The sequence below is a fragment of the Crocodylus siamensis genome, chromosome 6 (assembly GCF_052110815.1).
Source record: "Crocodylus siamensis isolate JL-2025a chromosome 6, ASM5211081v1, whole genome shotgun sequence".
Lineage (NCBI taxonomy): Eukaryota > Metazoa > Chordata > Crocodylia > Crocodylidae > Crocodylus > Crocodylus siamensis.
Window position 1 is genome coordinate 406,907 of NC_143400.1, and position 61,504 is coordinate 468,410.

The 61,504-nt window shown below is 63.0% G+C and overlaps 5 protein-coding genes across 10 annotated transcripts; 4 read left to right on the plus strand and 1 right to left on the minus strand.

The window, feature by feature from the left end:
- Nucleotides 1-581: 581 nt before the first annotated feature.
- Nucleotides 582-14,130, plus strand: HIF3A (hypoxia inducible factor 3 subunit alpha). 5 transcript variants are annotated; one of them, XM_090056099.1, is made up of 15 exons: nucleotides 582-718; nucleotides 5,393-5,583; nucleotides 5,713-5,852; nucleotides 5,936-6,020; nucleotides 6,120-6,229; nucleotides 6,432-6,637; nucleotides 6,998-7,104; nucleotides 7,346-7,493; nucleotides 8,060-8,214; nucleotides 8,741-8,955; nucleotides 9,600-9,689; nucleotides 9,771-10,021; nucleotides 10,243-10,333; nucleotides 10,475-10,556; nucleotides 10,662-14,130. In XM_090056099.1, exons 1-15 carry the CDS (start codon nucleotides 609-611, stop codon nucleotides 10,730-10,732), a joined length of 2,052 nt encoding a protein of 683 aa, XP_089912225.1. In that variant the 5' UTR covers nucleotides 582-608; the 3' UTR covers nucleotides 10,733-14,130. The 5 variants fall into 5 exon arrangements, with proteins under 5 accessions (XP_089912225.1, XP_089912224.1, XP_089912221.1 ...); XM_090056098.1 differs by having other exon boundaries at nucleotides 5,936-6,229; XM_090056095.1 differs by having other exon boundaries at nucleotides 665-820; nucleotides 5,936-6,229.
- Nucleotides 14,131-15,334: 1,204 nt separating this feature from the next.
- Nucleotides 15,335-29,692, plus strand: PPP5C (protein phosphatase 5 catalytic subunit). Its single transcript, XM_090056181.1, has 13 exons — nucleotides 15,335-15,496; nucleotides 17,080-17,321; nucleotides 17,797-17,944; nucleotides 21,979-22,100; nucleotides 24,759-24,824; nucleotides 25,274-25,372; nucleotides 26,130-26,235; nucleotides 26,495-26,637; nucleotides 26,834-26,921; nucleotides 27,233-27,273; nucleotides 27,816-27,994; nucleotides 28,790-28,871; nucleotides 28,994-29,692. Exons 1-13 carry the CDS (start codon nucleotides 15,385-15,387, stop codon nucleotides 29,054-29,056), a joined length of 1,491 nt encoding a protein of 496 aa, XP_089912307.1. The 5' UTR covers nucleotides 15,335-15,384; the 3' UTR covers nucleotides 29,057-29,692.
- Nucleotides 29,693-36,108: 6,416 nt separating this feature from the next.
- Nucleotides 36,109-51,877, plus strand: LOC149860286 (uncharacterized). 2 transcript variants are annotated; one of them, XM_090056255.1, is made up of 4 exons: nucleotides 36,109-37,311; nucleotides 48,196-48,258; nucleotides 49,981-50,181; nucleotides 50,323-51,877. In XM_090056255.1, exons 2-4 carry the CDS (start codon nucleotides 48,240-48,242, stop codon nucleotides 50,409-50,411), a joined length of 309 nt encoding a protein of 102 aa, XP_089912381.1. In that variant the 5' UTR covers nucleotides 36,109-37,311; nucleotides 48,196-48,239; the 3' UTR covers nucleotides 50,412-51,877. The 2 variants fall into 2 exon arrangements, with proteins under 2 accessions (XP_089912381.1, XP_089912380.1); XM_090056254.1 differs by lacking the exon at nucleotides 36,109-37,311 and adding an exon at nucleotides 44,895-48,008.
- Nucleotides 51,878-53,902: 2,025 nt separating this feature from the next.
- On the plus strand, nucleotides 53,903-57,298 carry CALM3 (calmodulin 3). The gene is made up of 6 exons (XM_090056251.1): nucleotides 53,903-54,030; nucleotides 54,703-54,733; nucleotides 55,178-55,321; nucleotides 55,939-56,045; nucleotides 56,137-56,272; nucleotides 56,353-57,298. Exons 1-6 carry the CDS (start codon nucleotides 54,028-54,030, stop codon nucleotides 56,379-56,381), a joined length of 450 nt encoding a protein of 149 aa, XP_089912377.1. The 5' UTR covers nucleotides 53,903-54,027; the 3' UTR covers nucleotides 56,382-57,298.
- Nucleotides 57,299-57,689: 391 nt separating this feature from the next.
- Nucleotides 57,690-60,521, minus strand: PTGIR (prostaglandin I2 receptor). The gene is given in 4 exon segments (XM_090056220.1): nucleotides 57,690-58,364; nucleotides 58,943-59,212; nucleotides 59,214-59,763; nucleotides 60,051-60,521. Coding segments are annotated over 3 exon segments (948 nt in total). The 5' UTR covers nucleotides 59,706-59,763; nucleotides 60,051-60,521; the 3' UTR covers nucleotides 57,690-58,178.
- Between the last annotated feature and the right edge of the window lie 983 nt (nucleotides 60,522-61,504).

Below are 61,504 nucleotides of genomic sequence, written 5' to 3' on the forward strand. Positions count from 1 at the left end.
TCGGGCTGGACCAGACCTCGAAAGACCATCGGGTCCAGCCCCCCCACAGGAGCTCAGCTGGGGTCCAAGCGTCCAGCGTTTCTTGAGGGTGCCGGCACCTCCCCGGGGGGGTCTGCTCGGCCGGACGGTAAAGACGTTTCCCCTTGAGTCTGGCCTGAAACGGTCTGGGGGGGTTTGTGGCCGCTGGCCCTTGTCATCCCCTGGGGCGTCCCCCCGACCCTGGTGCACACCCCGCGAGCCTTGCACACTGCCACGGGGGGGTTGCAGAGATGGGGGCTTGGCTTATGAAGGTTTGCACAGCCGGGGGGGGCGCTTTGCATGACCGGGGGTTGCACAACCGTGGGGGGGTCTGTGCGCAAACTGGGGGTTTCATTGCACGAGGGGGGAGCCTGGCACAACTTGGGAGGGTTTGCACGGCTGGCGTAGGCTCACTGCATGGCCTGGGGGCTTTGCACCACTACACAAAGTCTTTGCGTGGACCGGGGGGGCCCTGCAAGACTGGGGGTTGCACGGCCGGGAGGACTTGGCACGCTGGGGGGTCCTTGCACGCCCGGCCCAGCCCCCGCCGCAGGCCCCACCCGAGAGGCTGCCCCCGGGGCGCGGAGCCAATGGCGCGGCGGGGGGAGGGGCGCGGGGAGGGGGTCCGGGACGCGGCGGCGGCGGCGGCGGCGGCGGCGGCGGGACGAGCCATGGAGGGAGCGCGGGTGCCGGCGCCCAGGTACGGCGGGGGCGCTGCCCCCTTGCCCCCCCTTGCCCCCCCGGGCCGGGTGCGCCCAGGCGGGGGCCGCGCCCTGCTCCGGGGGCCGCGCTGCCCCGGCAGGTGAGAGGGGTCCGGGGGCACCGGGCGCGGGCGGGGGAGCACGGGACGGCACTCGGGGACACGGGCCCCCCCACACGGCCCTAGGGGCAGGGGCGGCACGCGAGCGTGGCGGCACGGACACGGGGCCACACGCACGGGGGGCACCGCCACACACACCTGCACACGCAGGCACCGCCACACCCACACGGCGCATGTCACACACGAGGGGCGCCCACGGAGACGCACGCAGATGCCCAGAGACACGTAACCAGACCCCCTATCGACACGTGTGCACACACAGACCCCCGCAGATGCCCCTTTGCACACACAGCCACACCCACCCGCTCACGGATGGCGACGCGTGCGCCAGTCCGGAGACGCGCGCACCGCCACGGAGCCGTGCTCGTGGGCAGACCTCCACGGAGACACGGACACGCATGGGAGCACCAACAGGCGTGCGCACGCCCATTTACACACATGCGCCCACACACACAGACACACCCACCTACCGGTACCCACACGCCTGCACACGCTAAGACACACTTCTTTGGCGCCACCCCCCCCTTTCCCGCCAGCTCCCCGATGCTGACCGTGTTGCCAGGGCCAGGGCAGCCTCTGTGCTGCCGTGTGCCTCCCCCCGCTCGGTGCCACCCTCCTCCTCGAACCCTCCTGCACACACGTGTGCAAGCGTGTGCCTTCGCAGCTGGACCCCTGCCAGACTGCAGCCAGGCTGGGGAAGGGGGCACGGCGCCACCCTGAGCATTTGTGGCATGTATTGGACCCGTGTACTGGAGACCCTGGTGCCTGGCACCCTGCCCTGGCACCGTGGGATGGGGGGGCACCGACTGGGTCACAGGGTGTGCGGACCAGGTGGGGGGGCGGTCTCCGTCTTGGGGCTGAGCGGGGGCGGGTGCTGGAGTTTGGCACCTCCCTGGGCGTGTGCAGCTCCGGGCGCGGGGGCCTGGCACAACTGTGCCCTCTGTCCCTGCCCCACAGATGCTCTGACCCCATTGCCAGCCCCCCCCAGCCCAGCTGGTGTTTCTGGGGTTGGGTTGGGGGGACTGGGGGGGTAGCAGCTTGTGGGCACGGGCTCCTCGGGCATTGCAGCCCCCTGCCCACGATCGGTGCCAGGCGCTAGCTCAGGTCTGGCGTCTGTCGGGGTTCACGAAATCCCCCCTGGTGCCCCCCACCGGGTGCCAGGAGAGATGGGGGGGCCCTGCCCCGACGGGTAGGGCTGGTGCCCGCTTCTCCTGGACCCTGATGCCCCCCCTCCACGTGCCGGCAGTGGGCACAGGGCACTGGGACCTGGCGCCCAGCCCAGCCCCGCTGACCCTGTGGCCCCCGGGGTGGCGGGGGCCGCGCTGGGTGCACGTGCGGTGGCGTGCGCGTGTGTGTACATCACATGGCCCCGCCCGGTGCCAAGCCGTGACGTGGGGGGGAGGAGGGGCCGCGGCCTCAGGTCCCCGTGGGTAGCGGCGCTGTTCGGGACCGGGGGTGTGGGCACCGCGGCGCCATGCGGGCATGGACCCCACAGCGGGTGAGTTGGGGCCTTACCCCCTTGCTGGCACCCCTGGGCAGTGGTGGGGGGGCTGGCACTGGTGGGCACCGGGGTGTGCCTGGAGCTGTACAGATGTGTGGCTGCGTGTGCTAGGTGGGGGGGGCAGGTGGCAGCCGGGGGAACTGGAGTGAGATCCAGGCTTGCAGGCAAGGCGCCCTCCTGCCCCTGCCCAGCACCGCGTGCTCGGTGCTGTACACGGGAGGGCGTCCGTGAGGCTCGCGTCCCCGCTGTCAGCCTGTTGCTTCTTTTTAGGGGGCAGCCTCCTTCTTTCGGGGGGGTGTTATATTGGACGGGGCTGATGGGGTGCGTAGGGGAGGTCTGGATCCTGGGTTCTCTCCCTGGAAGGGGGCCCCAGGGGTCGGAGCTGGGGGCCCGGATGCCCGGTGCTTTCCCCAGATCTGGGGTGGGAGCCTGGGGCGCGATGCTCGAGACCGAAGAAGCTGGGGGCCATTTTTGCCCCAGATCTGGTCAGGAAGTGGTGTCTGCGGGCGGCGCGTGGTGTGAACGGGGCTGGGGTCCAGGACGCTCGGGTTCCCAGAGCAGGGCCCGCGAGCGCCGGCTGCCCGGGCGCCGGCCCAGCTCTCTCTGCCCTTGCTCCGCGCCCCAGGGCAGGCGGCGGGGCTGGGGGACGTGTGCCCACCAGGGGCCAGCAGGGGGCGGTAGCAGTGCGGGGGGCATCTCTGCCTTTCAAACTAATAACTAGTTGCCATCGTGTGGGGGCGCTAACGAGGCTGGGGTCTTCTGTCCTGTCCCTCCAGAGCTGAGTCCGGATGCCCTATACCTGCCCCCCACTTTGCTCTAACCATTGCACCCCGCGGCCTTCCCATAGCTGCACGCAGGCGTCCAGGCTCCGGGAGCGTCCCCATGGACCTGGGGGGCCTGGTCGTGCGTGTGCCCCCAGCCCCCAGGAAGGGGGTGCCCTGGCTGCGGAGGGGCCTCGCTCCCCCCAGGCCTGTCTGCGCATCGCTGGTGGAGCCTGCAGGGCTGGGGTGACTTGGGGGGGGCTTCAGCCCCATTGCAGCATTGCTGCCCCCCAAAACCTGCCCCTGGCTGTGGGTCCCCTTAGCTCTTGTGGGGGGGGGCTCCTGCACTGTCCAGCCCCCCCCCACGCTAGGCCTCTGTGTGCACCCCGGCTTCACCCCTTTGAGGGCCTGCCCCAGAGCTGCCCCCCACATGGGCGTGGGGGTCCCCTCTGGCAGTTTGGGGGTGCCCCCGCGGTGGGGCCGGGGCCAGGGCCGGGGCGGCGTTGCTGGCCGCGAAGGCAAACAGGAAGGGGCCGGGCTCCGGCTCCGGCCCCGGCCCCCTCCCCTCCGCGGGCTCACGTAGGCCGAGGCGGGAACAGGGGCCTCTGGGCGGCCGGCCAAGGGGGGGCGGGGGGGCGGCCTAGTCAGGCCTAGCACGGCCCCAAGCCTTAGCACTTCTACTCCCACGCCCCGCCGCAGCCGCCCCCCTCCCCACCCTGCAGCCGGCTCTGTCGGGGGGGCGGGGTAGCCCCCCGTCGCCGCCTCCTTCAGAGCGGGGGACCCCAGCACCCCCCCGCCACCCCTGCCATGGCAACGAAGCCTTTCCCACCGCTGCCCCCCCCCGCAGCAGGGCAAGGGAGGGTCCCCCCGGGCAGCAGGAGGGTCCGGACCCCCAGCTCCCCTCTGCTGCAGCTGCTAGACCCCGCTCCCCGCCTGGAGCATGTGTGGGGGGTGTCGCCCCTGGGGGGTCACGCCGGGAGGGGGGAGCTGGGGCTGGGGGGTCCCGGATGCCTGGGTCCGCGCCGGCCCCACGTGGCAGGTGGTGCCCCCCCCTTCCTGCAGCTGCTGGCGGCGAGGGCTGGCGCGGCGCCCGGCTGGGAACACGGTGTCCCGGACACGGGGAGCGCTGCCAGCGCACGTGCGGGGGGGGATCTGCAGCGCCGCACGGCTGGGCTGGACAGCTGAGCTCTGGCGGGGATGGTTTGGGGAGGGGGGCTGCCCCCCTGCTCTGGGGGGTCATGGGGGGCTTCACGGTAGCCCCTTTATTCAGGGCACTGCTGGGGGGAAGCTCACTGCCTGCTCTCAGTGGATTGGCTGAGCTGCCCTGGCAGCATGGCGGGGGTGGGGGGTGTCCCCAAATGCTTGAGGCTGGGGCAGCTCTGTGGGCGAGTGAGTGCCCCCCCATGTGCCCGTGCCGTGGGCGTGACTGTTTCTGCCCCCCCCAAGGTGCTGCCCAGACCTTTGGCAAACACTGGGGCAGGCGGCGGGGAGGGGGGCGGGGGCTGGGCACGGGGCCAAGGGACAGAGGGAACAAGCTGTTCCTGCACGGGACCGCGGGGGAAGGGGGGGCAGGGGTGTGGGCCACGGAGGAGTAGAGGGGGTGGGACCCAGGAGATTGGGGGGTGGGACCTATGACATTTGGGGGGCTGGGGGGGAGGGGGACCCAGGAGATTGGGGGCTGGGGAGGGCATAAGACCCAGGAGATGGAGGAGGGGGCTAGGTGGGCGTGGGACCCTGTGGGCTTGTGTGCCTGCATGTCTGTGTAAGCTGGTGTGTGAGTCTGAACGTGCAAGTGTGTGTGCAGACCTCTGCATACGTGTACATGCATGGGTGTGTGTGTCACCACGCATGTGTGTGCATGCTTCTGCGGGTGTCTGCCTAAACTTGCGTGTATCTGCGTGTGCATCTCTGCCTGTGTGCCTGCATGCCTCCAGAGGTTTGTCTGCACACGTGTCCCTCTGCATAGGTGTGTCCGTGTGCATGTGCACGCAGTGGTGTCGGCTCGTGGGCTCCACATGGAATGGGGTGGTCCGTGGGGGGTGTGGGATATGCTACCCTCCTACTGTGTGTGTGTGTGCGCGTGCGCGTGCATGCACGTGCACACACTTCCATCCAGGCCCCCAGCCCCTCCTGTGTTAACCCCTCAGACCCCACTCCCCTCTCTGAGCCAGGGCTGGGACCCAGGCGTCCAGGCCAGTATGGCCACGGGACCGAGGCGATCAGGGCCGGGACCAGGCGGAGGCGGGGGCCGAACCCAGGCGGCTGGCCCCTGACTCCCCCCGGCCGCGGCAGGTCGACGACGGAGCTGCGCAAGGAGCGGTCGCGGGATGCGGCGCGGAGCCGGCGCAGCCGCGAGACCGAGGTGTTCGTGCAGCTGGCGCACGCCCTGCCCCTGCCTCGCGGCCTCGGCGCCCACCTGGACAAGGCCTCGGTCATGCGGCTCACGCTCAGCTTCCTGCGCCTGCGCCGCCTGCTCGCCCACGGTGAGACCCCCTCCGCGGATCCCTCTAGGCCCCCCCAGTGCTGGGGTGCAGGGTGACGGGCCCTGGCGGGGGGAGCACCGGGGCTCCGCTGGGGGGTCCGGGCCCCACTGACCCCCGTCCTGCCCCCAGGGGCGTGGGCTGAGGCCGGGGAGGAGCCGGTGGCCGCCTGCTACCTGAAGGCGCTGGATGGCTTCGTCATGGTGCTGAGCGGCGACGGGGACATGATCTACCTGTCGGACAACGTGGGCAAGCACCTGGGCCTCGGGCAGGTCCGCAGGGGGGCTGCCCCGGGGTGCCCCCCCCGGGGGGTCCGGGGCATGCCCCCCCTGACCCCCCACCCCGTCCCCCCCAGCTGGAGCTGCTGGGCCACAGCGTCTTCGACTTCGTGCACCCCTGCGACCACGAGGAGCTGCAGGACGTGCTCAGCCCCCGGCAGGGTGAGTGCAGCCCCCCGGCCCCCCCAGCCCCTGAGCCCCCCAGGCCCCCCAGGCCAGGCTTGGCCCCCCCAGCCCCCGCAAGCCGGTCTGGCCCCCCAGGGTTCTCCAAGAAGCGGCCGGAGCCGACGGAGCGCTGCTTCGCGCTGCGCATGAAGAGCACGCTGACCGCCCGCGGCCGCACCGTCAACCTCAAGTCGGCCACCTGGAAGGTGGGGGCAGGGGGCCTGTGGGGGGGGCAGGGGCAGGGCAGGCGGGGTCTAGTGGGGGGGGCTCGGGCCTGGGGGGGAGCTGGGGTATCCTGGGGTCACCTCCCTGGGCGGGCTACTAGGGAGGTGGGCCTGGCAGGGCGGGGCTCACACCTTGTAGGGGTGGGACATGGCCGGGGCGGGGCTCTAAACCATCCCACGCCAGGTGCTGCACTGCGCTGGGCACCTGCGGACCTATGGGGCGGGGCCGGGGGCGGGGCCGGGGCCAGAGGAGGCGGAGCCGCCGCTGCGCTGCCTGGTGCTGATCTGCGAGGCCATCCCGCACCCTGCGCACGTGGAGGCGCCGCTGGGCAGCAGTGCCCTGCTCACGCGCCACAGCATGGACATGAAGTTCACCTACTGCGAGGACCGGTGAGGCCCGGCCCCGCCCACAGCCTGCCCCTTCTCCTGATAGGCCTTGCCCACAGCCTCCCACCCCACCTGGGCTCCGCCCACAGCCAGCCCACACCGGAGCTCCACCCGCTGCCAGGTTCTGAGCACAGCCCCCTCCCACCTCCACACGAGCCCCACCCACACTCAGCTCCACCCCCACAACTTGGCCCCACCCATCTCCAGAAAAGCCCTGTCCCTGGCAGGTCACCCTCCCCCAGCTGGGTCACACCCCCACTGTGACCCCACCCACCACCTCGGCCCCACTCTGCCTCCATTTCCCACCCTCTCCCTCCCCTCCCTGCCCCTGACGGCCCCCCCGTGACGCCCCGTGTGCCGCAGGATGGTGGAGGTGGCGGGGTACACGCCTGCCGAGCTGCTGGGCTGCTCCGTCTATGAGTACGTCCACGCCCTTGACTCGGATGCCGTCAGCCGCAGCGTCCACACCCGTGAGTGCCCCCCCACCAGACCCCAGGTCCCCCTCCCTGCCTCGTCCCCCCGGGTGCGCAGGAGCCAGGGGAGAATCCCCCCGCACTGCTTGCAGTATAGGGCTATGGACATGTCACTGCATCTTGCTCTCCTGGTGCTGCTGGGGGTGCCGGGGGCTGCCCACTCGGGGGCGGGTAGTCCCCCCGCCCCTGCTGCCCCCCTCCAGTCCATCCGGCTGACCCCCTGCCCTCCTTCTCGCAGTGCTGAGCAAGGGGCAGGTGGTGACGGGGCAGTACCGGTTCCTGGCCAAGAGCGGGGGCTACCTGTGGACCCAGACCCAGGCCACCGTCATCTCCAACAGCAAGAACGCGCAGCCGGAGGGCATCGTCTGCATCCACTTCGTGCTCAGGTGGGGCTGGGGCTGGGGGGGCACCGCAGGGACAGGCCCTGGTTCTAGGTCATTGGGGTTGGTCTCCATGGAGACGCGCTCCAGTTCTAGATCAAGGGGTCCATCATCATGGAGACAGGCCCTGGTTCTAGAGTAGAGGCGGTCACTGTTCTAGAGCTGCAGCGGGGGGTGCACTCTGGAAACCGGTTCTAGGTTGCGGGCTCTGGTTCTAGAGGGGGTGGGCAAGTCGCTGCGGTGTCAGGTTCTAGATCAGGGCCTGGCTGGGTTCTAGATGGGCTGTGCCCCCCCCCATGATACTCTAGAACGGGGGGCGGGGGGTGTTGGATGGACTCAGGACCCTCCCAGGGGTGTGGGGGGTTACTGGGACCGATATGACTCAACTACCGGTGTGGGGGTTGAACTGGGTCCAGCCAGAGCAGGTGATACTGGGACTCTCCGAGCCCTGGGACCAGTTCAGATGGGGCAGGGGGCAAACCCAGCCCAGACGCTCCGGAGAATCACCTCTGCGGGGCAGTCTTGGGGCTAGGATATGTGCTCCAACCGCAACCCCCCCCACCCCCCCGCAGCTGTGTGGAGGAGACAGGGGTGGTGCTGTCCCTGGAGCAGACGGAGCGGCAGGGGGAGGGGCGGCGCCTGCCCCCCCCGGGCCCCCCCGGCCCCCTGCCCACCGGAGCCCTCGACGACCCCGATGCCGGCGACACCATCATCAACCTCAGCTTCGGTGCATCCCCGGGGGCTGGAGGAACGGGGCGACCGGGGAAGTGGGGGGCGGTTTGGCTCCAGTTTGGTACTGGTTTAACTGGAAGGGAAAAGAATCCAGTTTCCAGTTACTCATTTCACTGGTCCAACTGGGAAGTGTTGGGGGCAGGGGGGCAAACTTTGCTCCAGTTAATTAATGGTGTAACTGGGAGAGTGGTTCCAGTTCATTGCAGGTTTAACTGGTCAGACTGGGAAGTGGGGACGCAATTTGGCTCCCGTTGGTTCCTGGTTGAACTGAAAGAGAAGGCAGTTTACTTCCAGTTTTGCTACTGGTTTATTTGGAAAGAATGATCTGGCTCCAGTTAGTTACTGGCTTAACTGGTCAGACGGGGACGGGTTGGATTCTGAGTCCAGTTTCTTACTGGGCAAACTGGTAGGGAGAACAAACAGGTCCCACAGAGTTACTTGCCTAATGAGTGGACCTGGGGGGGGCCGGGCCCGGGCCAGGCTCCCACTGGCTGGGGGCTGACCCCTGCCCCCTACCCCAGAGCTGCGGGGCCCGCGGCTCCTGGCCTTCCTGCACCCAGCGCACGTGAGCGAGGCTGACCTCCAGCGCGACCCGCGGCGCTTCTGCAGCCCCGACCTGCAGCGCCTGCTTGGGCCCATCTTCGACCCCCCAGGGGGCAAGGGGGTGGAGCCTCTCCCTGCCCCACCCCCCAAGGCTAGCACCGCCCCCAGCCGCCCCATCAAGGGCACCTCCCCGGTAAGGGACCCCCTCACGGGGGAGGGTTGGGCACTGGGGGGTGGGTAAGGGGGAAGGGGCTGGGATAGGGGTGCTCCGAGAGCAGGGAGCATGGAGGGCTGGGTTATAGGGGGTGGGGGCTAGGTTACGAGGTGTAGCTGGGCCTGGGGGGGGGGAGAGTTTGGGGTGGAGTCTGGTGGGGTGGGGGGCGGTAGCGGGTAGGGGTCCATTTTGGGTGCTGTGTTATAGGGGACGGGGTTAGGATAGCGGGTTCTCTGGGGGCAGGGAGCATGGGGGGCTGGGGTGTGATATTGGGTGTCAGGGGCATGGGGGGGCTGGGAGCGTGGGGTTGGGATATGGGATATCAGGGATGGGGGGATATGGGGAGCTCTGCAGCATGGGGTGTTGGGTAATGGGGGTGGGTTTGGGATATGGGGTGTAATTGGGCACTCAGGGGGCGGGGAAATGCGGCGCTCCGGGAGTCCAGAGCGTGGGGGCTGGGTTCTGGGTGTCTGTGGGGGGTTGGGGGCTGGGATAGTGGGCACTCTGGGAGTCTGGAGCATTGCGGGGTGGGTCCTGGGGGTGGGATAAGAGGTGTCAGGGAACATGGGGGTCCGGGATGGAGTTCACGCCCCGCTGACCCCCGCCCGCCCGCCCGCCCGCAGGCGCTGCCAGCCGAGCTGCTGCTGGACGTGGAGGGCGTCTGCGTGCAGAAGCTGTTTGCGTCGAGCGCGGAGGTGGAGACGGCGCTGCAGGTACCGGGGGGGTGCCCCTGCCCCGGGGGTGGGGGGTCGGGGCCCAGCCCTGCGCCCCCCGTGACGGCCTGGGCCTCGCAGGACGCGGAGGGGCTGGACCTGGAGATGCTGGCGCCCTACATCTCCATGGACGACGACTTCCAGCTGGGTGGACCCGGCGCGGAGCCGGCCTGGCGACCATGGCCCCCCCCGCGCCCGCGCTCCAGCAGCTTCCACGGCGCTGAGCCACGGCCCTCCCCGCCCCCCGGCCTGCCCCGCTGGGGCAGCGACCCCCGCCTCACCCAGCCCCGGCCTGGACAGCCCCCCAGGGCGCGGGGCACCGCTGGCAAGAGGTGAGGGCGGGGCTTGAGCGGGGGCGGGGCTTCGAGTGGGGAAGGGGCAGGGCATTGGGGAAGGAGGGGCCATGGGATGGGTTGGGGCATAAAAGGCTTGTGGAAAGGGGTGGAGCCTAGGAAGGGGGCAGGGATTAAGACCCCCGGCTTCCCCCCTAGCCACACTGGGCTGGGGGGGGCATTCCCTCCCCCCAGTGCCTGATGCCCCTGTGCCCCCTCAGGACCCTGGAGCTGAGCCTGGAGGAGGACGAGGCGTTGCCCCCCAAGAGGGCCCGCCCCGAGCCCCCCAGCCTGCTGCCTGCCCTCAGCCTGGTACGAGGTCCGGGGGCAGTGGGGGGTGGGGGCTGTGGGGGGGCATTGGTGGAGCAGATGGGAGGGCCAGGCAGGGCTGGAAGGGGGGAGATGGGGGGTGGAGGTCATGGTGGGGCCTCCCCTGAGCGGTGCCCCCCCCAGGGTTTCCTGCTGAGCATGGAGGAGGGGCTGGACATCAGCCCCCCGCGGGGCAAGAAGCTGCTGGCCCTGGACGAGCCGATGGGTGAGTTTTTTGGGGGAGGACCCCTTTAGAGCTCCCTTCCCCCCCAGGGGCATCCGGGGTGGCAGCAGCTGCTCACCTCCCCCCCCCATTTGTGTGCCCCCCCAGCCCTGCTCCGGGACCTGCTGCCCTTCGCGGTGGACGCCGACCTCCTGGCCGACCTGGCCCCCAGCCCCTGACCCCCCCTGTGTCCCCCACCCCCCCGCGGCCGCCCCCCACCAGCATCTTCTTGCCTTCCCCTCGGGGCCCTGTGACCACATCCTACCTCAGCCCTGCCCCCCCGTGGCCCCCCTGGGATCGGGGCATGGGGGGGACCCCCCCTTCATGGTGCTAGACCCCCCCCAGGGGGCTTGGGGGCGCCCTTCAGAAGCCAAATACGGGGCTGAACAGGGGGAAGTGATGGGGTCATCAAAGCTGGGGGGTGGGTTCTCCGCTCCCCATATTGCCCCCCTGCCCTCCCCTCCCCCCAGCCTAGCAGGGACCCTTTGCCTGTATGGGGGGGCCACGCGGCCCCCCCACCCCTTTCTGGTGCCTGTTGGTGACTTGTTTACTGGGGCCTCGCCCGTTCCCTGCCAGGGGGCCATGATGACCCCCCCGCCTGGGGTCTCCCTGGGGTTCGGTAGCCCATGCTGGGGCTTCAGTAGCCCTGTAGGCCCCCCCACCTGAATAACCCTATAGACACCCCAAGAGGGACCCCAGTATTTTTGGGGGAGGGGGGTATGTGGACGGACCAGGCCTGGATCCCTCTGGCCCCGGCACATGGGGTGGGGACAGACATTCCAGCCCCCCTCAGTCCGTGAAATCTGAAATTGGGGTTTTTTAGCGCTTTGTTTCTGGGCTCTGGTAGGGGGGCGCGTCCCATCGCACGAGGGCCACGCCCCGGCTTGCACGAGGAGCCCGGATGCACAGGTGGGGGGTCGCTCCCCGCGCCTGGAGTTGTCCTGAGGTCACGGCTGCAGCTAGTGCTTGGATCAGGCACTGGGGGCTGTCCCAGGATAATCCCAGACACACGGCCTTTATCCCGGGGTAACGGCCTTCATTCTAAGAGAATGACTTTTATCCCAGGGTAACAACCTTTATCTTGGGATAATGACCTTTACCTTTATCCTGGGGTAGCAACCTTTATCCTGGAATAATGACCTTCGTCCCAGGAGAACGACCTTTTTTTCTGGGGTAACAGCCTTTGTCCCTGGGTAACACCCCTTCAGGGCTTCCTACAGCCAGCACAGGGTTATTTCCCTTGGTGTAAATGAGTCATGGGCTGGGCCTTCAGCTCCGCCCAGACACTTTGCATATGAACGAGCGGTCCCACGTTAGGGGTGGAGACTCTCCTGCAATCCCCCTGGGGGGGGTGAAGCTACACTAACCCCTCCTTCCCCTGCCAGACCCTTACCCCTGGGTAAGTGTGGACAGACGGTGGCTCGCCCACACTTACAGACTGCCCCCCTCCCCCACTCATTAACCTGCTTTTATTGGGTGCTGGTGGCAGAGGCAGGGAGGGGAAGTATCCTGGGGTAGGCAGTGGTGTGGATGCCATTAGACTGGGGTAAGTCTCTTACCCCCAGCAGGGTGGAGCTCCTCCTCCCACCCCCAGTTTCTCCCAGTACCAACCAGTTTCTTTGTGTATCGGATCTTGAACTCGCTTTCGCAAAGCGCCCACCCCGACCCTGGGGCTAAACGCACACTCCCGGGGGGCTCATATGCCCTTCGCACTAGTGTCGAGGCTCGCATGTGTGCGATAGAGCCCGCCCCCCCCCGCCTCTCCCCCCCAAGTCTATTGTGCTTGATGATACCCCAGCAAAACAGCATGAGGAAAAAACCTCCCCCCATCTGTAGCTGGGGGGGGCCATGCCCCCCCGACCCCCAGGTGCCAGGCCCACCCCCCCTGGGCCCGGCACCCCGGCAGCTGTTCACAGCCGCACACAATCACACGCACACACCAATAGACCAGCGCAGGGGGGGCACAGGGGCAGCCCCCCTACCCCCCACCTGCGCCACCTCCGTCCTCACCTTGTCTGTGGGTCCCATTCATGTCAAGTCCCCTCCTGCCCTGTATCGGGGTCTCGGTCCCCCCAGCCACAGCCCCCCTAGATCTAGGGGTCTTCCCCCCCAGCCTGCCTATATTAGGGGTCTTGTCCCCCACGAATCTAGGGGTCTTGGCCCCTGCCCCAGGGGGCCTGCCCTATACCAGGGGTCTCTGCCCCCCCCAGTCTGGGGGTATCACCCCTGCCACTTGACCTGCCCCATATCAGGGGGTCTCAGCCTCCTGCCAGCCACGGACCTCCCCAGAGCTGGGGGTTTCAGCCCCCCCCAGACCACGGCAGCTACTTTGAAGTGGGGTCCCCCTTTGTGGGACCCCCTTTTTTAATGGGGGGCGACCACAATCACTGTGATACAGAGGACCTCCCCATGCACACAGCCCCCTCCCCCCACCCCCCGGAAGGGGTTTGGGGCGGGGTCACGCAAGGCTGGGCCCAATCCTGAGCTCACCAGTGTGGAAGACAGGAGCCAGTGGGGTAGAAGTGGTATCAATCAGGAGTGACTTCGGAGAAGTTGGGGTATCTGTGGATGCAAATGAGTGATCCCACTGACACCCAAGGGATAGAACTAGTGTAAGTCAGGAGTGTCTCCATAGGCACTGATGGGGTAGAACGGGGCATCAATCAGGATTGCCTCTGTTAAACCTTGGGGTATAGATTGGTGCAAATCAGGAGTGAGTCTCCGCTGTGGGGTGAAACTGATGTCAATCAGGAGCAACTCCATTGATTCTCTGGGGTAAAAGTGCAAATCAGGAGTGATTCTGTTAGACTTTGGATAGAAATGGTGTCAATAAAGAGTGACTCCTGTGATGATTAGGGTAGAACTGGTGTAAATCAGGAGCAGCGCCTTTGGCACCAATAGGGTAGAAATGGCTTAAATCTGGAGTGACCCCCCATAACTGGTATATAGATTGATGTAAATCGGGAGTGACTCTGATTTCCATGGGGTAAAACGAATATCAATCTGATATTGCCCCATTGATTCTTTGGGGTAAAAATGGTGCAAATGAGGAATGAATCCACTGATTTCCGTGGGGTAAAAGTGGTGCCAAGCCCAATCCACTCCCATTCATTCTCTAGGGAAAAACAGTACAAATCTGAAGTGACTCCATTGCTCTCTGGGGACAGAAATGGTGTTAATCAGGAGTGTCTGCATTGGCATCTTGGGGTAGAATGGGTGTAAATCAGGAGTGACTAGTGGAATTGGGAGGCACAAATTGGTGCCACTCAGGAGCATCCCTGCTGACACCATTGGGGTAGAACTGGAGTCAATCTGGAGTGACTCCCCCCAAGTGGTGGGGTGTAGAGTGACTGATTTCCATGGGGTAAAATCAGTGTCAATCTGGATTGACCCTCCTTGATTCTGTGGGGTTAAAGTGGTGCAAATCAGGAGCGATGCCGGTGGGGTGGAACCAGTGTTGCTCTGGAGTGACTCCAGGGCCAGGCTGGGCCAGGGGATTTCCGCGTGTCTGTAGCGTGTTCTCGCCGTGTCTGTCTCTGCCTGTCGCTGTCGTGATCATAAACATGTCTGCTAACGACCCTGCCTGGAGCCTTCTCATTTGTGTGTGTGTGTGTGTGTGTGTGCATGCGTGTGGGGAACGACACACACATGCACAGCCCCCGTTGCTGTGCTAACCCAGGCGTCCGGGCCCCCCTGCTCTAACCACTTGACCCCACTCCCTTCCCACGACCCAGGACAGGCCGTGGCGCCTGGGTCTTTGGTGCCGCACAAGGGCAGTGGTGAAACATGCCAGGTCGTGTTGCACAGGCACGGGCTGCTAGTGCCACATGGGGGAGGGGGCTTGCTACCCCTAGGGGAGCATTAATGTGGGGAGGCTCCTGGCCACACAGGATGGCTCCAAATATGGCCGGGTGGGTGGGGGACACGGTGCCCTCGGGTGCACATGGACCTTGGCACACGGGGGTGCTAGCATAGGTACACGTGGGCATGGGGGCTGGGCACACGGCCCAGCACGCGGAAGGGCGGGTGCAGGTGCACGGCCCAGCACACAGATGCACACGCAGGCACGGGGTGGGTCCATGGCTTAGCACGGATGTACGTGGGTGCACAGCGTGGCATGGATACATGTGCAGACGTGCAGAGATACAAGCGTCCCTTACACACACACACACACACACACACTCCTGGGAGCGCTCTACATACGTGTGGATGCGCGCACACGTGATTGCTTGCACACGCGAGGAGGTGGAGGACTTTGCCGTGTGCCGGGCGCCACCGTGTGTTCACAGAGCGCAACAGCAGCTCCCGGAGCCGCCCCCAGCCCCGTTACCCAGCATCCCCTGCGCCCTACCCACCCCAGCCACACTACCACCACCCAGCATTCCTCGGGGCACGGCTCACCCCACGCTCGGTACCTCCCAATCCCCCTTTCCATTTTAGTACCTCCCAATCCCGCCTTCCTGACCCCTAAACTTGGTATCTCCCAAAGTCCCCCTTTTCTTTCCACCTTGGTATCTCCCAATCCCCGCCCCCGTTCCGGAATTTAATACCTCCCAGTTCCCCTTTTCTTTTCCCCTTGGTACCTCCCAACTCCCTCCCCCCCGTCCCTGCACTTGGTACCTCCTAATGGCCGCTCTAGCCCACACCCCTCTATGGTAGGCGGTCGCTCTGACTTCTACTATGGGGGGGGTCCTCCCGCTCTCCCCCCTCAAGACGCATGCGCGGTTTTGCGACCTCCACCCTCCCTGGGGGTCGGCGTTTGCGACAGGCGGCGGCACTTGGCGGTGGCGGCGGGGCCGCGCGGTTGCCAGGGGCGCTTTACGGCCCGGCGATGGCGGAGGGCGAGCGGGCGGAGCGCGGCGGCCCCGGGCGGCCCCCCCGGGAGGCGGGCACCGAGGAGCGGGCGGAGGCGCTCAAGACCCGCGCCAACGAGTACTTCAAAGGTGGGGGAGGGCTGCCACATAGTGACCGGGGCGCCATAAGGCGGGGTCTGGGGGGCTGCCAGATAGGCAGCCCATGGGAGGGCCTGAGGGGGGGCTGCCACCTAGGGAGCCGTGGTGGGAAGGGCTGCCACGTGGGGGAGGGGGGGCTGCCAGATAGGGAGCCGCGGGGTGCAGCAGGGGTCGGGCGAGCCCCGCGGGGCGAGCTGTCCCATACTGAGTGGGGGCGGCGGGGGGGGCAGAGGGACCGGAGGGGAAGGGTTTCCTCATTCCGAGCCACATGGGGGGGGCAGCCTGCTGGACAGGGAGCCGTGGCTGAGGGTCTCTGTGGGGGGGGGCCTGGACCCGGGGGGGGCGGTTTGCGGGGGGCCCAAAGCAGCAGTGAAACAGGAAGCAGGAGGCTGGTGAGAGCAGGGTGGGGGGCAGCAGGCCACTGCCCAGTGCCTTGGTTTCCCCACCTGAGAAGTGGCTTTGAGGGGTGTGGGGGGGCAAGGTTCTGAGTGAGAGCCAGGGCACGGCTGTGCTGTTACCACCCCTGGGGTGAAGACCCTGCTCCTCCCCCCCCACACAGCCTGCAGGCCGGGCTGGGTGCAGAGCCTGGGGAAACTGAGGCAGGGGGTGGGGCCTCGTTAGAGGGGAGCGTGAGAGAGGCATTAATGGATGAGGGCAGAACCCAGGTGTCTTTTGTGTGCATCTGTCCCCCCCCCTTGAAGACCCTGATGCTGGTGACATCCTTCATCAGCCTTTCACTTTGGTGCCAGCTGGTTCCTGGGGGATATGGCTTAACCTTGTCCAACTGGGAAGTGGAATGGGGGAGCAGTTTTGCTCCAGTTCATTGCTGGTTTAATTGGAAGCGAGAAGAATTTGGTGCCAGTTATTTACTGGTTTCACAGTGAGGGAGAAAAGTGCTTCTAGCTAGCTCCTGATTTAACTGGGAAGTAAAAGGATCTGGCTCCAGCTGGGTACTGGTTTAACTGGTCCAACTGGGAAGTGTTGGAGGGAAGAACCCCAGTGTCCTGGCCCCTTTTCACCCTGCTCCACCCTTGGAGGCAGCTGTCCCAGGACCAGCCCCATCTGCGCTTCCTTCCTTCCCATCAGTGCTGGTGGCCTGGCCTTGCCATGTCTCCTTGTAGCCAGCTGGGCCCCTCTGGGCAGTCCAGGGCTGTCCCCCGTGCCCCAGGCCTGAGGGGAAGCTGGTGGTCTCTGTGACACCCCAGCCTCTGGGCCCACCGCACCCCCGCCGTGCCTTCCCCGGGTCCCCCCATCCTGACCCAGTCCCATCTCCGGCCTCGGCACAGAGTTAATTCTAGTTAGTTACTGGTTAACTGGGAGGGAAAAGGATCTGGGGCAGCCTGGCAAGGGGGTGCTGACCGGTTGCCCACTGCCTGTGGTGAGAGTCAAGGCAGGATGGAGCCTCTGGGTTGCATCTTCCTCACTGGGGGTGGAGAGCCGGATGCTGCTGGGCCCCTGGTGAGGCCGCTGGGCTGGGGGCTGCCATGGGCTCTGGACCTCGGAGGGAGCGGCTGATTGTGGGACCAGGGGTAAAGAGTCTGTCTGACCCTCCATCTCTCTCCCTCTGCCCCCAGTCAAGGACTACGAGAACGCGGTCAAGTTCTACAGCCAGGCCATTGAGCTGAACCCTGACAATGCCATCTACTATGGGAACCGCAGCCTGGCCTACCTGCGCACCGAGTGCTATGGCTATGCCCTGGCCGATGCCACACGCGCCCTCGAGCTGGACAAGAAGTATGTCAAGGGCTACTATCGCCGTGCTGCCAGCAACATGGCGCTGGGCAAATTCAAGGCTGCACTGAGGGACTATGAGACGGTGCGTGTGTATGGCCGGGGCCCTGCTGCCCCCTTCCCCTCCCCAGATTTTAGGCACCTGCGGGCTGCAGGATCATGCCCTGCCAAGCCCGGGTTACCAGGATGGCTCACACTGTCCTATTCTTCATCCAGCTGTTGGGTCATTGGGTGGACCCCAGGAGTCCTGAGCCCAGCTCCCCCCTTTTTCAGCTACTGCTGCATTCCCTTTGCGGGGGAGAGATAGAACCCATACGTCTTGGCGGCCAGCCGCTAACAGTCCTCAGCTTCTCTAACCGTCAGCCCCCCCCACCCCTCCCAGAGCTGGGGATGGAACCCAGTGCGTCCCCCTCCCCCAGCTGGAGCTGTCCCTTGGCATCTGACCTGCTCTCACATCTTGGCCAGCTGGGGGCTGTCAGGCAGCCTAGTGTGGTTGTGCCCTCCCTGCTGGCTCCCCGGCCTAGAGCCCCTGTGCCCATGACCTTCTGCCTTTCCCGCAGGTGGTGAAGGTGAAGCCCAATGATAAGGACGCCAAGCTAAAATACCAGGAGTGCAACAAGATCGTAAAGCAGAAAGCCTTCGAGCGGGCGATCGCCAGCGATGAGCACAAGCGGTCCGTCGTTGACTCCCTCGACATCGAGAGCATGAGTGAGTGGGGCCCCTGCGGCTGGTGAATGGGGGGTTCCACTCGGAGGCTCCCAGCTGCCCAGCAGGGCTCCAAGGAGGGCCTCGGGTCTTCCCCCGAGCCCTGGGAAGGGATCTCCCCTGCAAGTGTTGGGAGAAATGAATGCACTTCTGCAGGGGGCCACATATCTGGAAAGGGCCAGGTGGAACATGCCCAGCTGATCTGCCTGGGGGGTGGCTGGCGTGATGCAAAAGAGAAGGAAGGTCCTGGGAAGAGCAGATGAGGCTGGGACTGACCAATGGAGACAGAGGTGGGATGTTGGGGCCAGGGAGAAGTCAAGGGGGTCACTCTGAAAGACCCCTCCTGCCTCCGCCTGCCTCAGTTTCCCTCCACTTGCTTTCCAGAACACTGCTCTCATCCCTCCCAGTGCTGCCAGTATTAGAGACCTTGAGCCCCATAGACCCAGGGAAATGGAAAGAGTGCAAGAGGGTGACTCACTGCAGGCCCCCAGGCTAAAGATGGAACTCAGGAGTCCTGGCCTGGCCATCCACGTGTCTCCAGAGCTGGGACTGGAAGACTGGTTTCCTTTGGCTTGTGTCCCGAGCTGGGGGTGGGGCCCGGACCATGCTGGCATTCGCACGAGTCACGCGGGAGCCAAAAATAGCTGTTGCCGGGAGCCTGATGGCCTTGAGGGGCAGTTACTGAGGGGGTAGGGGTGCTTGCCCTGGCTGTGGCGGGGGTGATGGAGCAGTGTGGGCCGCAGGCCTGGGAGCAGTGGCAACCAGGTCTGCCCCCTCCTTGTGTCACTGCCTGCTGTTTCCAGCCACTCCGGGGCTGCCCTGGATCTTCAGCGAGCTGCAGGAGGGCATGGCCAGCCTTCTGCCCTGGAGCTGCCCTAATGCTGTACCTGAACCCTGGTGATGGGGCCTGTGGCCTGTCCAAGCCCCAGATTCAGTGGAGGGGAAAAGCGATGGAGGTGGAGACAGCTGAACGCAAAGCACCTGGGTATTGGCCTCACTTTTTGGGTGTGTGCCAGGAGCTCACACATCTCTGCCAGGTGAGAGGCTGCTGCATGGCCTGGCCCCTTGCTCTGAGGATGTCAGAGGAGTTGAGGAACCAGGCAAGGAGAAGAAGCATCCAGGCTAGATAATGTCATCCACAAGCAGCTGCAGCAAGAACCCCTGAGGGCCCTTTCCATGCTGCCTGCAGCTCAGGACACAGCAAGGGGGGCTGTGAGGTGGAGAAGAGACCAGCGCCTGGATCTGTCGTGTTTTCCGGGGTCCCCCTTGCCTGCTTCCAGGCCTCTCCCTGAGCCAGGGAGCTCAGGCTGAGGTCACAGCGTGAAGAGAAGCCTGGAGATCCTCCGTGGCTGAGAATTGCTGATCTGCAAGGAGTGGATCTATCCTGCCTGCAAGGAAAAAACCACAGCACCCACAGACCTGCAGCTGCAGCCTCGTGGCAATGGGGCCAGGAGCTGGGTGCCGTCTGTTTGCAACCAGACCAGCCCTCCAAAGAAAATGGTGGGGGTCTGATTTCCCTTGGGAACTGGCTCTTCTTGCTGGAGGCTTCAAGAGAGGTTGGAGTCCCTGATTAGGGATGATCTAGGCATAGCAATGCCTGCGTTTGGCTGCAGGGATCGCCCAGGCTCTGGGCTGGGCTGGTTCCCAGCTCCTCCCTTTCCGCTCCATGTGTGACTGTGTTTTTAAGCCTGTCCCAGAGGCGCTGGGTGCTGCTGCAGCCCAGGCTGGGGATGGGTCTGGGCTGCACCAGTGCTCCCGCTGCACCAACCTTGCAGTGTCCTGGCTGGAGGGTTGTGCCCCCCTGCTTGGGCTCAGCCCCATGCTGCACTGGGGCAAGAAGGGATTTCCCCCCTGCTCAGACTGATGCTCACTGTGGGGTTTCCTCTTCCTCTGCTGTGGGGGCACGGCCTGGGCCTGGGTCTCTGGAGTGCGTACTAACAACCTTTCACAGCAGCAGATTATTAGTGGCTGTGGCCCCCCTGTTTTCCCTGTGGCGGGTTTGGGTGCAGTACCAGGGCTGGCTGCAGTTGTCCAGAGATTCGTGATTTGGGCGGGGCTGATCCTGCCTCAGATAGGGACTGGACTAGCCGTGACCTAGCCGTGAACTCGCAAGGCGAGTTTGCTGATACAATCGATGCCTCATTGTACATTGTGGTGCAGTCAGGGGTTGTTCAGCGCTTACGTGTCCTGAGTGTCAGTGTTGATGCTGCATTTCTTCAGTCTGGCCTTCAAGGGCTCCTTGAACATCTTGTTTCTCCCCCCTCTGGAGCGTTGCCCGTCGCCGAGTTGGGAGCGTGGTTCCCGTCTCAGCAGCTCATCGCCTAGCGTCTGTCTGCCCTGTCCAATAGATCTTGAGCTGTAGGACCATGGCTGGCACACCGGCATTGGGTCTTCTCCCACTGGATACAGAGGGTTTTCCCAGGATGTTGCCCACAGTGATGTTCCCAGGGCTTCAGGTGTTCCCGATGTGTCGCAGTCCCTTGGGGCAGGGGTGATGACAGCCCGGAAGATGAGTTGGGTTTGGGTCCTGCTGTGCCAGTTGTCAGAGATGCAATTTTGGAGGCTCCAAAGACTGATTTTTATCCACTGGTGGGCAGTGTTGGTGTTACCTCTTCGTCATCAGCAGCCCCCCAGGTAGGGGAAAGGCCTAGTGTCTCTGGGGAGACGGTCCCCCTGCCCAGCTCCACGTACAGAGAGGATCATGGTGCGGTTCCTGACTGGACCCCAAGAGTGGTAGCAGAGGGAAGAACAGCTTCATTTCCCCCATGCCCAGAAAAGCTGACAGATGAGAGGTGGCCTTATTTCCATGGACCCCAAGTCCAGCAGACCTGGGGCTCCTCAGTCTCTTGGCCTCAGGGGTCTCCAAGCATTGTGAGCAGCCTGGAGCGCAGCGAGGTTTACCCAGGATCTGGGCAGGCAGAGACCCTTGTCTAAGGCTCTGTGTCTGCATCACGCTCTCAGCAAGCCTCAGCTCCTAAGAGACTTAGGAGACTGTCTCCAGGGGTCTGTGGTCACTTCTGGGAGCCCCCAACACCTGTGTCCCACCCCTTTGAATGGCTGGAGGTCCCGTGTCGTGTGAGTGCCACACCCTGGTCTCATCCGGAGGGCACCATGAGGGGACAAGCTAAGTCCCTTCTTCCCCCTTCCTGCTCAGGAAGCCGCCTCTTGTCGTATGTGTGTGCTCTGGCCCCATTCTCCGATGTCGGAGGATAATATTGTGTCCTATCTGAGCTCAACTGGTTGGGGCCCTTCCCTCCAACTCATGGCCTGTGGCAGTTGAGGCAGGGGTGGGCTGAGACCCCTGGATCGGCCCTATAAGGCTGGCTCCATGGTGCCCATCATCTGACCCCCGCGGCTCCCTGCTGTAGGATCCTAACGCTTTACACAACAGTTGCTTTCTGGCCGGGAGCCACCTGGCTCTAGCTCCCCGTCAGCTGCCTGTGCCGAAACTTGGAGGGAGCTCCAGTGAGATGGGCCACGGTGACGCACAGGCTTGGCCCACATGCAGAGCCCAGGATTTCCCCGCCGTGCTGTCCGTGCCTTGCTCAGCCGCTGACTGCACCAGGCGAGGGAAGCAGCTGGAGCAGCCGCAGAACTGGGCAGGGAGTGGAATCCAACCTCATGGCAGCTCAGCTGATGTTGCTGCTGCTTTCGTCAACTGCGGCCGGCAGCCTGGAAGTTTTCCCTCTTTCCATGAATGTGGAGGGTGGGGAGGGGTGTTTACACCAGCTGAGCTCCACCTTTCTGAACAAGCCACCTACGTTCCTGCTCAGGCGCCCAGCTTGGGTTCAGCCAAAGTGTTTCCCTGTCCCTGACCCCAGAAGCCAGGTGGGGCGGGTCTGGGGACAGTTTGGGAGGTCCAGCAGTGGGAGGGGAGGTGTTTCTGGGGACAACAGTGAGGCCACCTTGGAAGTCCAGGGGGTGACAGTGGGGGACCTGCATGGGTGGCAGAAGGGGGGATTCCACTCGTGAATTCTGCAGCTAACTCCTTGCCCCTAATAAACACTCCCTGCCCCTGCTTCCCCCCCTCCCCCCAGCCATCGAGGACGAGTACAGCGGCCCCAAGCTGGAGGATGGGAAGGTGACGCTGGCCTTCATGAAGGAGCTGATGCAGTGGTACAAGGATCAGAAGAAACTCCACAGAAAATGTGCCTACCAGGTCAGGCCCCTCCCCAAGCTCACGCTGCATTTTACCGTACTTTCTCACGTACCATATGCTGAATATGGGGGGGGGGGGTTCACCCCCTTCCACTGAGGCTGGGGCAGGAGCTCGGCTGCATAGGGGTTGTGTGGGGTACAAGGATCTAAAACGTCCTCTGAGCAGCTCCTTCCCTGGCACACTGGGAGCCAGACATTGGTGGTACCCCCAGCCCCCTGCTCTGACTGGTCATGGGGTATCCATAGCTTGTAGGGGGCAGGAAGCCTTGGTTCTATATCCATCCACTCCCCCCTTTGAGCCCTTATACTTTCAGCATTCTCCTGTCATAGGCTTGGTCCTTTTACACGGATACTAACCACCACCACCCCCTTTTTGGCAGATACTAGCTTATGACTGTTTTGCTGTTATTATTGGATAACCTACACCCCCCCCCTCAAAGTAGCTGCTGGAAATTTGTTGGGGAGCTGTTTTAAGTGAGGAAATACAGTAATAGCAGCTTGTAGCAAAGAAAGTACAGTGCTTTCCTATCCTTTTTCCACGCTGCCTTTCAGAACTGAGGTGCACTTTTATATTTTGGGGTGTGTGGTGTGTGGGGCAATACAGTAACCCCCTCACAGGGTGCTGGGGCAGCACAGTGGCCTCTTCAGAGCAGCTCCCGCCCCTCCCAGGGCCTTGGGGTTGGCACAGTCCCCATACGTTGCCCATCTTACATCGAGGCCTGCTTCAGTCTGGGTAAATTGAGGCAGACTTTGGGTCTACTGTTCCTTTTCTCAGACTCGCTCCTACCCTGGCAGCTGAGGCCAGAGGGAAACCCACCTGCTGCCAGTGTCTCCCCTTTTTAGAAAAGATGTTTCTATCTTCTGCAAGACACGCTAGGAAATCTGGTTGTCACACCAGACAACAAAGCTAACCTATCGAACAATTTCTTTGCTTCCATTTTCCTGAGTTAGGGACTGGGTCACCCCCCTCACTGGGACCTCTGTAGGCCCCAAGGGAGGTGCACCCAGACTTGGGATCAGTGAGGACCTAGTCAGGGAACTTCTGGAGGGATTGGACGTATTTAAATCAGCTGGTCCGGATGATCTCCACCCCCGAGTCCTGAGGGAATTAGCAGAGGTCATCGCCCATACCCCTGGCACGGCTGTATGAGCACTCGTGGTGCTCTGGTGTGATGCCAGAGGACTGGAAGAGGGCCATAGTTCCCATCTTCAAAAAAGCGGGGAAGGAGGACCCGGGAACTATAGGCCAGTCAGTCTTACCTCGATCCTGGGGAAGCTTTTTGAGAGAGTTATCCTGGCATGTGTCCATAAGGGGCCAGCAGGGGATTTCATGCTTAGGGGCAACCAACATGGGTTCATCAGAGGCTGGTCCTGTCAGACCAACCTGGTGGCCTTCCAGAACCAGGTCACCAAATCCTTAGACGCAGGGGTGGCAGTGGACATAGTCTTCCTGGACTTTCGGAAGGCCTTCAACACTGTCTCTCACCCTGTTCTCATTCAGAAACTGTGGGGCTGTGGTGTCAATACCTGCGCAGTCAGATGTGTCACCAAGTTGCTGGAGGGCCGCACCCAGAGAGCAGTGGTGGACGGGTTATTTTTGACTTGGAGGGATGTGGGCAGTGGGGTCCCCCAGGGCTCGGTCCTCGGGCCCGCACTGTTCAACATCTTCATCAGTGACTTGGACGAGGGGGTAAAAAGCACCTGCTCAAATTTGCTGATAACACTAAGATGTGGGGGGACGTGGGCACGCTAGAAGGGAGGAATAGGCTGCAATCAGACCTAGACAGGTTACAGGGGTGGGCGGATGAGAACAGGATGGGATTCAACACTGACAAGTGCAAGGTGCTGCACCTGGGGAGGAACAACCGGCACCACACCTACAGGTTGGGGAACTCCCTTCTCGTCAGGGCAGAGGCAGAGAAGGATCTTGGAGTCATCACTGATGCCAAGATGAACATGGGCCGGCAGTGTGGGGACACGGTCAGGAAGGCCGACCGCACCTTGTCGTGCACCCACAGATGCATCTCGAGCAGGTCCAGGGAGGTGACCCTCCCCCTCTATGCGGCACTGGTCAGGCCGCAGCTGGAGTACTGCGTCCAGTTCTGGGTGCCGCATTTCAGGGGGGATGTCGACAGCATGGAGAGGGTGCAGAGGAGGCCACTCGCATGGTCAGGGGGCAGCAGGGCAGGCCCCACGAGGAGAGGCTGCGGGACCTGAACCTGTTCAGCCTCCACAAGAGAAGGCCGAGGGGGATCTTGTGGCCTGTTACAAACTAGTCGGGGGGGACCAGCAGGCACTGGGGAAGTCCCTGTTCCCCCGAGCACCGCCAGGAGTGACCAGGAATAACGGCCACAAGCTGGCAGAGGGGAGATTCAGACTAGACATCAGGAGGCGTGACTTCACGATCAGGGCAGCTAGGATCTGGAACCAACTTCCAAGCGAGGTGATGCTGGCTCCTACCCTGGGGGGCTTTAAGAGGAGGCTAGCTGTACACCTTGCTGGGGTCGTTTGAGCCCAGTACTCTTGCCTGCCATGGCAGGGGGTTGGACTCGATGATCTGATTGGGTCCCTTCTGACCTGACCAACTATGAAACTATGCCACGTGGGCAGCTGGTCCCAGCTCCTTCTCTGCCCCCACAACCCCGTTCTCTCTTGGCAGATCCTGGTGCAGGTGAAGGAGGTGCTCTCCAAGCTCCCCACACTTGTAGAAACCACGTTGAAAGAGGTACAGGCAGTGCTGGGGGGCGGGGGGGGGTGCGTGTTGGGCGGTGTAGCAGCTGGGTATTCAGCTGCTGTGGAGGGAGAGCGTCCACACGAGGACAGTCCAGGTTCATGCCCTGCCTCAGTTTCCCCACTTAGCCCAGCTCCCTGCCTGATCTGCTGCTCTACTTCCTGTTCCTGTTGCTCTGCTTGCTGCTCACAAAGCAGAGGGGCAGGAAGCAGAGCAACAGATGAGGCAAGGGATTGGTGACTCCTCCCATGAACCTTTGCAGGGGGGTGCAGGAGCATTATCTCTGCTTCCCAGACCAGTGGCCCTGTCTCCGCCCCCCAGACGTGGCCGTGTTTCCAGCTGCAGCTTCTGAAGCAGAAGGGGGGCAGGAGGCCAGAGGAGCCTGACATGCTGTGTCCCTGCCCCCCCCCACAACCTCCCCCTTCCCCGCCTCTTTCTTCCAGACAGAGAAGATGACCGTGTGCGGGGACACGCACGGGCAGTTCTATGACCTGCTCCACATCTTCGAGCTCAACGGGCTGCCGTCTGAAACCAACCCCTATGTATCCTTCCCTAGCGGCACAGGGCCCAGAGCCGGCCAGGCCTGCTGGAGCCCAGCGGTGCTACTCTGCCCCGTGCCTCAGTTTCCCTGCCTGCCCCATCAGGGTAGCAGGGGCCCAGCTTTTGGGCAGGCAGGTTGCAAATGTAACTCTGCACCCTCCCAGGGTGGTGCTCAGGTCCCCTGCCTTATCTGCTGCTTCGCTTTCTGCTCCCTGCTCTGTGCCACTGTCTGATCTGCTGCTCTGCCTTAGGCTTCCTGCCCTGTGCCCCGTGCCTGATCTGCCACTATCTGCTCCCTTCCCTATGCCCTTGCCCCCATCTGCTGCTCAATTTTCTGCTCCCTGCCCCCTCTACAGCTCTACTTTTTACTCCCTGCCCCCCACCTGATCTGCTGCTCCGCTTTCTGCTTCCTGCCTGATCTGCTCTTCTGCTCCCTGTTCCCACCCCCATCTGGTGCGCATCATACACAGAGGCTCCTACGTGCCATGGCTCTTCCAGCCAAGTAGATCCCAGGGCCCTGCGATCTCAGCACCCCGCTTCTGGGGCAGGGGGGCTAAGACCCTCAAGGAGAGACAAGGAACAGCTCATATGGGGCAGTGGGTAAAGCAGGGGCTGGGGTTAAAGCCCCTGGGGGATATTCCTGGTGCTGAAGCCTGGCCCGGGGCAGAGATGGCTTCAGGTCCTGGTAGCTCTGAGGTGGAAAGAAGGAGGTTCCCCCCCCCGCCCCCTGCCTGCTTTTCCTCAGCCCCCGCCCCCCAGATATTCAATGGGGACTTCGTGGACCGTGGCTCCTTCTCGGTGGAGGTGATTCTCACCCTCTTCGGCTTCAAGCTCCTCTACCCTGACCACTTCCACCTGCTCCGAGGTATGGCGGGGGGGGGTGGAGGCGGCATGGCCCGGTGGTGGGAGCCCTCGCCTGGGGGCTGGGATGCCTATGTGCTCTGCTACCCATTCCCTGCAGGACCTCCGTCAAATCCTGCCCATGCCTCAATTTCCCCATCCATGCCCAGACTGTTTCAGCTTGCCCCCCCTCCCGTCCCCGGGCATCATGCGTGTCCATGGGGGGTATCTTTTTGTTTCCGGCCAGTGCCCAAGTCCCCCGTTTCCCCCATCCTCCCCCACAGGGAACCATGAGACAGACAACATGAACCAGATCTATGGCTTCGAGGGTGAAGTCAAGGCCAAGTACACAGCCCAGATGTTCGCCCTCTTCAGCGAGGTCTTTGAGTGGCTTCCGCTGGCTCAGTGCATCAATGGTAAAGTGCTGGTAAGTGCCTGGCAGTGAGGGGGGGGTCCACATTGGCATGACTCCCCCTCTCCCCCAGCATGCCGGGGCCCTGCTGGCTTGGGGGATCCTTGAGGTGCCATGAGGGGTCAGTCCCTTTCACCCCAGGGGTGCCAGGGCAGCTGTGCAGGTCCCCCCACCAGTGCCCCTTGACCTGTGCCCCCCTCTACCCCTCCAGATCATGCATGGGGGGCTCTTCAGCGAGGATGGGGTGACGCTGGACGACATCCGGAAGATTGAGAGGAACAGGCAGCCCCCAGACTCAGGTGGGCACCAGGGGTGGGGGTTCCTGCCCTTGCCCAGCCTGGAGGATTGTGGGATATGGGGGGCATCTGGTTCTGGGGAGGAGCGGGCTTGATCTCTGGCTCTGCTCTGTGGCCCCTTTTGGGCAGACCTGGGGGGTCCAGGACCTGCCCAAATGGGGTGGGGCAGGGACCGGCCACAGAGCTGTTTGACCTCAGTTTCCAGCCTACTCCTATCCTCCCAAGGGGGCGGCGTGGTCCTATACCCCACGGGGGGTGAGTGGGGGGCAGTTGAGGGTGGCCCAGGGCCTGACTGCCCCCTCTGTTCTTGCCAGGCCCCATGTGTGACCTGCTGTGGTCTGATCCCCAGCCCCAGGTGAGTGCCCCCCACAATGCCCTGCCCGTGCTGCCACTGAGTGAGGGGCCAGCATGGTTCAACCCCCCGCTGTCTCCCAAAGGCTACTGATGCTGGGGTGGAACAAGAGAAGGGGGGGGGCGGGGTCCCTTCCTTGCCTGGCCCCTGGCAGCTGGGATGAGTCCGAGGGGGCTCAGCTTGGCTCCACCCCTATCCTGGGCTCCCAGCAGCTCCAGTTGCAGGGCACTAGGGAGCCTCCATTGGGGTCCCCAGCCCCATTCCAGCCCCCTCAGAGGAGGGCATTGGTGGGTCCCCATCATGCCTTACCTGTTGACTATCCGTGGGATGCTGGGGTGCCATGGGGTGCAGGAAAGGCCCCCCAGATCTGTTGGACTCTCGCACTTGGCATCAGAGCGGCTGGGCCTGGAGGTTTGGGGGTAGGGCAGATGCGCGCCAGGCGCTTCTACGTAGCATGGAGACGGCAGCAGGTCCCTCCACAACGCGATTGGCCCAGGGGCTGTGGGCAGGCGGGGGGTGACAGTACCCTGTCCCCCCACCCCAAGAATGGGCGATCAGTCAGCAAGCGGGGCGTGAGCTGCCAGTTTGGGCCAGACGTGACGCAGCGCTTCCTGGAGCGCAACCGGCTGGACTACGTCATCCGCAGCCACGAGGTGAAGCCTGAGGGATATGAGGTGGCCCACGACGGCAAGTGCATCACTGTCTTTTCCGCCCCCAACTACTGGTGAGTGCACGTGTACGCGTGTGTTCAGGTGTGTGTGCATGTGTGTGGACTGGGATAGGGGGGTATATATTTCTGTGTGTGCATGCAGGGGAACATGGGAGGTGTGTACATGTGTCTGGGTGGGTGTGTAGGGAGTGGGACCCATGTATACACGTGTCTTGTGTGTGAGTGTGGAGGGATTCTGGGGGGTTGTGTAGTGATGGGAGATGTGTACATGTGTGTACGTATGGAGTTGGATGACCCAGGGTGGTATACACATGTCTATTGTGTGTGCATGTGGGGGAGGGTGCAGTGATGGGAGGTACATGTGTCTGTGCATGTGTGCAGGGGTACTCTGGCAGGGGTACGTGTGTGTGGGTGTGTACAAGCATGTGTGCACATACAGGAGCCATGTGGAACTCTGGGGGGCCATGAGGAGTGCATGCGAGTGTGCCCACACAGGGACTTTGTGGGGCAATGCAGTCGGAGGATTGCATGTGCATGCGGGTGAAGGGGCATCCCGGGGGCTGACACGCATGTACATACAAGCACAGGGACCTTCTGGGGCTGTGCCATGGCAGTGTGTGTGTGTGTGTGTGTGTGTGTGTGTGCGCGTGCAGCCACATGGGAACCCTGTGGGGCTGTGCCAGGTGGGGATGTGTGTGCACATGTGTGCCCCCATTGGAGTATCCCCTCCTCCAGTCCCCATGGGCCCTAAGCACCCCAGCCCTGAGAGACAGCCACCTCTGGGGCAGGGCATGGGGGTTGTTAGTGCCCCCCCTGCCCTCCCTCAGTTTCCCGTGCCTCCCTCCCCAGCGACCAGATGGGCAACAAGGGCTCCTACATCCACCTGCGAGGCGCCGACCTGCGGCCCGAGTTCCACCAGTTCACAGCAGTGGTGAGTGACCTCCTCTTCCACCCCCTCAACCCAGCCACCGGGTCCTCTGGCCCTTTAAGGCTCCTGCAGCTGAGTCTGGGGGGGGGAACGCCCCTCACTAACAGACTCTCCATCTCCCGCAGCCTCACCCCAACGTCAAGCCAATGATGTACGCTAACACATTGCTGCAGCTGGGCATGATGTAGCATCCCCCCGTCTCCCTGCCGTGCCCCCCCCCGGCCAGGCCCCAGCCCGAGGGGGCAATGTCGTTAGTTTTTTTAAATATATTGGACAGATTATATTTATTCCCAGGCTCCTCTTGCCCCCCACCCCAGCAGAGGGGCAGCTGGAGGGGGGGGCAAGCCGGGCTGCCTCGTGGTGGGGGTGAGTAGGATGCATGGGGTGGGGCACTGGGGCTTGTCTTCCCCCTCACCCTGAGGCCAAGAGGGGGCGGGCAAAGAGCCAGTCTGGTGCCCCTCACATCTGTCCCCAACTTCTGGAAGCAATAGGCCCCTGGTGGGGGGCGGGGTTTCCATGGGGGGAGCAGAGGGGAGGGGACTGAAATTCTCAGGATGCTTATCCCCCCCCCCAGACTTCCCCTGCCTCTCCCTTGATGGGGGGGTGGGGGTTCAGGGTACCCCCCACTTTATTTTGGTGCCAGACGTGGACAAGAGAAACCCGGGGTGAGCCAGGCGCTCTGGAGGACCCTGTGCTGCCCCCCTCCAGGACAAGGGGGGGCGCGTTATACAGCCAAGGCCCTGGTGCTGCCATCTCCCCGCGCTGTTTTACTGTCTGTAATTAATTAAAAGATGTTAAAATAAAGTAATTATTGTAAGACTGGCGCCCGTCGGCCCTGCCCCTTTGTGCCAGGCTCTGCCCTCCTGTTCCTTGGCCCACCCTCTGTGCCAGGCCCCGTCCTCCTGGGTGCAGGCTCTGCCCACCTGGCCTTGCCTGAGAGCCCAATGGTTCTTGGCCGCAGGCATCCCGGACTCCTGGTGTCCCAGCACGGGACAAGACTTAGGAGCCTGGACACCTGGGTCCTCGTCCCATGCCTGGCTGCCTGCAGACCCACTGGCTTCCCGCCACCGCGTTGGGCTGAGGTCGGGGCCCTGAGGGCGGAAGTGGGTGGGGGGAGGAGAGGAGAGATGTATCCCTGGGCTGGTGTGAGGCCTTGATCCCTGGCTTTGGGCTTCTCCACTGCTCATTTACCACTAATGACCTTCCCCCCCCCCAACTTTAATGGGGAGCTGTTCCACTGCAGACTCAGCCTCATGCTTCTTAAAGGGCCAACAGACCCCGCAGGGGATCAGGAAGGAATCCTCTCCCCTAGCAGGCTGGAGGGGTGGGGGTTCCCCTTACTTTCTGCCTCGGCCTGGGGGCTCCACAGCACAGGGACCCCCTCAGCGTGGCAGGACCCAGGTGGGGGAGAAACGCAGTGCCAGGGGATGAGACCCAGGTATGTGTACGTGTGTGTGTGTGTGCACGTTAGTCTGTGCACATATTCATGTGTCTTTTGCATGCCTGCACATTTGCATGCACGTATAAGCGTGTTTTGCATGTGCATGCCTGTGTGGCTTCTGCAGGACATGCTAGGAAATTTGGTCATCACACCAGACAACAAAGCTAACTTATTTAACAATTTCTTTGCCTCCATTTTTCTGAGTAGGGACCAGGTCACTCCCTACTGGGCCCCCCTCAGGCCCCAGGGGAGGTGCACCTAGACCTAGGGTCAGTGAGGAACGAGTCGGGGAACTCCTGGAGGGACTGGATGTATTTAAATCAGCTAGTCCGGACGATCTCCACCCCTGAGTGCTGAGGGAATTAGCAGAGGTCATCGCCCATACCCCTGGCACGGCCGTACGAGCACTCGTGGGGCCCTGGTGTGATGCCAGAGGACTGGAAGAGGGCCATCATGGTTCCCACCTTCAAAAAAGGGAGGAAGGAGGACCCGGGGAACTACAGGCCAGTCAGTCTTACCTCGGTCCTGGGGAAGCTTTTTGAGAGAGTTATCCTGGCGCACGTCCACGAGGGACCATCAGGGGATTTCATGCTTAGGGGCAACCAACACGGGTTCATTCGAGGCAGGTCCTGTCAGACCAACCTGGTGCCTTCTACGGCCAGGTCACCAAATCGTTAGACGCAGGGGTAGCAGTGGATGTCGTCTTTCTGGACTTTTGGAGGGTCTTTGACTATCTCTCACCCCATTCTCATTAAGAAACCAGGGGCTGTGGTGGGGACACCCACACAGTCAGATGTTTCATGGTTTCATAGTAGCTAGAGTCGGAAGGGACCTAGGTAGATCATCTAGTCCGACCCCCTGCCTTGGCAGGAAAGAGCACCGGGGTCAGATGACCCCGGCAAGGTGCTCATCTAACTTCCTTTTAAAAATCCCCAGGCTAGGAGCCTGCACCACTTCCCCCGGAAGCCGGTTCCAGGCCCTAGCCGCCCTGACTGTGAAGAAGCGCCTCCTAATATCTAATCTAAACCTACCCTCCGCCAGCTTGTGACCGTTATTCCTGGTCACTCCTGGCAGCACACGGGGGAACAGGGACTCCCCCAATACCTGCTGATCCCCCCTGACCAGTTTGTAGCAGGCCACGAGGTCCCCCCTTAACCTTCTCTTGTGGAGGCTGAACAGGTTCAGGTCCCGTAGCCTCTCCTCATAAGGCCTGCCCTGCTGACCCCTGATCATACGAGTGGCTCTCCTCTGGACTCTCTCCATATCGTCCACGTCCCTCTTGAAGTGTGGCGCCCAGAACTGGACGCAGTACTCCAGCCGCGGCCTGACCAGTGCCGCATAGAGGGGGAGGATCACCTCCCTGGACCTGCTCGAGATGCATCTGTGGATGCATGACAGGGTACGGTTGGCCTTCTTGACTGCCTCCCCACACTGCCGGCCCATGTTCATCGTGGAGTCAATGACGACTCCAAGATCCTTTTCTACCTCTGCCCTGGCAAGAGGGGAGTTCCCCAACCTGTAAGTGTGGTGCCGGTTCTTCCTCCCCATGTGCAACACCTTGCACTTATCAGTGTTAAACCCCATCCTATTCTCATCCGCCCACCGTTGCAACCTGTCAAGGTCAGCTTGTAGCCTATTGCACCCTTCTAGCGCACCCACATCCCCCCATATCTTAGTGTCATCAGCAAACTTGAACAGGGTGCTTTCTACCCCCTCATCCAAGTCACTGATGAAGATGTTGAACAGTGCGGGCCCGAGGACCGAGCCCTGCGGAGCCCCACTGCCCACGTCCTTCCAGGTCGAGAAGAACCCATCCACTACCACCCTCTGGGTGCGGCCCTCCAACCAGCTGGCGACCCATTTCTTTGCAAACGATTTCTTTGCCTCTGTCTTCCTAAGTAGGGACCAGTTCAGCCACCTCCCTGCTGGGCCCCCCTCGGGCCCCGGGAGAGACACGCCTGGGCCAGGGGTTAGCGAGGAGTTAGTTAGGGTAACCTTGTCTTGCATCCACAGATGCATCTTGAGCAGGTCCAGGGAGGCGATCCTCCCCCTCTGTGCGGCACTGGTCAGGCCGCAGCTGGAGGACTGCGTCCAGGTCTGGGCGCCGCACTTCAAGAGGGATGTGGACAGCATGGAGAGGGTCCAGAGGAGGCCACTCACATGATCAGGGGCCGCAGGGCAGGCCTGACAAGGAGAGTTCAGCCTCCACAGGAGAAGGCTGAGGGGCATCTAGTGGCCTGTTACGAACTAGTCAGGGGGATCAGCAGGCATTGGGGGAGTCCCTGTTCCCCCAAGCACCGCCAGGAGTGACCAGGAATAACCGTCGCAAGGTGGCAGAGGGAGATTTAGGCTAGACATCAGGAGGCGCGACTTCACTGTCAGGGAGGCTAGGGTCTGGAACCAACTTCCAAGGGAAGTGGTGCTGGCCCCTACCCTGGGGGTGTTTAAGAGGAGGTGGATGAACACCTTGCTGGGGTCGTTTGACCCCAGTACTCTTTCCTGCCATGGCAGGGGGTCGGACTTGATGATCTGCTCAGGTCCCTTCCGACCCTAGAAACTATGAAACTGTGCTCTGTACACCCACATGTGCACGCTTGCCTATTTGCATATGCCCATTGTGTGCGCGTGTGCACACCCCCATGCATGTTTGTGCACCCATGTGTTCCCCTGCCTGGGATTGGCACCAGCTGGGGAGGAAGCTCCAAGGACCTGATAATGCCCATGGCCCCAGCCAGACCCTCCTGCCCCCTGGCCCTTTCCTGCTTTCCAGCACATTCATACAAGGGCACAGTTCCAGCCCACTGACTTCAACTGGAAACTGGAAGAATGATTTCATATATTTCATAGACATTTGGGCCGGAAGTGACCTCGGAAGATCAGCGTGTCCAGTCCCCCCGGCCAAACAGAAGTCATCAGTCTCCCGTTCCCACATCCATCCCCGGTTCCTGCCAAGAAAGGCAGATACGGTGGCTGAGCTCTCCTGGCCGGCTTTCCCATCAGGGGAAGGATCAGGCTGTTGTGGGAAGCAAGTGTATCACAACCAGCCTCTGCTGACCCACCACGGGGAGCCCGTGCCAGCACAGGCACCTCCGGGCAGAGAAGCCAACCATGTGCATTGCCAGCGGATGGGGGAAGTGACTCTTCCACTCTGCCGGGCACCGGGGAGGCCACAGCTGGTGTCCAGTTGTGGACCCCCCACAGCAGGAAGGATGTGGGCAAGCTGGAGTGAGTCCAGTGGAGGGCTGCGCGTTATGGTTTGGGGGTGGTGCATGTGATGTGTGAGGAGAGGCAGCAGGAACTTGTGGGATGATAAAATTGATGTGGGGGGATTTGATACCAGCCTTCACCTCCCTGCAGGGGGGCTGCAAAGAAGATGGAGCTGGGCTGGTCTCAGTGGGGGCAGACAAGAGAACAAGGAGCAATGGGCTCAGGCTGCAGCAAGGGAAGATGAGGTTGGGTATGAGGAGAAACTCTAGGAGGGCGGTGAAGCACTGGAGCAGGCTCCCCAGAGAGGGGGTGCTGGGGTCTCCATCCCTGCAAGTGTTGAAGACCCGGCTAGAGAAAGCCTTGGCTTGGATGATGCTGTTGGGGCTGGTCCTGCTTGGCGCAGGGGCTTGGACGAGATGTGAGGTCCCTTCATCCCTCTTCTAGGGTATTATGGTCTCTGCCTGTGGGAGGGGGCCGGCTGTCGTGAAACCCTGGGTCCTCCCCAGCTAGAAGAGACTTGCCAAAGGAGACCCTCCTGCCGGCTTTTGCCTCCAGCCAACAACCGCTTTGGTCTTTGCATGTCCACCACCCTCGGGGCTGTCTGAGCTCTGTGCCTGGGGGTGGGGGAAGGCCCCGCTTCCAGTTCCCTTGGGAAACATGGCCTGTTCCTTCAGCCGCCTCAGTCCAAGCTGCATCCAAAGTCTTTGATCCTCCTGGGCTCTGGCTCCAGCCCGTGAATCCCCTGCCCCCCACTCTCTGCCAGGCAAGTGCAGGCTTTCCAGCAGCCGGCGCTGGGCGGGAGCCACGGGACACGACTGGCCATGGGGGATCCCGTGTGCTCTTGCAGGCCCAGATGGGGGGAGCCTGGGAGGGCCAAGGACACGCAGTCTGGATTGGGGTGAAAACCCCGACCCTGTGCGCCAAGCTGGGCTCTGCCTTACCTGTGACCCCTGGGAGGAGACCTGGGGCTGGGGTCAGGGATGATGAAGGGAACAGGGAGCAAGACACAAAGCGTCGTGGCACCGCATTATCCCTCCCCAACGTGTCCAGCGCTCGAAGGCTGCACCTGAGTCTAACCCTAGCCCAGCCCAGCCCAGCCCAGCCCTAACGTGCACACCCGAGAGGAAAGAGAGGGTGCAGAGAAGGGCAGCGGGGTGGATGCATGCTGTGGGAAGAGAGACTAAAAGGTCAGGCCCAGTCAGCTTAAAGCATTGCGGGGTGGAGACAGGATGAGGGTTTGTAGCGTGCAATGTAAGAGAAGGTCCTGGGATTGTCTGTCGGCTGTCTCTCCAGATGTGAGAGAAACCAGCGATTTCTAACGAGCACTCAGACATTTGTTTCTACACAGCATGGGATGAGAGCTTGTGGGAACCAGATGTGCGGGAAGCCGGGAGCGCCGCCGGATGTACCCAGGGCTGGGCTCGGGCCTGGAGCAAAGGGACATGGGGTTCACAGGACCCTGGACATCCCGGACCCTCGATGGCAGGGGGGCCCTGCTCAGACCCCGTCACTCTCTGCCTCCTCGGGACCTAGGAGACCGGGCAGGTCTGGCCCGGTCCTGGCAGCTCTTCTGTCCTTGTGCCAGGCCGCGGATCAGACGATGTCTCCCCGCAGCTGAGCCAGGTGGGGGGGACGGTGGGGGACCGCGGGCCTACAGAGGCCTGACCACGGCTGCGTGGCCTGTTGCCCGTGGCACATGGTGCGGCTGCTTTGGAAGCTGAGCCTGTGAAGACGCTCTCTGCAGGGGTGGACCCTGGGGTAAGGAGGGGGCAACGGGGCAGGCCCTGCTTTAGCTCCTGGCCTGCCCATAGCTGCAAGTCAGCGGCGCGGCTCCGGCAGGGGCTTTTCTATCCGGTCACCTGGCTTCGTGGGTCGTGATACTGGCTCCTCCTAATCCCTTCGCTCCATTGGTGTGAACGCCCCTCTGTCCCTTGTAATGGTCTTTGAGGCTTCAGCTACTCGAGCTCGGGTGCGTCCGCATGCCTGCGGCTCCTAACGACCTCCAGCCCGGCTGCCGGTGGTGATGCTAATTACAGGCCTCGCTGGAGGCTTGGCAACTGGGAACAATCATTAGTAGCCACAGGCGGGCAAAGGCTGGGGGGGGGGGGGGCCAGAGACCAGCCAACAGAAGCGGGGACAGCGTGAGAGTGACTGCGCTGCCGGCTCTGGGTCTGGGGCGAGACCCCGGGGCTGCACGACGGGGAGCGGAGGACTCAGGCCCATGAATTCCCCCTTTATGGGCCGTGTTTGGGGAGCGACGGATGCCGGCGGGTGCCGGAGCACCAGGCGCGCCCGGGACTACCAGCTGCATCGGGCTTGAGGCCCAACGCTCCCGTCTGCCTGCTTTCCCCACCGGTACCTCCAGCTGGAAACGAGTTCACCCACTGCCTCTCGCTCGGGCGAGCCAGGATGTCTGGGTCTCATCCTCTGGTCGTTCCCAGACCCGAATGCAGCGCGCAGCCCCTTTGCAAATCTAATTAAGGACATAAGTGGATCCAGACCAGCTCTTGTGTTCGCTATAGTTTCACCCATGCTAGGAATGAGTTCCTGGGGTTTCGCCAGGTTGTCAGCCATGCTAGTGAGGTGGAGCACCTGCTTTTTGGGGGGGAAGCACTGTGATGTGACGGGTTCAGTCTCGGGGTTTGGCCTCGCCCGGCTTCTCAGGGGGGTTGTTTGCACTGCTCCTTGGGTGGCCGATCCGCTCTCCCGTGGCAGGAGATGGCATCAAGGCATTTGTGGCCAGATTGGTGGGAAAAGGGGAGGCCAGGGGAGGCGCTGCTTGAACTCGAGCGCCAGGGCCCGGTCGTGGGAGACGTCCATGCTTGGCTCTTCCAGGAGCTGCTGTCCGCAGCGAAGGGCAACGTCTCCCCTCGCTCTCGCTGCAGGGAAGCGCCGCGCTGCGGAGACTTGCGCACCATCGGTGCCCTGGGTTTTGCTTTCCCAGCGCCAGTGGGTTTTCAGCCAGAAAGTTTTACATGTTTCCAAGCTGATCCGTCTCACTGGAGAGAGCCAGAGATCCCGGGTGGGAGCCGTCAGGCCAGGCGCGGTCCCCTGCGCCCCACGGGACCTCCCCCATCGCCACATCCAAGCCTCGCGCCTTCGCCCACCTCCGACATGCCGTGGACGGGAGACGCCGGGGCCCAGGCGGAGCCGGTGGAGACCCCGGGGCGCCTGCTGGCCGCCTCCATCCAATTCTGCCCGGTTTTCATCAGAAATAGGCTCCGGTCGTGTACTTGCCGGCGAAACTTCCTCTGTGCCTCAGGATGCCACCAGCTTTCCCAGGAAACCCAGCCAGTCCGGTCTGTGCCAAACTGGTCTCGGGCTCTGTCCGTCTCCCGCGCGCGTGCACGTCTGCTGCAGTTTGTCTGTGTCTCGCACATGTGTGCACACACAAAGGTGCCTGTTCCAGCTTGTAGCCTCTTTCTCTCGGGCACACACACACACACACACACACCTGTTCCAGTTTGTAGGCTCTCTCTCACGCCCGCACACACGCATGCCTGTTACAGCTTTGCTGGTCGCAGCCCCGTCAACCGAGAAGGCGTGAGGCTCAGGCTTCAAGGTGAGCCGAGGGGCCAGAAGAGGGAGCCAGGGCCTGTCTAATCCCGTGCCAGAGCTGGGCTGAGGCCGTGGGAGCCGGGCAGAGCGGCGGTCGGGGCCCCAGTGCGGGGGGCAGAGATCGGGGATGGACCGGAGCTGGGCGCCAGCGGGGCAGGAGCCTGGGGGGGTTGCAAGGCTCCCCGCACTTGCATCCCAAGGCGGTCGTGGTGGACGGAGCCCGTTGCTTCAGTGCAGGTGGGAGCACGTTGGTACAAAGGGGGTCGCACGGGCAACGAGCGGCCGAGCATGGGGGAGTCAGGACCTGACGTCTCACCCAGCCCCCAGCGCGGGGCAGCATCAAAACCAAGCCCGGGCCTGTCACCCGGCCCTTGGACCCTTCCAGGGACACAGATGCCCCTACCTCCCCCGCTAGAGCCAGGACTTGCCTCCTCTCCAGCCTCAGTTTCCCCTGCTGCAGCCGGAGCCCATTGCTCTAGTCCCATCCCCTGTGACCACAGAGCAAAACCCATCCCCATCCTCTCTGTTGTTGCCCCGAGACCTGGATCAAATCCCCCCTTGGTCTCTTCTCCAGACTCGCTCCCCCAAGCTCTCTGCCTTCCCGGCCCCTCACCCCATACGTCGCTCCCCGCCGGACCCTTCCCAACCCCCTCCTGGAAGTGCAGGGCCCCACCTGCACCTGGGGCTCCGGGGAGGCTGCTGCAGGGCTGGGTAGGGCAGGAAAATTGGCCGGTCACGTGCCGCTCGACCGAAGCCACCTAGCCGATGGGGCACGAAGGAAGTCCCGGCTGTGCAAGGCACGTGAGCAACACGACTGCGTGGGAGGTCGAGGAATGCGGCAGAGAAATGGGAAGTGGTCCACCCGTTGCAGGGGGATGTGTTGGTGGTGCCTGGAAGAGCCTCTGACAAGAAGCTGGAGGACAAGGCGGCCCAGCTGCATTCCCAGCCGGGCAGTCTCCTTCCTTGGTGTGGCCCCGTCTGGGCTCGAGGCCCCGGCAGCCAGGAACTCTCAGGAATGTCTGATATTTGCGGCTGGGTCTCGCACGTCCTCATTGCAGCTGCCTCCGCCAAGGCCTCGGGGCGGGTTAAACCCCTGGTCCTCCTGGACGTCGCAGAGGGGCAGGAGGGGCAGGTTCGGGGTCCTCGGCGGGGCAGCATCCGTGGGCGAGGGCTGGTGGTGCCTGCAAGGTGAGCGGGGAAGGGCCCTCTTCCAGACCCCTCTCCTGCCCTACGATCCCCCTTCCCAGCCTTGAACCCGGACGGTTGGCCCCAACCCACTGCCCTGCTCATAGGTGGGCACACGCGCTGGCGCCGACACCGGGGTGGCTGGACCCTTTTATAAAGCAGAGGTATCCCATGTGCTGGGGCGGCTCTGGGGGCAGGGGGGCAGTCCCTCCCACTTTGATTCCTGGTCTATCCCAAGCTGAAAGCCTGGCCGTGGAAGGGGCATTTCTATCCAGGCAGTGGTGAGAGAGTCACTTGGCTCCATGGCTCATACCTGGATCCTCCTAATCTCTTCACTCCATAGGTGTGAACGACCCTCATTCCCTTTTAATGGTCTTTAAGGGCTGTACTACTCAAGCTTGATTTACAGCCTGTGGAGCTAGACTGAAAAGCTTTGCAGCGTGCTGTGCCGCTGTCTATTCACCGCCCCAACTCATGTAGCTCCCATTTCACAGCTCTGAAGACTGCTTTTTTTTTGTTTTTTTAACTCTGGCTATGAGCAGGCAGGGAAACTTGAACTCCAGTGAGCATGAGCTCGATATGTATCCCCAAATCGCTGGAGGCACCATGCATCCATTGCTCGCAAAGTTACATTTAGTTTTACACATCTGCAAAAGAGACGTGTTTAGCTCTAAAGGCTCAGGGGCAACAAACATAGATTCATAGATGCTAGGGTTGGAAGGGACCTCAGTAGATCATCGAGTCCAACCCCCTGCATAAGCAGGAAAGAGTGCTGGGCCTACATTACCCCAGCTAGATACACATCCAACCTTCTCTTGAAGACCCCCAGGGTAGGGGAGAGCACCACCTCCCTTGGGAGCCCGTTCCAGACCTTGGCCACTCGAACTGTGAAGAAGTTCCTCCTAATATCCAATCTAAATCTGCTCTCCTCTAGCTTGTGGCCATTATTTCTTGTAACCCCTGGGGGCGCCTTGGTGAATAAATACTCACCAATTCCCTTCTGTGCCCCCCTGACGAACTTATAGGCAGCCACCAGGTCGCCTCTCAACCTTCTCTTGTGGAGGCTGAAAAGGTCCAGTTTCTCTAATCTCTCCTCGTAGGGCTTGGCCTGCAGGCCCTTAACCATACGAGTGGCCCTTCTCTGGACCCTCTCCAGGTTATCCGCACCCTTCGTGAAGTGCGGCGCCCAGAATTGCACGCAGTACTCCAGCTGCGGTCTGACCAGCGCCCGATAGAGGGGAAGTATCACCTCCTTGGACCTATTTGTCATGCATCTGCTGATGCACGATAAAGTGCCATTGGCTTTTCTGATGGTTTCATCACACTGCCGACTCATGTTCATCTTGGAGTCCACTAGGACTCCAAGATCCCTTTCCACCTCCGTGCCACCCAGCAGGTCATTTCCTAGGCTGTAGGTGCGCTGGACATTTTTCCTCCCTAGATGCAGCACTTTGCATTTCTCCTTGTTGAACTGCATTCTGTTGTTTTCTGCCCACTTGTCTAACCTGTCCAGGTCTGCTTGCAGCTGCTCCCTGCCCTCCGGCGTGTCCACTTCGCCCCATAGCTTAGTGTCATCTGCAAACTTGGACAGAGTACATTTCACCCCCTCGTCCAAGTCGCTGATGAAGACATTAAAGAGTATCGGTCCAAGCACCGAGCCCTGCGGTACCCCACTGCCCACACCCCTCCAGGTCGAAACCGACCCCTCCACCACGACTCTCTGGGTGCGACCCTCCAGCCAATTCTCCACCCACCGGACTGTGCAGTCATCCAAGTCACAGCCCCTTAACTTGTTCACCAGTATGGGGTGGGATACTGTGTCAAAGGCCTTCCTGAAGTCCAAGTATACGACATCCACCCCTCCTCCTGCGTCGAGGCGTTTTGTGACCTGGTCATAAAAAGAGACTAGATTGGTCAGGCACGATCTGCCTGCCACGAACCCGTGCTGGTTTCCCCTCAGCATAACTTGCCCTGCCGGGCTCTCACAAATGTGAGCCTTGATAATTTTTTCAAAGACTTTGCCAAGGATGGAGGTGAGACTGACTGGCCTATAGTTACCCGGGTCCTCCTTCCTCCCCTTCTTGAAAATGGGAACCACATTGGCCCTTTTCCAGTCCTCCGGGACTTGACCCGTGCGCCACGAGCGTTCAAATATTCCCGCCAGTGGCTCTGCAATGATGTCGGCCAGTGCCTTCAGTACCCTCGGACGGAGCTCATCCGGGCCTGCCGACTTAAAGGCATCCAGGTCTTCCAAGTGACCCTGCACCACCTCAGGGTCCACGCATGGAAGTCTAGGATGACTTGTAGGATCACGTCATATCATGACGTGTAGGATCATTTTTATCTGGTTTGTTGTGGTTTTATGTGTAATATATAATTTGGCATGGGGCGAGGGGGTGCAGCGCAGCTTTTTTGTGTGCAGGGATGGATGGGTGGTGCCTGGTCCGTCCGCGGGCCAGATCCAGCTTGTGGACCCAATCCAGCACGCAGGATGTGCACGGGCGGGCCCTACCCAGTAGAGCTGCCCAGCAGTTCACCGCCAGTTTTGTTTCGATGCTGTTTTGACTCGTGTCGAGATTGAAACAGCGAAATCAAAACAAAATGGGTATCATTGAAACAGCCTCGAAACAAAACGAGGCACGTCCAGACGTTTTGCTGTTTCAGTGCTGTTTGCCGTTTTGCCCGTAGGCTGTAATGGGGAAGGTCAAAACAGCCTACAACCCTGGACATCGTCAAGACAAGGCTGGGCGGGCGTCTTGCTGGGGTCACTGGACCACACTTGCCTGTCTTGCTGGGTGCAGGGGGCTGGACCCCAGGATCCTCCAAGGTCCCTTCCAGCCCCTTTCAGTCAAGGACTCTGTGAGGGGCTGAAGCCTAAGTCTTAGGAGATCCGGCTTTGAAACGGTTCTGGTCTGGGTCCTTAGCACCGCCTGTGCGATGGAGTAATTGCACTTCCCAATTCACAGGAGTATTGTGGGAATAAGTTAATTAAACAACTGTGAGGTACTATGGCAGCCTTTGTGGCTGTGGCAGGGCCTAGCAGGCCTGCAGTTTTCACCCCCTCTGCCCCAAGACAGGGGCAGTCAGTCCCACAAGTGCCTGTGGCACCAGTTTGCCTGTCAGCAGATAGGGGTGAGGGCCCCAGAGCCCCCGGTGCCAATCTCCTCCACAGCTGGCAGGTGTCGTGGGCTCAGCAGGGACCTGTACGCGTGTCCTGAGCTCCGTCTGCAGGGGGCACGGCCTGCGCCGCACCCCCGTGCAGTGCTATCAGCTGTTTGGGGTAGTTAGTTGCTGGAGTAAAGATGGAGCCAGTCCATCCACCTGGGACTCATGCTGACTTGTACCTGGATGCAGGTGAGCAAATGACTGATGCCAACAGGAGTTTGCTGTGCCCGGTGCACACAGCAGGCTTGTCTACACGTCCATTTTCACCAGCTTAAATTTACTGTGCAGCAAGTTACTGCAGTAGCCCAGTGTCTACATGTGCAGGCGTTAAAGCACATTCATGCTGTGTGCGGACTGAGTCAGGGGGCCGAGGAAATCTTAAGGACGTATAGAAAGTAGAGTCTCTCTCTCTTCTCACCTCTCTCCCACCCTGTTTCTGCTGGCCTCTCTCAAAGATTGAGATTGCACATGCAACCGTCATCTCCCATCGCTCACGTCACACCGCTCACATGGCATCGCTGTGTCGGTCCACACACACGGCACCTACACATGCATTACTGCACAGTAACTAATTAGGCGTAAATTTGATTCCTCCATGCTGCAGGTATCAAATTTCCACTCAAGTCAATGTTAGTCTTCATATTTACTGCGCAGTATGGGTGCGCATGTGTAGACGCATGCCTGTACTATGCAGTCATTTTGGTTACTGTGTAGTAAATGCGCACATGTAGAAGTGCCCTGTGTGGAGTAAGCCTTGCTCCTGGAGCTCTCCAAAAGGCTCTGCATGACTGATGTGCAGGCCATAAGGGAGCGGTGCCGTGGTTTGGCTGTGCCGTCAGTGGGCAGGGTCCCTGCCAGCACTGGAGAGAAACAAGTAGTTTTGGAGTGACCAGTACCAGTTTGCTGATGACACTAAGATGTGGGGCGAGGTGGACACGCTTGAAGGGAGAGAGAGGCTGCAACTAGATTTAGACAGACTACAGAAGTGGGCAGACGGGAAGAGGATGGGGTTGACCGTAGACAAGTGCAGGGAGCTGCCCCTGGGGAGAAGGCATCCGCAGCACACAGACAGCCTGGGGGGTTCCCCTCTTGAAAGCACAGAGGCGGAACGGGATCTCAGAGTCATTATTGACTCCAAGGTGAACACGAGCCGCCAATGCCAGACCGCAGCCAGCAAGGCCAGCCGCACCTTGTCCTGCATCCACAGATGCATCTCCAGCAGGGCCAGGGGGGTGATCCTCCCCCTCTGTGCGGCACTGGTCAGGCCGCAGCGGGAGTACTGCGTCCAGTTCTGGGCACCGCACTGCAGGAGGGATGTGGGCAGCACGGAGAGGGTCCAGAGGAGGCCACTGGCATGGTCAGGGGACAGCAGGGCAGGCCCTGCGAGGAGAGGCGATGGGCCCTGAACCTGTTCAGCCTCCACAAGAGGAGGCTGGGGGACCTGGTGGCTGCCTACAAACTCCTCAGGGGAGACCAACAGCAAATGGGTAGAGCCCTTTTCTCCCCAGCACCACCCAGGGCGACGAGGAGCAATGGAGAGGAGCTGATGGAGAACAGGTTTACGTTAGAGATCAGGAGGCAATATTGTACAGTTAGGGCGGCCAATATCTGGAACCAACTTCCCAGGGAAGTGGTCCTTGCCCCTGCCTTGGGCAAATTTGAGCGGAGGTTAAGACGATCACCTGTCTGGGGCCTTGTGACCCAGCATTCGTTCCTGCCTGTGGCAGGGGGTCAGGCGAGATGATCTGATCGGGGTCCTCCTGACCCGGGCTGCTGTGACACGGTGAAGCGCAGACGTTCCCGGCTTCTCAGTCCCCGGGGACTCGCCCAGGAAGAGCAGCGGGGCGAAGCGTGTCTCCAGGCGTGGCCCCCCGAGAGCACGGTCCCAGTGACACCAGGCTCCTGGCAGGGGAGGGGGCAGCAGCGAGGCAAGTGTCCTCGGCGGGGACAGGATTGTGCAGGGGGTGGGCACCGCGCCCCGCACCCCTCTGCCCCGGGCTCCTGGGCCCGGCAGAGAGTGGGGCTGGATGGGAGAGACGGGGTCTGAGCAGGGTTTTCCCCCCGCTCCTCCCCCTTGCAGCGGTCAAGGGTTGCCCCTGTGCGCCAAGCCCCAGCCCAGCCGTGGGGAGACCCAGCGGCACTCCCGGCTCCCCCACGTCTGGGTCTCACAAGCTCCCTGTCAGGTGCACGGGTTAGGGTTAGGGTCGGGTAAGGGCTAGGTCATAGAATCACAGCAGTCGGGCCGCAGGGACCTTGTAGATCTGCAAGTCCGACCCCCGCCTCGACGGGAGAAAAACTGGGCTCAGATGACTCCAGCCAGGTAGGCCTCCTCTTAAAGCCCCCCCGGGTAGGAGCCAGCACCACTTCCCTTGGAAGTTGGTTCCAGCTCCCAGCCGCCCCGACCGTGAAGTCGTTCTTACGGATGTCTAATCTAAACCTCCTCCCCAACAACTTGTGGCCGTTATTCCTTATTATGCCGGGTGCGCTTGGGGAAACAAGGTCTCTCCCAAACTCTTCTAGTCCCCCCTAGTGAGCTTATAGACGATCACAAGGTCCCCCCTCAGCCTTCTCTTGTGGAGGCTGAACAGGTTCAGGTCCCATCGCCTCTCCTCGTAGGGCCTGCCCTGCTGCCCCCAATCATGCAAGTGGCCTCCTCTGGACCCTCTCCATGTTGTCCACATCCCTCCTGAAGTGTGGCGCCCAGAACGGGACGCAGTACTCCAGCCGCAGCCTGACCAGTGCTGCGTGGAGGGGGAGGAGGATCACCTCCTTGGCCCTGCTTGAGATGCATCTGTGGATGCAGGACAAGGTCCGGTTAGCCCTGCCAACCGTGACCTCGCATCGTCGGCCCATGTTCACCTTGGAGTCAGTAATGACTCCAAGATCCCTTTCTGCCTCCGTGCTCTCGAGAAGGGAGTTTCCCAGCTTATAAGTGTGCTGCTGCTTACTACTGCCCAAGTGCAGCACCCTGCACTTGTCAGTGTTGAAGCGCATCCTGTGTTTGTTAGCCCACCCCTGTAACCTATCCAGGTCTTGCTGCAGTCTTTCCCTCCCTACTAACGTGCTCACCTCACCCCACATCTTGGTATCATCACCAAATTAACACAGGTTGCTTTTCACCCTGTCTTCCAAATCGCTGATAAAGAGATTGAACAGCGCGGGCCCAAGGACCGAGCCCTGGGGGACTCCGCTGCCCACTTCTCCCCAGGTCGAATGTGACCCGTCCACTACCCCCCTCTGAGTGCGACCCTTCAGACAATCTGCAATCCATCTGACTGTGTAGGCATCAATGCCAGAGTTGCCTAGTTTTTTAATGAGGATGGGGTGGCAGACGGTGTCAAAGGCCTGGATGAAGTCCAGAAAAACTACATCCACGGCGACACCTGCATCCAATGCTTTTGTAACCTGATCATAAAAGGCAATCAGGTTGGTCTGACATGACCTGCCCCGATGAAACCGTGCTTGTTGCCCTTGAGCATCATCCCTGAGGCCGGCCCATCGCAGATGTGCCCCATGATGATCTTCTCAAAGAGTTTCCCTAGGATTGAGGTAAGACTGACAGGCCTATAGTTGCCCGGGTCCTCCCTCCTCCCTTTTTTAAAGACAGGGACCACGCTGGCCATCTTTCAATCATTTGGCACCTGGCCCGAGCACCATGAGCGCTCGTAAAGCTAGGCCAAAGGCCCTGCAATAACCCCTGCTAGCTCCCTCAACACCCTGGGGTGGAGAGCATCTGGACCCGCTGACTTGAACATGTCCAGCCCCTCCAGAAGCTCTCTAACCTGGTCCTCCCCAACCTGAGGTCTGGAGGCATTCCCCCCAAGTCCGTCTTGCATCACAGTGGGGAAGTCCTGGTCCCTGCACAAGAAAACGGAGGTGAAGAATTGGTTAAAGAGGTCTGCTTTCTCCCCGGTGCGACCACCAGATTGCCCAGAGAATCTTGCACGGGCCCCACATTTCCTGGTGCTTTCTTCATCCTCCCTATATATTTGAAAAAGGACTTTTTATTATCTTTGATCTTGGACTCTCGTCCTAGCTCTACGTCCACCTTAGCTTTCCTGACAGTCCCCCTACAGGCCCGAGCAGAGGGGGTATACTCCTCTTTGGAGATAGCACCCTCCTTCCACCGGGTGTACGCTGCCTTTTTGATAAGGTGTTGGGTTAGGGTTTGGGTTGGGGACGCAGTGCAGGGTTAGAGTTAGGGGGTTGGGTTTGGGTTTGCATCTCTCTTTGAAGCTATTCTGGGAAGCTGCATCACAGGCTGTACTGACCTCAGTGACTTTACATGCGGAAGGGAAATGCACATTATTATGGCATTTTAAAATCCCACTGGATTACAGTATGGATTGGATTCAACATTTTGTATTTATTTTAACGACTCTCTTATCATTTTTGTCCTGGGTGACTCTCAGCATCTCCTGGAGACTTATATCTAATTCCTGGAAACTCCAGGGCGATCTGGGAGGTTTGACCCTCGTTAGGGTTATGGTTAGTGTTATCGCTGGGTTAGGGCTAGGGTTAGACCTTGGCACAGCGTTCGAGTGTCAGGCGCAGGGAGAGACATCAAGCGGCACTGTGAAGCTTTGTGTTGTCCTCCCTGTTCCCTCCTTCATCATCCCCAAAGCGGCTCTGCGCCCCCAAGGCCGAGTGTCCGGACACCCCGAGGGCTCTTCGGGGTTGCGGGCAAGGCAGAGCCCAGCCCGGCACAGGTGGTGGGGGTTGCCCTGCCCCGTCCAGGCTGCTTGTCCCTGTCCCTCCCCGACTCCACCTGGATCTGGACCAGGCGTGCAAGAGCCCACGGGTTTCCCCTGGCGTCCGGTCACATCCTGTGGCTCCTGCCCAGCACCGACTGCTGGAAAACTTGCACGTGTTCGGCAAAGATCTGGGGCAGGGGGGTTTCACGGGGTGGCAGCTGTGGAGACCGACCCTGTGTGGACACAGTGAGCGCCCCGGGGTGGAAAAGACCATCCTGGTCATAAACGGCCCTGCCCGTTCCACGCCATGCCACCTCATTACTGTCTGGCAAGAAACATTCAACAATGCATCTCTTGTGACTTCTCCCTTGCCCCTTCCTCTGGTGTAAACATTTATGTCAGCCCTCCCGCATCTTCTGAAACCCAAACTGGCCTGAATTTGTTCGCGTGTCCTCACCCGGGAACCCCCTCTGCAGCACAAGCCTGGCCCTTGTCGTGCTGCTGGGCCAAGCGGGCCAGACCCCTTTGTCTCCCAGGGAAGCCGCTCCGTCGCCTCGCTGCCCCGCTCTGCCCCTTCCCTCTCGGGTCCCGGATGCGGGCCCCAGGCCTGAGCCAGGTGTGGATGCCCTGGGGGCACCGTGCCGCCCTCGGAGCCGTGTTATTTGTCTCCGAGAGGGAACCCGAAGGTGCCCAAACCTGCTAGACAACGCGGAGCCCGTGGAGGACGCGGGTCCCAGGGGTCAAACAGAAGCAGCGGGACCAAGAGGTTCCCGGCGCCTGAGTCAGATTCCCCAAGGGCACATCTACACGTGCATGTGAAAGCATCACAAAACCCCCTAATGTGCATTAAAACAAGTGAACAGGAGTTTTTCAAGCGCCTCACAGTGAAGGCATTGGCTTGCACGCACATTACCTAAAGCGCATTAATTGAATGTGTAGATGCACCTTATAGGGCTGGGGGTGCGCTTGGAGCGGGGTAATGGGGACGGGTCTGAGTCAGAGCCTCCATGCTGCAAAGGAGGGAGGGATGGGGGGAAAACCCTGCTCAGACCCCATCGCTCTCCCTTCCAGCCTCAGAAGGGGCTGGGGTGCATGACCCCCCCCATGAAGCCCTGGCTGTGCCCCCCCGCCTCACTGGAGAGGGACCCCATAAATGCAGCTGGGGAGGGGGGCATAGATGGACCCTGTCCCCAGGCCCATCTTCTTCAGGTGCGGGGGTGGGGGTGACCTCTACTGCCTTCCCTGCCGCCCTAGCCTAGCGGGGCAGCCCTTTGCCTTGACCTTGGCCCTACTTGGACAGCATCTCCCAGCAGACACAAGCAGTGTTTTGTGGGGCAGGATGCGAGCCAGCTTCCACTGCCCTGTGATCCCGCCCGATCCCGCCAGCCGGGGACAGGGATGAAGGAACAAACACAAAGCATGGGACAGATGTGAGTCATGCAGCACCATGCGCCGCTCATTTTCCTCTGCCCCAGTGGGCTCTGTGGGGCTGTCCTTGCTCACCCCCCTATCTTGGCCTGGCATGTATGGAGTGCCGGGCGCGTGGTGGAGGGGGTGTTCAGGCCTGTTTATACACATGGGGAAACTGAGGCAGCCCCAAGCAGGGTCCTAGCACTCGAGGGAGGGGCGTCAGGTACTCAAGTCCATTACACAGATGGGAAAACTGCCTCGCTCCTCTCTGTCCAGGCTGTGGGCAGCAGCTCCGATGAGTCATGAAGGCTGAGGAGCTGCCAGGGATACTGGGGGTCATATTTAGCCCAGTCCTCCCCCAGAAAGCTAAGGATGAGCTCAGCGGGGAGGGATCCCTGGCCTGAGCTCTATATAAGCAGCGATGGGCGTGCATAGTGCTTGATACGCACACTGCCATGACCCCACTCCAGGCACTTCTGGGTAATGGGCTGGGCCGGGCTGTGGGGAGGGGGCAGGGGCTGCGGGTCGGGAGTGAGGGGCATGGGTGGGGGGGCAGGTTGGAGGTGAGGGGCAGTGGGAGGCTGGAGGGGCAGGGGGCTGCGGGTCAGGAGTGAAGGGCACCAATGGGGGAGACCTGTGTTCACCCTCTGCTCTGTCTTCCCTGCAGCTCTTGCCAGCCTCCTCGCCAGCCTGGCCCCAGAGGTGCCCCCCATGTCGGCTGCCCCCATTGGTGAGAGCCGGGGGGGGGCACGTGCAAACCGCTGAGCAGGTCCAAATGGAGCAGATAGTTTCATAGTTTCTAGGGTCGGAAGGGACCTGAGCAGATCATCAAGTCCGACCCCCTGCCATGGCAGGAAAGAGCGCTGGGGTCAAATGACCCTGGCTAGGTGGCTGTCTACCCTCCTTTTGGACACAGAGCTAGACATTGGTGTGTGCACGTGTGCTGTGTGTGTTTGGGGAGGGAGGCATGTGTTTGTGTAGGAAGGGGGCATGTCGAGTGTGTCAGTGCAGGTGTGTCTATTGGTTTTGTGTGTGTGAGTGCATCTATGGAGGTATGTTTGTGTGCATGCATGCTTAGGTAGGGGAGGGGAGGTGATGCGTGTCCCGGATACTTGGGTTCTGTGTGTGTGCGCGCAGATGCACGTGTGTAGACAAGGTTGTGTCTACATAGATAGGCGTGGCCAATGTGTGTGTATAATGTGTAGGTACATGTGTGCTTATGTAGGACTCTGTGTGTGCGTGTGTGTGCGCGTGTCCCGTATTCCTGGGTTATAGAATCACAGAATCAGACAACGAGGGTTGGAGGGAGCTCGGGGGGGGGCGGTCACGTCTAGCGCAACCCCTGCTCCAAGCAGGACCAGCCCCAACTCCATCATCCCAGCCGGGGCTTTGTCTACCTGGCTCCTAAACACCTCCAAGGACGGAGACTGCACCACCTTTCTTTAATCCCCTCCTCGCGAGAAAATTCTTCCTAATCTCCAACCTCAACTTCCTTTGCTGCAGCCTGAGCCCATTGCTCCTTGTCCTGTCGTCTGCCCCCACTGAGACCAGTCCAGCTCCATCCTCTGTGCAGCCCCCCTGCAGGGAGGTGGAGGAGGCTGCTATTCAATCCCCCTCGGTCTTCTCTTCTGCAGACTCAATCAGTCCAGTTCCCTCAGCTGCTCCTCACCAGTCCTGTCTCCCAGCCCCGCAACCATTTTCATTGCCCTTCACTGGACTCTCTCCAATGTGTCCACATCCTTTCCATAGTGGGGAACCACAGCTGGACACCGGACTCCAGATGTGGCCTCCCCAGTGTCGAACCGAGGGGAAGAATCACCGCCATTGACCTGCTGGTGACGCTCCTCCCGATGCGGCCCAGGATGCCGGTCACCTTCTTGGGACCGAGGGCGCGCTGCTGGCTCCTGTTCAGCTCCTTGTCCCCTGTTCCCTCCAGGTCCTTTCCTGCAGAGCTGCAGCCCAGCCTGTCCCCCCCAGCCTCCACCAGCGCAGGGGATCGCTCCTCCTCAGTGCAGGACTTTGCACTTCTCCTTGTTGAACCGCATGGGATTTCTTTTGGCCCGATCCTCCCATTCGTCTGGGTCTCTCTGAGCCCCAGCCCCATCCTCCAGGGTATCCACTTCCCCCCCCGGCTTGGGGTCTTTGCAAACTTGCGGAGAGTGCACCCCATCCCGTCTTCCAGGTCGGTGATGACGACATTGAACACAACCGGCCCCAGGACCGACCCCTGGGGCACTGCACTCGATACACTCACATACACGCACACATACACACAGGTGTACATACACGCACACACACACATATAGGAACACACAGGTGCATATATGTGCACACATCTATAGGGATGTACGTATGCACAGACCTACACACATGTGCGTGCGTGCAGTGCATGTACATGTATGTGCATTGGGGGAGCCCTGCCCCCCCACACACACTTTCTCTCTCCTGCCAGACCCGATCATGGAGGGGCCGTGCCCGGGGCACTCCTACAGCAACGACACGCACCTCTGCTGCACGAATGACAAGCAGCACCGGGTGCTGCCACGGACCCACGACATGCAGGACTGCTGCGGCCTGCAACCCTACAGCACCAGGACACACGACTGCTCTGAGAACATGACTGTGGTGCCCCTGCCGCTGCCCGTGGGCCAGAGTAGGTGCCGGGGGAGCTGAGCCAGCCGGGGGGGTTGGGATGGTGCAGGAACAGGTGGGGGGGGCACACCCACGGGGTTCTCCTGCGCCCCCTGCAGGATGCCCCGGGCTTCGTCTCACCCTGGCTCCATTTGCCCCACAGGATGGGAGCCGCCCCCCTGGCCGCCCTCCAGCCTCTGCTTCCAGAAGGCCCTGCTCTTTCTCCAGGACCTGCTCGGCCTCCTCGAGTGATCCAGGGCCCCTGTCCTGTCCCGGGGGCCTGATCCTGATCCCCGGGGCAGGAGGGGGTGCTGTGGGGGCAGGGGGCCCGAGGGAGCGCTGTGGGGGCAGGGGGCCCGAGGGGGACCCCAGCCCTAGACGCAAAGGTATCCCAGTCCCTATGCAAATCAGCAGGGTCCCAGAAGCTTTTGTAAATCCCAGACACGCACGCACCCCCCCCACACCTCCCACCCACCCATGCATCCATACACACCCCCACACATCCCACCCCCCACACCTGTGCATGCACACACACCTACCCACCCACTTACCCACACACACATACACACACACACAATCCCACCCCGCACACCCCACACCCATGCATGCACACCCACCTACTCACTTACCCACCCATGCGCACGTGCGCGCACACACACACACACGTCCCACCCCCTCCAAACCCATGTATGCACACACACACCCATGTGCACCCCACCCCACCCCCACATGCACATCATCATACATTTCCCTATACAAATCCTCATGCTAATGAGCCAGATCCCATTGGCGAACCCATCTGCAAATAAAATCGCCCCTCAAGGCAGGCAGTATGCAAACAGGCTGATTTTCATATGCAAATCTCTCCTCCGCCCAATCCGACCTGTATCCCAGTTCAGGATCCACTGCTGTGGGTCCAGCCATTGGACGCCCTCCTCCCAGACACAAACCAATCAGAAGGTTGGTGCCACTCAGCTCATTACCATATGCAAAGCCACTTCCTTCCATAGGTTAACCAGCAGGTTTCCATATGCAAATCATGGGCAATCCACACATGCAGCTCCCAACCCTAACTAGTTTTCCACCAGTAATAGCTCCTGTGCCCTTGCCCTGCAGCCGGCTCATGCTTATATTTAGTCAAATTTGCTCACCTCTTTTGCATGTCAGCCTAATTAATACTCAGCCTAATTAATATTCAGGGATTCTGAACAGTTCTTGCTGTTCTTGCTATATAGGCTGATATCTCCTCAGGCAACATGGCCTAGTGACCCAGACTCCTGGGTTCTTTGTTTGCTGGGGGGTAGGGGGCAGAATTTGGGGCATGGACCCCCCCCCGACCAGGGGCCATTCACCCCAATCTGGAGGGGACAGACAGGGTTTATCCTGGGGCAACTTCCTTCAGGGGTGTCATGACACCGCCAGGCCACGGGGGCAGCAGAGCCCAGCTCCCAGCCTATCCCAGGATACGGCTGCGTCTGTCCAGGGTTAAACCGGGTTAAACGAGGGCAGGCTTCTAAACCCCTGGTGCAGCCCCGGGGCAGTCTCCCCCCGTGGTCAGAGCAGTGGGGGAGTGGGGGACCTTGGCCCCCCGTGGTGCTTTTCCTGCCCTGCTGCCGCTGCCTCAGTTTCCCTCTTTGTGGGGTGGGGGCGTTTATATGGGTTTTTAAGGGGGGGGTTGCCTCCCCCCTTTTGGTGTCAATAAAAGGAAGCGATGGAAACCGGCCTGGCTCCTGTGTGGTCAGTGGCCCAATCTGGGGTGGGGGGCAGGTCCTGAGGAGTTAACCCTTTGTGAGGGGAGGGATCCCTGGGGCGGCTCACTGCTGCTACACAGCATTATCATGGCTGGGGGGGGGCACTGTTGCCATGGGGACCAGCCACAGAGGTTGCCATGGCGACCCCTTGCCCATAGGGACCAACACCCCAGGGGATGGGGAGCCTCCATTGCCGTGGCAACCTCCAGGTTCTCTGCCCCCCCACAGGGCCCCCAGGGCAAGGTGGAGCTGGGGGGCTGTGCTAGCACCCTCTGCTGGTTGGGGTGGGGGGGGCCCTGCTGCTGCCCCCCCAGGTGCTGCTGCCAGGTGAGAGGCACCCCCGCCCCAGGACACCCCAGCCCGGCTTGGCAGAGCTTGGGGCCTAGTGGTTAGAGCAGGCCTGGGCTCTCCCCCAGTACCCCTCTCCCCAGAGGAACTGCCCCCTGCTGGTGGGGGGGGCAGTAATGGGGCCCCAGGCAGGATGGGGCCTTTCCCTTGAGGGGGGCAGGCCCGATCCAGGCCTGAGCAGGAACACCTCATGGGGGGCGCGGGGGTTCTGCCAGGACCTAGCTCCCAGTCTGGTACTGGGGCTCACTGGGAAGGCACCCCAGCCCTTAAGAAGCCCTAACCAATCCCCTGCTCCCAGAAGCCCTTGGGGGGATTTGTCATTGAAAAAAGGTCAGTTTGGGGGCCGAAAAGCCACCACCCTACCCAAAACATTTCTCCACCTGCTGGGGGGAGCGGAGGAAGTCCTGCTTCAATGCATGCTGGGAGCTGTAATCTCCAGAAGCCAGAGGCTGGACTGCATTTCCCACAATGCACTACGACTGGCCCCTCCCCCGGTGCATGCCGGGAACTGTAGTCCCTGCTCAGGCTGCGCCCCCAGGAGACCGGAGAGGTCGAACCCCGGCTCCCAGCATGCCCCGCGGAAGGGCAGGGCGGGGCAGGGAAGGCAAGGCAGGGCGGGATACCCCGGCCTAGTGCATGCTGGGAAATGGAGCTCTGCACCTCCCCCCTCGGGCTGGACTACAGCTCCCAGCATGCACCAAGGTGCCAGACAGGGCCCATGAGGGTGACGCGGCCAGGACACCGGAGTCCCCCTCGGGGTGCCCCCAGGGGGAGCGGGGTCCATTGGCTAGAGCAGAGGGGGGCGGGACCAGGAGTCACGTGGGAAGCCCCCTCCCCAGGGAACATATGGGCGTGGCCAGGGACCCAGGGGGCGTGCCCACAGGGAAGGCGTGGTCTGTCATGTCGACTGCGCCCCCCAGAACACATTAGGGGCGTGGCCACGCGGTGAGGTGGGCGTCTCTATAGTAAGACCGGCACGTTAGGGTGGGGGCGAGGCTAGGGGTCCTTCAGCCCCTCTGTGCGGGCCAAGGGAGGTCACAGGGCGCAAGGGGGCGTGGCCTGCTGTTAAAGAACATGCTTGCTAAGAAGGATGGGGAAGGGGCAGGTGGACTGTGGTGCAAGGGGGCGTGGCCGTGGACAAGAAAATGATGGACGTCGTTTGCATAAGGGGCGTGGCGAATGACCTGTGGGGCGGGGCGTCCCCTGCCTCCCGCTGTCCCGTGTCCCTCCCCCCTGGGCCGGCCCATTGCGTTGTCGAGGGGATCGGGGCAGCGGGCTCGACCGTTCTGCGCGCGGGGGTTTCCCGCCGAGGTCCCCCCGCCCTGCGCAGCGCAGCCCCGACTCCCTCCTTATTTCCTGCACTTGGTTCCGCCCCCTCCCCCCCCTTACCGCTCTTTTAAAATGGCCCGGTCCAATTTTGACGCATTGCAGGTGAGAAGCGACCAATCCCCGCCGCGCTCTCATCCCGGCGGCCGCTATGAGCCAATCGGAACGTCGCTTCTATAAGCAAGCGGCGTCTCCTAGTGTCCTTCCGCGTTGGCCTGTAAAGTAGTCCTGCGGAGGGGGGCGGGGTCTCCGCCGCCCCCCCCGGCCCCGCCCCGCCGCCCCCCCTCCCCCCAGCGCCTTCCCGGGCCGGGGGGGCGGGGCCAGAAGGGGGCGGGGCCGCGGCGGAGGGATCTGCGCGGGGGGAGAGCGGCCAAACGAGTCCCCGGCTCCTCCTCCCCCCGTCGCCGCCGTTGCCCGGAGCTCGCGCCGCGCCCGGACCCGCCATGGTGAGGGGGGGCCGGGACACGCGTGGGGCGGGGGACGCCGAGGGGGGCGCGCGTGGGGAGGGGGCCGGGGCCCGGTGTTGCGCATGGGGGGTGGGGTGTCGTGCGTGAGGAGGGGCGCGATGGGGGACCTGGGACTTGTCGCGCGTGGAGGAGGGGCGGCGGGTGGAGGTGTCATACGTGGGGGAAGGGCGGGTGGTCCCGCGTGGGGGAGGGGCCGGGAGTCATGGCTGGGGGGTGTCAGGCCCGCGCGGGGGCGGGTGGGAGAGAGGAGCGGGGTGCAGGTGTCACGTGGGGGAGGGGGGACCCGCGTGGGGGGTCTGCCGGGGAGGGGCCGGGGTCATGGCTCTGGGGGCATCATGCCGGTGGGGGAGAGGGGAGGGGAGGGGGCGTCACGAGTGGGGGGTGCTGGTTTGCGGGGGTCTGTTGTGGCCCAGCCCCCCCCAGCGCCTCCAGGGGAGCAGCTCCCGTTGGGGGGACTGTGCGGCGTGGCGGGGCTGGCCCCCACGGCCCCTCCTGGCGCAGGGACGCAGGGGGGTCTGGCTCGGCTTGGGCCTTGCTGTGCGGTCGTGTGTGCGCGGGTGTGTCTCCCTCCCCCGGGCAGGGGGCCGGGGGTGCGCTGGGGGTGGGGGGCCTGCCACCCCTCCCCCCCACTGACTCCTCTCACCCCCCCAGGCCGACCAACTCACCGAGGAGCAGATAGCAGGTGAGTGCCAAAGGGTGGGGGTGGGGGAGCATCTCTGCACCACGGGCCCCGCAGCCAGTGTCGGTCCAGCTCTACGCCCCCCCAGCCTGCCCCCCACGGGGCAAATGCTGAGGGGGGTCCTGGGGGTGACACTGAGGGGGACACGGGCAATATCAGGCGGGCACATGGTAGATGGCGTCACTGCCAGCACCCCCACGACAAGCGGGCGGGCTCAGGGGTGACACCGAGGGGGTGGGGGGGTGATGTGCCCTTTCTCCCCCAGCAGGGGGTGCCTGAGCTCTTAAAGGGCCGGCAGCTTAAGAATTACCCCCTGCCCACTCTGCTTCCCCTGTAGTCCCTGGGGGTTTCCAGCCCCCCATTCAGGTGCAGCTGGGTCCCCCCTGCTCCCCAAGTTGGGGGTGAGGACAGGGGCCTGGCTCACGCTCCCCCCCTCCCCCCCTGCAGAGTTCAAGGAGGCCTTCTCCCTCTTTGACAAGGACGGCGATGGCACCATCACCACCAAGGAGCTGGGCACTGTCATGCGCTCACTGGGCCAGAACCCCACCGAGGCCGAGCTGCAGGACATGATCAACGAGGTGGACGCTGATGGTGAGGGCCTGGCCTTGGCCCCAGCAGGCGCAGCCACGGGCTCCCCAGGGCGGGAACGACCTGTGGCCCCAGCAGTCTCCGTGCTTGTGCACAGGGCAGATTGGGGCAGGGAGCGGAAAGCAGAGCGGCAGGTGGGGGCAGGGGACACAGGGCTGGAGGCTGAAAGAGCAGTGGATCGGGTCAGGCCAGGGAGCAGAAAGCAGAGCAGTAGGTTGGGGAAGGAGCAGAAAGCAGAGTGGCAGATGGGGCAGGGAGCAGAAAGCAGAGTGGTAGTTTGGGGAAGGAGCAGAAAGCAGAGCAGTGGGTAGGACAAAGCAGTAACTTGGGAAAGGAGCAGACAGCAGAGCAGCAGGTGGGGCAGGGAGCCAAAAGCAGAGCAGTAGGCAGGGCAGGAAGCAAAGTGGAACAGCCAGTGGGGAAGGGACTGCAGGGCAGGGAGCAGAAAGCAGAGCAGTGGATGGGGCAGAGCCCCCAGGGCGGGAAGCAGAGAGCAGAGCAGTGGATGGAGCTGGGGGGCGGGGCAGGGCAGGGAGACTAACGCAGAGCAGCGGATGGGGTCTGGGCAGGTCTTGTGGAGGTCGTGGGGCTCCCCCCCAGACTGCCCCCCTCCCCCACAGGCAACGGCACCATCGACTTCCCCGAGTTCCTGACCATGATGGCGCGGAAGATGAAGGACACGGACAGCGAGGAGGAGATCCGGGAGGCTTTCCGCGTCTTCGACAAGGTAGGTGCCCCCGTGGGGGTCTGGGAATCCCCTCCCGCCCCCGCCCCCACCTCCGCCCCCCCAGGCCTTACCCTGGCCCCCACCCCGGCAGGACGGGAACGGCTACATCAGCGCGGCCGAGCTGCGCCATGTGATGACGAACCTGGGCGAGAAGCTGACGGACGAGGAGGTGGACGAGATGATCCGCGAGGCCGACATCGACGGCGACGGGCAGGTCAACTACGAAGGTGCGTCCTGGGGGGGCCAGGCTGGGGGGGCACGTGGGCGAGGCCAGGCCCCCCCCGCCTGACAGCTGTGTCTCTTGCAGAGTTCGTGCAGATGATGACGGCGAAGTGAGGCCGCGGCGGGCGGCTGGCGACGTCCTTCGCCCCCCCCCCTCGCCGTGCCCTGTCCCTGTCGCTCCCCCCTGCCCCGGTTTTCTCGGCAAACTCCAACCGGCCGCGATTAAAACCTCCCCCTGGCCCCCCCGCTGCATGCCCCCCGCCCCTGCAGCTGGCCGGGGACTGCATCTTGCATGTGTCCAGCTCCATGCGCCGACCGGGCCCCCAGCGGCCCCCCCCTTCCTGGGGCCGGGGCAGGAAGGTGGGGGGAGGGGAAGGGGGGGGTTGTACCCCCGAAGTGCAGCCAGGTGGGTCTTCATGGGGGGGCCTGGGAGCCAGGCCGGGGGGGGCAGGGGTCCCCCGTGGGCCCCGTGTGTACAAAGCGTCTGTGTCCTTATTGTGCGGATGGAGCTGCTGTGTATATATCTCCCTGCCCTGCTGGGGGGCCGGGGGAGGTCTCCTGGCTGGGGGGGGGCGGCCCCAGGGGGGGGCCAAGCTGTGCCCGGTGCTGTCTGTCCCCCCCGGCCCCGTGCTGCTCTGTCGTGAATCGTGACCTTGCCTTGGCTTTGGTGCCCGCCCCGCGGACAGCATGATCCGCCGCATCCTTTTCTAACGGGGTTCGTTAAGGGGGAGGTTATCAGAGGGGAGGGGGCTTGTACTCGGCCAGTCAGGGTGGCGGGAGGGGGGTTCAGTTCATCCTCGGAAGCAGGTGGGCGGCTGTGTCTGAGCCCCTCCCCCTGCCCCGCAGCTGGGGCCTCATCCAGCCCCCGTCTGCCCCCCCCAGCTGCCTGGGGGTCCGGTGGAGCCTGGGGGTGCAGGCAGGGGGCGGGGCCGGGACTGGGGCTGTCAGGGAATCGGCAATGTCGTGTTCAGTTCAAGCTGTGAAAATCAAACTATATCAATGTTTTCCAATAAAATACAGTGACTACCTGGCCTGCAGCCCCCGCGCCTGTGGGGGGCAGCATCGGGGCCCTCGACCCTGGGCTCGGTGGGACTCCTATGCTTTGCTGCTTGGCCCCCGCTCTTCTCGGCACAGCGTAGATGTTTAAGCCAGTCTCGGAGGTGTTGGGGGGAGTGGGGCTAGAGCCTCCTTCTCAGCTGCTTAACCAAAGCTGAAAGGCTAGGTGCTGCTGAAGGGGGGGGCGGTGCCTGGGCTGCGCCGGGCTGCTTAACACAAAGCTGAAGCCCAGCGGTGGCGGCTGGAGGCAGGGGCTTGCTTCCAAAAGGGACGGAGACTGGCTCTGGGGGCGGGGGCTGGGGCTGGGGCTCCTCTGCCCACCGAGGCAGCAATGAGCCTCAGCCTGGGGGCTGCCCCCGCCTGCTCCCTGGCTGGGCCCAGGCTCTGCTGCCGGGGGGGGCGGGAGCAGAAAGCAGAGCAGTGGACCGGGAGCGGAGGGAAGTGGAGCAGGGGATCCTTGAGGCCTCAGTCCCTTTGCCTCCCTGCGCCCGTGCCTCAGTTTCCCCCTCCTTGAACCGCAGCCTGTGGCCACCTGTGATGTCACTTTCTGCCGTGGGGGGGGACGACCTGGTTCACCCCGGCCCCTGCGGGCTGGACACGCGTGATGGCCCGCGGGTGGAGGGGGCTACCCGGGTCCCTCCCCCCGGGCGTGGCAAGGGCCCGAGGGTGCGGCAGAGGGGGGAAGCGGCGGGCGCCGCCGCCCCCGTGGCAGCGGATCCGGCGTGGGGCGTGGGAGCCGCCGGCCCGCCCCGCTCCCCCCGCGTTCGCGGGGAGGTATGCGGCCGGCGGCTTAGGGGGATTACGCGGCGGGAGTGTTTACACACGAGCGCAGCGCCCGCCTCTCTTCCTCGCTCTTTATTGCGGCGGGGGCGGGGGCGCGGCCGGCTCCGCGCGTGGCCGTGGCCGGGGGCAGCGCGGCAGCGCCCGCAGCAGGATGTAGATCCAGGGGTCCAGGATGGGGTTGAGGGCGCCCAGGCGGAAGGCCACCAGGTCCGCGTCGTCGCGCCCGTCCGGCGCCAGCGCCCCCACGAAGGCGCGCACCTGCGGGCGGGGGAAGCTGAGGCAGGGCTCCCCGGCCGGGGGGCAGAGCCAGGGCGGCGGCGTGCGGGGCTGCGGGCATTGACCCCCGCCCCCTGCGCCCGGGTCCCCCGGCTGCTCGTGGGGGGGCGAGGGATCGCCCCGCCCTGCCTGGCCCAGCCCAGTGCGCGGGGGTGACCCGGGCTAATCCTGGCCACACGCGTTTATCCCGGTTCAACTCCTCCCCCTCCCGCTCCACACCCAACCCCCCCGTGTCCCCAGGTTCCTTGTGGCCACACAACACTTAGCCCAGGTTAACCCCTCCCCATCCACACCAGGCCCTTGCCAGGACTCCCCCCTCTGCCCAGTCCCTGCCCCCATGTTTAATCCGGGTTAATTGTAGCCACACAGGCACTTATCCCAGATTAACTCTCCCCCCGCACCCAGCAATGTACACCAGGCCCTTACCAGGTCTCTCCAGTCCACCCCAGCCACTGCAGCCATGTTTAACCCGGGTTCATTGTGGCCTCACGCGCACTTATCCTGGATTAACCCTTCCCCCCCCCATCCACACCAGGGCCACCCTGCCCAACCCAGCTCACCACGAGTGGCAGGGAGCAGACGAGGAAGACGACGGTGACCAGGACGAGCTGCGCCAGGTGCTGAGCCTCCTCCTGCATGCCCGGTGCCCGTGGCCCCCGGCCCCGGCTGCCCCGCCTGTGCCACATGCGTGCCACGCTCCGGCCCGCAGAGCCGTTGCAGGCCAGCACGCCCAGCACCAGCAGCGTGGTGAGCGCGGCGTAGGCCAGCGAGAAGGCAGCGGCCGGCGGCGTCATGTCCACGTAGCACCAGGTGCCCGGGCAGTACTGGCGGGTAGCGGCCCAGGCCGGCCAGCGGCAGGGCGCAGAAGACGGCGCTGAAGGCGTAGAGGGCACCCAGGCCGCGGCGGGCCCAGGCGGCGCCGTCACCGCGGGCGTAGAGGTAGGGGTGGCTCAGGGCCAGGCAGCGCTCGAGCCCCATGGCGCCCAGCACCAGCGTGGAGGCCAGGCCGAAGAGGGCCATGGCGTAGGCGAAGAGCGGGCACAGCCCCGGCGCCAGCCCCTGCAGCGCCCGGTCCCGCGCGTAGGCTGCCAGCACGGCCGGGCTCAGCACCGCCGTGCCCAGCAGGTCGGTGGTGGCCAGGCCGGCGGCCAGCACCGCGAAGGCCGAGGCGCCCCGCGCCCCCCGCGCCGCCAGCAGCCCCAGCGCCAGCCCGTTGCCCCCCAGCCCCGCTGCGAACATCAGGGTGCTGGGCACCGGGCTGCCCCCCTCCAGCAGCCGCGTGGCGTTGGTGCACGGGGACAGCCAGGCCGGGGCGGGCGGCATGGGGGGCCGGAGCTGCCCGGAGCCCGGCTGCAGCCCGGGCGGCGGAGGCGGTGGCGGGCTGCGGGAGGGGGACAGCGCGGGGTGAGCGGCCGGATGCCGGGGCACTGGCAGGCGGGGGAGCCCGGACGCGGGGCGGGGGGGGCGCTTCCTGGGTTGCTATTCCCGGCCCGGGGGGAGCCGGAGCTCAGCGATTAGAGCCGGTCCGGGGGGGCAGCGGGTCTGGTATGCGGGGCTGGCAAGGGCTGGGGCCATCCCGGCCCGGGGCCGCCCGCCTGCGTCCTGTCCCGGCGGGGGGGGCGGCCGCCTGGGGTCTCCCCCGGGCCCGGGGCGGGGGCGGGGACCCACCTGCAGGTGCCCGTCGCCGGCGGGAGCTGCTCTGAGCCGGCAGGGAGGGGCCGCCCCCGCCCCCGCCCCCGCCCGGCTCCGGCTCCGGCTCCACCCCAGAGCTGGCTGCATCCTCGCGGCTCGCAGCGCCGGGCCGGGATGGGCGGGGGCGGGGGGCCTTCCCAGCTCTGCCCGGGGGTGACATGGGGGGCAGCAGCCGTCCGGCTACCGCGCCTTCCCTCCCAGCATCCCTGCCGCCCGCCGGCCCCGCGGCGACCCCCTCCCCACCTCCACCTGCGTCACGCTCCCCAGCCGGGCAATGGGCAAACTGAGTCACGGCGCCCGGGCCGGGGGGGTCCTCCGGCGGCCAACCCACGACGTGTCCTTGTCCCCGCAGGGAGAGTCCCCCCCGGGCCCCGGTCGCGGGGCGGGGGGCACCGATGGGCGCGCGCTGTCCGCCCGCCCCCGCGGCCGTTAGCGGGATCATTAGCGCTAATTGGCGGCCGCGGGAGCCGGCGGCGCTGAATAATTGAGCGGCCGCCCGCGGCGTCGCCGCTTTGAAGCCGGCCCGGGCCCCCCCCGCAAATAACCCCCCATTAAATACCCCGCAAAGGGGGGCGGTATGATGACCGCTCCCGGCCCCGGGGTCTCCGCCCGTCCCCAGGGGGGAGGGGCCGGGCCGGGCGCTCTCGGGCGGGTGCAGCCGAGGGGGGGACCGAGGCACAGCCAGGCCGGGCTGGAGGACCCCGGGCGTCCTGCCGGCCGTGCAGGTGCAGGCTGCTGGGACGTGGGCGGGGGGCTCCCACCCAGGGCGGAGCCGGCTCTGACGCTGCTTAGCTTGCGGGGTGCAGCACCCTGCATCAGACAGAGGCCATTGTGCAAACACACCTGTCTTCATGATTGTGCAAGGGGGGTGCACCGTCACATGCTTGGGCACGTGTGTGTGGACGAATCTGGGAGCGCCTGTGTGTGTGTACACACATGTGCGGGGACTTGTGCACACTTGCATGTGTGTAAGCACGTGTGTGCACAGAGGAGCACATGGGCATGTACACGTGTGTATTGGGGGGGGTGTCTCTCGGTGTGTGCCAGTCGCCTCCCATAGCGTTTAACCCTTTGTCTCCCAGCCCCATGCCCAGTACATTATGGGGAGGGAGCACTCTCTTCTCCCCTGGGTGCAGGGGGGGCATGGACCCCAAGGCCCCCCCCCGGTGCTCCCCACCCACCCCTCAGGGCAGGAGGCAGGGACCAGATGGAGCCAGGGGTGAGCGGGGGCCATTCAACGCCTTTATTGCCTAGGGGGCACAGAGAGACAGTGGAACTGGGGGGCACAGAGGGGGGGATGCCTACTGGGATGAATGGGGTGGTTGTCCGTGGGTGGGTAGATGTCCGCGGGGACGGATGGGTGGGTGTCCAGGGGGGTGAATGGGTGAGTGACTGGGTGTCGATGGGGGTGGGGGGTGGGTAGATGTCCG

Excerpts from the sequence above, each read along its gene's own strand:
- HIF3A (XM_090056094.1), top strand. The coding sequence starts at position 5,121 with ATGGGGTGGTCCGTGGGGGGTGTGGGATATGCTACCCTCCTACTGTGT. Across the intron at positions 5,584-5,712 it reads GCGCCGCCTGCTCGCCCACG|GGGCGTGGGCTGAGGCCGGG; the intron begins GTGAGACCCCCT and ends TCCTGCCCCCAG. Across the intron at positions 10,334-10,474 it reads TGCTGCCTGCCCTCAGCCTG|GGTTTCCTGCTGAGCATGGA; the intron begins GTACGAGGTCCG and ends TGCCCCCCCCAG.
- PPP5C (XM_090056181.1), top strand. The coding sequence starts at position 15,385 with ATGGCGGAGGGCGAGCGGGCGGAGCGCGGCGGCCCCGGGCGGCCCCCC. Across the intron at positions 26,638-26,833 it reads GCATCAATGGTAAAGTGCTG|ATCATGCATGGGGGGCTCTT; the intron begins GTAAGTGCCTGG and ends CTACCCCTCCAG. Across the intron at positions 27,995-28,789 it reads TTTTCCGCCCCCAACTACTG|CGACCAGATGGGCAACAAGG; the intron begins GTGAGTGCACGT and ends CTCCCTCCCCAG.
- LOC149860286 (XM_090056254.1), top strand. The coding sequence starts at position 47,984 with ATGACCCCACTCCAGGCACTTCTGG. Across the intron at positions 48,009-48,195 it reads CCCACTCCAGGCACTTCTGG|CTCTTGCCAGCCTCCTCGCC; the intron begins GTAATGGGCTGG and ends TCTTCCCTGCAG. Across the intron at positions 48,259-49,980 it reads CATGTCGGCTGCCCCCATTG|ACCCGATCATGGAGGGGCCG; the intron begins GTGAGAGCCGGG and ends CTCTCCTGCCAG.
- CALM3 (XM_090056251.1), top strand. Across the intron at positions 54,734-55,177 it reads CACCGAGGAGCAGATAGCAG|AGTTCAAGGAGGCCTTCTCC; the intron begins GTGAGTGCCAAA and ends CCCCCCCTGCAG. Across the intron at positions 56,046-56,136 it reads CTTTCCGCGTCTTCGACAAG|GACGGGAACGGCTACATCAG; the intron begins GTAGGTGCCCCC and ends CCACCCCGGCAG.